General features: G+C 36.5%; 1 protein-coding gene and 1 pseudogene across 1 annotated transcript; one reads left to right on the forward strand and one right to left on the reverse strand.

Moving 5' to 3' along the window:
• Window positions 1–6,251: 6,251 nt before the first annotated feature.
• On the forward strand, window positions 6,252–56,503 carry Bms1 (BMS1 ribosome biogenesis factor). Its single transcript, XM_026399543.2, has 23 exons — window positions 6,252–6,373; window positions 7,314–7,516; window positions 8,429–8,619; window positions 9,629–9,708; window positions 12,160–12,348; window positions 12,913–13,055; window positions 13,155–13,276; window positions 13,673–13,866; window positions 14,556–14,695; window positions 17,168–17,925; window positions 18,142–18,243; window positions 19,110–19,261; window positions 23,568–23,649; window positions 45,573–45,646; window positions 46,209–46,385; window positions 48,405–48,593; window positions 48,677–48,857; window positions 49,033–49,091; window positions 49,824–49,946; window positions 51,062–51,209; window positions 51,564–51,739; window positions 54,332–54,493; window positions 54,954–56,503. The coding sequence occupies exons 2-23, from the start codon at window positions 7,341–7,343 to the stop codon at window positions 55,176–55,178; spliced, it is 3,843 nt and encodes a 1,280-aa protein (XP_026255328.1). The 5' UTR covers window positions 6,252–6,373; window positions 7,314–7,340; the 3' UTR covers window positions 55,179–56,503.
• Window positions 28,558–29,481, reverse strand: LOC113190323 (protein-L-histidine N-pros-methyltransferase pseudogene; annotated as a pseudogene).
• Window positions 56,504–72,089: the final 15,586 nt, after the last annotated feature.

The following is a 72,089-nucleotide window of genomic DNA, read 5'->3' on the forward strand; positions in this document are numbered from 1 at the left end:
GAGAGAGAGAAAGAAGAGAAGAGATGAACAGGGAGAGGGCAAGAGCAAGAGAGAGACAGAGAGCGTGGGCAAGAAAGATAAAGAGCAAGAGAGAGAGAGAGAGAGAGAGAGAGAGAGAGAGAGAGAGAGAGAGAGAGCGCAAGAGAGAGAGAGCAAGAGAAAGAGAGCAAGAGAGAGGGGGGCCTGGCAGGAGGGAGTTTTTATAGCCCAAATCTAATGGGGCCTCTGGGTCTGCAAGCTGCCTTGTTGGCCCAAGGGGGGTTGAGTGCTCAGCCTTGAGGGGCACTTGACACAAACAAGTGATAAAGGATCAGATAGAGGGGGGTTTGAGTGCGTCGGCTATCTTGCAGCCAACATCTGTTCAGCCTGCCCTGCAGACAACACAGTTCAGCCTGCTCTGCACCTAACAGAGTTGATTTTGTGTAAGGGTATACAAGTACATTTTTCCGAACATGCATTAAATTCTGCAAGAAATTTGTAAATTTCAATAAGTTAAGAACCACTTTCTCTAAGGATATCCTAAGTAATCTCTGGAACATTTCTGGATGATTTCAGTGAGAACCTCTGAGGACCACTGGTGCAAGCACCAGAGTTTAAAGGCCAAAGAACCTGGAGCCTGATGTTCAAAAGCAGTCGAACAAAACACACCCCAATTCAGAAAGAATAACAGAGAGAAGTAGTCCCTTTTCTTCTGCTTTCCTGGTCCATCTAGGCCCCTAGTTGATTGGGTGGTGCTGCTCACATTCAAGGTGAGTATTTGCCCCTGGGTTCACTGATTTACATACCAATGTTTTCTGGAAACACCCATATAGATACATCCTGAGTGCTTTACTTTTTCTCCAGGAAGCCTCCAATCCAGGTCAAGTCAACACTCAAAATTAACAATCACACTATCCTTTGTTTTTTAGCACTTTCTTATTTTCTGGCACTACAAGATGTTGCAGGCTTGTCATACATATATTTCCTGCGCCAACCCTAGAGTCAGCCATTTTTCTAAGGAGCCCTGGTTTCCTTTTTTGGAGAATGGTATTAGAAACCAAGATCTAGGTATTTTGGCTCATTACTCTAAGGTATTGTGGCTTCCAGGCCCTCTAGGCGAACAAAGCTAGACCATAACACACCACACCTCAACTTAAGGCATCAGCACGGTGTTTATCCCTGCATTCCAGTCTTGCCTTCTTAATTATTTGTGACTTCTTTCTCCAACAGTGAGAATTCTGGCTGTCATCAAACAATGTCCATTTACTTAACCTCCATATAAAAGTAAAGCAATTTTTCAAATACACGAAGTGCACGTTACATGCACTCTTTTGATGAACATACGTATCAACAAGAGTACAGTGTTTTTGTAAAGTTCCTTTTGTCTTCCAGTTTTTAGCCAAGATATTTTTTATGGAATTATGCCATACATTTAGAATTTGAGTAGATTATTTGTCATTCTGTATTCCATCCTGATATACTCAGATATCCTGGTTGATTTTTAAATTTTACGTATGTTAAACTTCATTCTTCCTGATATACTATGTGGGTGTTATGGGGTTAGAGTCATGTATTCACTACTTCAGTACAATACAGAACAGTTACATCTCCTTAAAAATTTCTCTGTGGAACCAGAGAATATATTGGAAATTCTTTTGTGAAATTTTGGTACAACTGGGAGCAAAGAAAATATATAATTATTAGGAAAGGAAACATGGTAAGAGGAGTTTGGTTTGAAGATAAGAAAGATGCCACATGGTATACGATGATGGGAATAGTAAAGCAAACATGGCAAAATTGATAATGTTGGAAAAACTGGCTGGAGTGACACTCTGGAGCATTAAGAGATAATGAGATCCAGCATCTCGTTGCAGGATTTCTTTACAGCAGTGGTTCAACTATAGTGAAGAGGTGGGCAGCAGAGGCAGATGAGTGAAATCTGGAGGAAATCTGGAGGCCTCTTTTGATCACTTCCATTTTCTTATCAAAGCAGGAAGCAAGGGAGGTAAAGATGGAAGAATTGAAGACAAGGAGGAAAAAGGATGGGAGATTGAATAGATCATGTAAACATGATTATTAAAATGAGGTTGGCAGGCATGGTTCTGTTTCCCACCACTCATGTTTCATTGCATTGTTATAGCACAGAATAGAATTGGATTTATCCAAAAAATAGGAAAGGAAGAAATTAAATCATCACTATTTGAAGATGTTATGATTTTGTACCAAGAAGATCCAAAAAACTCCAACAAAAGACTGCTGGAGCTAATAAACAAATTTAGTAAAGCAGCAGGTTACAAAATAAACATATAAAAATCAATAGCTCTCCTATATATCAAAAGTCAATCTGTTGAGAAAGAAATCAGAAAAACAATTCCATTCATAATACCCTCAAAACAAAATACCAAGGAATAAATCTAACCAAGGAGGTGAAAGCCCTCTACAGTGAAAACTACAGAATACTGGAAAAAGAAATTGAAGATCTCAGAAGATGGAAAGATTTCCCATGTTCATGGATAATTAGAATTAATACTGTTAAAATGGCCATACTACCAAAAGCAATATACAGATTCAGTGCAATCCCCATCAAAATACCAATGATGTTCCTCATAGAACTAGGGAAAAAATTCTAAAATTCATTTGGAAGAATAGAAAACCCAGGAAAGCCAAAGCAATCCTAAACCAAAAAAGTCAATGCTGGTGGCATTACAATACCTGACTTCAAATTATATTACAGAGCTATAGTAACAAAAACTGCATGGTATTGGCATAAAAACAGACACAGAAGAGTGTTACAGAATAGAACACATGGAGATATACCCACACATCTACAGTTATCTGATCCTTAACAAAAGTGCTAAAAACACACATTGGAGCAAAGACAACCTTTTTAACAAATGGTGCTGGGATAAATGGTTATCCATATGGAGAAAAATGAAACTAGTGAAAAACCAGCCTCTATCTCAGAGCAAAGCCTGTCCAGGGAAGGGACATGGCCTTTGTCCTTGGAAAAACCCACAGAGCACTCCTAAGCACATTCCCATCCTGCTAAGTTGTTTGTCTACAATAACAGGAGAGATCTGCTGCGCCAGGTGTCCCTGACTCAGTCAGGCTAGATGGAGATCCATAGCAACCCCCCAGTAGCCACCAATCAGCATGAGACAGGGAAATACCTGGGATGCCAGATGACCCTCCCAGTAGTTTATGGTGGTTGATAACATGTTGGGAAACCATGTAGTTCAGCACTGTACACCCCTCTTGGCTTAAACCAATCAGTTCAAATGAACACCCCTTTTGTACTGACCAATCACCCCTACCCAACTTGTTCCCGCCAGTGAATGTGCTAATCATGTTTTAGAGTTGTTATTTGATTTTCCAGCAGTGTGTGATGATTTGCTAAAAGAGGCTATGATGTATGTGAAGTCCCTGCCTTCTCCAAAGAATGTATAAAAATGCTGTAAATCCAGGGCTCAGGGCCTCTTAGCGTCACCAGTTGCTGTGTGTGTGCACGGAGGACCGAGCTAGCTCACAATAAACACTTTGCTGCTTACACCGATCTTGGGTCTCTGGTGGTCTTTGGGGGTCCCGAATTCGAGCATAACACTAGATCCTTATCTCTCTTGTTGCACAAAAATCAACTCAAAATAGATCAAAGACTGAAGAATGAGAGTAGAAACTTTGCAACTCCTAGAAGCAAGCATAGTGTCAACACTCCAGGATATGGGCACAGGAAGATTTTCTCAATAGGACCCCTAATGTTCAGGAAATAACACCAAGAGTTAATAAATGGGATGACATCAAATTTAAAAGCTTCTGCACAGCAAAGGAAACAATTAGGAATGTGAAGACAGGACCTACAGAATGGGAAAAATTCTTTGCTAGCTACTCTTCTAACAGAGAATTATTATCTAAAATATATAAAGAGTTCAAAAAACTTTACACTAAAAAATCAAATAGCCCAATTAACAAATGGGGAAATGAATTAAACAGACACTTCTCAAAAGAAGAAATACAAATGGCCAAAAAATGTATGAAAAAAATGTTCCACATTATTAGCAACTAGGGAAATGCAAATAAAAACTACACTGAAATATCATCTCAAACCAGTCAGAATGGTAGTCTCAAGAGGAGTGATATTGGCCAAATTATATTGATATATTATGCATGGTGTACGTGTACAAATATGTAACAACAAATTCCATCAGTATGTACAACTATAAAACACCAATAAAATAGAAAAAAGAATTCAAATAATAATAAAAGCTGGAGAGAATGTGGAGGAAAAGGAACATTTTTACACTGTTGGTAAAAGTGTTAATGTAGTACAACCACTTTGGAAAAATCAGTATGGAGGTTCTTCAAAAGACTAAGCATGGTACCACCATATGATCCATATAGACTATACCTCAGTATTCATCCTGAAGAATTAAAGTCATCATATGTCAGTGATACATGCATACCAATGTTTATAGCAGCACAATTCACAATAGCCAAACTATGCAACCAGCCTGGGTGTCCATAACAGATTAAGATAAAGAAAGTGTGAGATATAGTCACAATGGAGTTTTATTTAGTCATAAAGAAAAATAAAATTATGTCATTTTCAGGAAAATGAATGGAACTAGAGACCATTATGTTAGGCAAAATAAGTCAGACTCAGAAGGGAGTTCTTTCATTTGGAAGCTAGAGAACAAAAAGGAAAAAGGTGGGAAATCAAAGGGAGATCAATAGAGGAAAAGGATCAAGGGGAAAGAGACAGGGAGGAAGGGGGGGTATGCTGGGGAGTGATTTTGGCCTAATTATATTGTTATATTGTATGCATGTATGAATATGTAACAAAAATCCCATCATTATGTTCAATTATAATGTACCAATAAAAATGTGAAAAATAAAAATAAATAAAAGAATTTTATTTATTCAGGGCTCCCATCTTACCAAGCAGATGATGAAGTAATGGGGAGGTGGGTGAGTTGAGGAGATATGCAAGAGACCAGTGCCGATAATTGGCCATCAAAAATGATTGGTCAACTGATGCATCAGCATTGGACTTTAGGCTAGCCTGCTGGAGACAGAGAAGTTATTAAGGCAGGATGAAACAATGAACAGGAAGTAAGATCAGATTGGAGGTGCTGGTAAAGTAATAGAAATTTTGTTTCAGGGCAATAGATGAGGTAGCCTGGAAAGATAGGAGGTAGTGGTGCAGATTAGAATGCCACAGGGCTTGCAGTCCTCATATCTGTCAAGTATGATGGGATGAAGGCGGGGAGTGAGAAGCTAAGGTAAGGCAGAGTACAAGAATATGCTTCCTGGGCCCAAGAAGATGTTAGAAGGATCATCTACCTGTGTACTGAAATCTCCAAGAAGAAAGAGAGAATAATGTTGGAGGAGTTAAAACATCCAAGCTCTTCATATATAAGGGGAGTATGTGTCATGTTAGCCTCCCCAGAACAGCACAAAGTGTAAAGTGCAGGGTGAATATATCTGTAAATGCTGAGAGTCTGACAAGCTCACTGTGAAATGAAATGGAGTATGGGGGTCTCCATTATTAGAGTGAGCCTAGTTATGTGGCACAGAATTGAGTCCCCCAGGTGCACTGGTGCAATCATATTGAAAAGAAACCCTGCAAGACAAGAGGAAGATACATCCTCTGACCAAACTTTCTAAGTTTAGCTGAGACCAGGATTAAAGGGACTCAAAGACATTTCCTCAGTTAGGAATGGGTATGGCAAAGCTGTGCACAAAGACAACTGCAGAATGCTGCATTCCTTCAAGGAAAATCCTTTTTTCCAAGGAGAAGGGCGAAGCAATTCAGGCCGGGGCCGTTTATCCTTGTTCTGAGAGTCTATCGGTCCTGGCAAAAGAGGGCACTAGAGATCCAAAGAACTCGAGGAATCCTTCCCTGGCGCTGCCGTCTCTAAGGACAATGAAGTGGACGCCAATGGAGTGAAAAGTCCATTCCGTGAGTCGGCGGCTGTGGGACTCAAGGCTTTCGAAGGGTACTGACACGGTGACTAGGTGGACTAAATGTACCCACTTCCGCCTTTCGTACAGCACTGTAGCCCTGGCCTTGGTCTGGGATTCAAGCACGCCCGACAGCCTCCTCTCCGCAATGACTTGGCCGGACTTGCGGTTCAGCGGAGTTTCGGCCGGGCGGGGGATTCGTTGCGCGGGGCGGAGCGCCGCGGGGCGCGGCGGGGTGGAAAGAACGGCGCAGACGGCGCTTGCGCTCACACTCAGCCAATCACAAGACTTCCTTCCGGCATTTTCCTCTGAAATTGGTCCTTCTGTAGACACCTTTCTTCTGTTTCTTGTTTTCCACCCGAGAGCCAGCGGGTGGTGCGAATTTCCGTTTCCGGTGGCGTCCATGTGGAGCTGAGGAGTAGCAGTTGTGAACCCGGTAACCGCCGCGGGTTCGGGTCGACGAGTTTGAGGGCTCTGGGTCTCTGGGAGGGTACTGAGTCGAGATCGTGGTACGGTTCTGAGGTCATTGGGGAATAGCGGAGTGAATTTGGCAAAAATTCCGGACCAGGAGGGAAGGTGGCAGGGAATGGTAGTTTCGTGGCAGGATGGTCCCAGCGGCGACCTAGAGTTTATCCAGCTTTAAAAAAAAAAAAAAAAAAAAAAAAGAGGGAGGTAGGAGGGAGCCCGTACAAGTAGGATAAAATTTACTTCTCTGGCAGATAGAAAATATGCCCGTCCAGCACATGCGATTGGACGGCCAGTAAAATATTTTAGACGTTTTAGTTTAAGTTAGAAATTAAAATTTTAGTTTAAGTTAGAAGACCATAAAATCAGTTGATGTCTAGGCTTGAGCTGTCCAGTATGTTAGCCACTAGCCGCATATACCTATTTAAATTTGGAATTAAATTTATTAAAATTTAGATTCTTTTTTTTTTCCAGTTTCCCTAAGTATATTTTCCCATATAGTGACCTTGTGGCTTACTGTATGGGAAAATACAGATAGAGAATCTTTTTTTTTTTTTTTTTTTTTTTGTGGTGCTGGGGATTGAACCCGGGCACTCTACCAACTGAGCTATATTCCCAGCCCATCTTTATACAGGAGTGGACACCTCTGATATTGACAGGACACTTAAGATGAATAAAATTTAACAAACATAAAAGGTATCCTTAGCAGAGATAACTCTTGTAATTTATGGCGTAACCGAGAGAAGTGAAATGGAGGGTGGTATTAAGTAGTTTCTGCACCTGTTAATTGAATAAATGCATCATCTTTTCATAAAGAAATATGTGGAATTAACTGCACAGGCACACCCCTGCCCACCTCCTTGCCTTCATTGTAAAATACTTCCCCCACCTTTCCATCCCATTCTGTATAGTTACTTGTGAGTTGATAAATAGCCACTATGGAGTCCAAGGATCAGAAGAAACACAGAAAGAAACACAGTGGGCCCAAAGCTGAGAAGAAAAAGAAACGGCATCTGCAGGATCTTCAACTTGGAGATGAAGATGATGCCCGGAAGAGAAACCCCAAAGCTTTTGCAGTTCAGTCTGCTGTGCGGATGGCTAGATCCTTTCACAGGTATGTTTCTCTGAATTCTGGCGGTGGTTCTATTTATTCTTTCTTAGGTGGTGGGAGACAGTATTTGGCTTTCTGAGCTTTGAAAGACACCTGCATGCCATGTGTCTTACTAAAACATGAGAAGCCTTTCCCATAGAAGCAGCCTTGCCTCCAGCATATGCCCACTGTGGTTATTTTTGCCCAAGAAAAAAGAATTTACAGAATTTAATTTATAGTTTTTTTCCCTAAGTTTTAACAACCTGTGATGTTATGTGCATTTCCCCCTAAAAATTTTTACATAATTCTAAAATTGTAACATATGATACTAAAGTAGCTTTATTTAGGGAATCCTTATTGAATGCCCAGCAGTGTTTTTAAAACATTATTTAATCAAATATATCAACAGCCTTAACAGATTAAGAATTATTTTTGTCCTTAATGAATAAGAAAACAAGTTTTACCTCCTCCATCACATAACCAGTAAATACAACAGTCAAATTGATCTCCAAAACCTCTGCTTTTATTTGTTATGACACACTGCCTCAGTGTTTATCTTTTGTTTCCTTTTAAACTATTAAATTTAACTCTTAAAACAATCAGATTTAAGATGTATTTAATTTTCAACTCACTTTACTTTTTAAAAAATTTTTTAGTTGTCTGTCGATGGATCTTTATGTGGTACTGAGAATTGAACCTAGTGCCTCACACACTTTATCACTGAGTTACAATCTCAGCTCCTCAACTCACTTTACTTTTGAAGTCATCCTGTTACATCTTTACTGAAAGCAGTTACTTTGCTTGGGGTGAGAAGTTAATAAGTTAACAACAAGTTAATTGTATCCATGTATTTTCTGTTCTCTCTATAAAATCTGTACTTAACAAAGTTCTAACCTTTATTATTTTGAAAGTGAATTAATTTATTTTTACAAATAGGACTCAGGATTTAAAGACCAAAAAGCATCACATTCCAGTGGTTGATCGAACTCCACTAGAGCCCCCACCAATAGTGGTAGTGGTGATGGGACCTCCAAAAGTTGGAAAGAGCACTTTGATACAGTGCCTCATTCGGAATTTTACCAGGCAAAAGTTGACTGAAATCAGAGGCCCTGTAACGATTGTGTCAGGTAGGTTTTGCTGCCACATAGCAGGGTTGTCACCTGAGTGACATACATATCTTTTTGTTTTCTTGAGTAGAAATTGTTAAAGTAATATTGTCACATTGTATTCTTTTGTGCTGAATGATTGTAGCTTCAGAAAAGGATAGGTTCCTAGAGATAATGATATATGTGTATACCTTACCTGATTGCTCTGTTAGGTTTGCCAAGTGTTCCTTGGAAAGGCTTAGCAGGCAGAGGCAGGCTGGTCAGGTAACCATGGACATTTTTTTTTTAACAGGTAGTAAGTACCACTGTGAACATGCACACCCACTTTCCCTCTTAAAACTCATTCTTGTGGAAGTGAAAGACATTTTCTTTTTCCCTTTGATACGTTGGAGTGATAGTGAATTTTCCAAGTGGAAAATAAAATAGCAATGGTAGAATCTGAAGTGTCTTGCAACAATAATGTAGTAAGGCCTTTTTTAAAAAAAAATTATTTATTTTTTAGTTGTAGTTGGACACAATACCTTTATTTTATTTATTTATTTTCATATGGTGCTGAGGATCAAACCCAGGGCCTCACATGTGCTAGGCAAGCAGTTCTACTGCTGAGCCACAACAACCCCAGCCCTAGTCAGGCCTTTTAACTGGAAAATAATTATTGTTCCATGGATTTTTCTGTTGCATTAGATTTGAGGATGTTTTAACTATAGTGATCAAGTTAAAGTAATTGGCTAAACAACAGGATCATAGTTATCATGAACTCTGTCCAGTCACAATTTTACCTATTTGAACATTTTCATTTATCTGGGTAAACTTGGTATTGTTTTAAAATTAAAGAGAGTACATGACAAATCAAGGTGGGATGTATTTTATTTTGCCAGTTTTCTCACATAAAAATGAACTTCTAGCATATTCTTATAAATGTACTTGTTATATTAATGGATACAGTTAAAGCATGATAATTAATTAGTGAACTAGTAAATTACCTTTTCAGGATTTTTTAAAAGTAATATGTTCATTTTTTTGCTTATAGGTAAAAAACGCAGACTCACCATTATTGAATGTGGGTGTGACATTAACATGATGATTGATCTGGCCAAAGTAGCGGATTTGGTAAGTTAATAGGGGCAGCCTGGGTTTCTGATGAAGACTTACAAAAAATGTCATAAACTATTTATCCCATGTTGAAAGGGAGAATATTTTGTGATTATTGAAACAGTAAATGTGATTGAATTAATAATTGTTATTCTAATTATTACTAATAATTGTAATTATTGCTAATAATTGTTATGATAAAAATGATATGCACTTGATTAAATGCATTTTAAGATCTAAAAGCAAACCACAGAATGGGGGAAACTTTTAATGAACATAGCCAATAAAAGCTCATTAGTGTAAATATAAGTGTGTATGTGTGTGTGTACCTTTGTTCTTTTTTTTTTTTTTTTAATTTTTAATATTTATTTTATTTAGTTCTCGGCGGACACAACATCTTTGTTGGTATGTGGTGCTGAGGATCGAACCCGGGCCGCACGCATGCGAGGCGAGCGCGCTACCGCTTGAGCCACATCCCCAGCCCCTGTACCTTTGTTCTTAGTGTTAGTGTTAGACCTTTGTTCTTAGTGATTATGGTCACATGAGTACATGGATTGCCCTAATGCAGCGGTCATAGTTTATTAATGGAAAAACTAGACATTAATAAGAATGTGGAAAACCAGCTTCAATTGTATCTGGAAAGTGATAATGTTCACTATTTATGATACTCTGTTGACTGTCTTATAAACTAGCATGATAGGATGACATGACTGTTACTCCCCCCTCCCCCTCCCATTCAGCTCTTTCTGGAGAATTGTTTATTGACAAAGATACAGATTTTGTCCTTGCCCCTAGGAAGACTCCTAAAATAATATTAAATACAAGTAATACAGATTTTTAAAACCAGGCCATTTTAATTTCAGAAAATTAAATAGCATCCCCATTTTGAACATGTAATGCTACCAATAGTAAAAATAAATATTTATTATCAACACAAAGTAGTATAAATTTACTAAACCTTGTGTTTTGACATGATTGAATTAGTACTTTCCTAATTAAACATGCCTATTAAAAAAGAAGCCTTTTGTGTAAAACTTGTTACGATTTTTTAAAAGGATCACACATTTGGTAAAATATTCAAAAGTGTACTGTAGGATACAAACATTCATATTTTCTCTTTCTTGGCTCTGTCCCTGGTATCTTAGTTTACCTCAGAAGAGTGTCTTTCCAGATACATTTAAACACATGTGTAACCTTTTATAAACAAAAATGGTAGTTTATTACATAAATTACCCTGTGCTTTGCTTCTTCATATAATGTATGTGGATGTACATAATCAGTAACTTTTATAGCTCAACCTTATTCTTTTTAATGTAGTATTCCTTCTATGGATGTACCATAATTTAACCTGGGTCTTATGTTGATTATTCCACTCTGGGTTGTCAGAAAGCTTCCTAAGTCATGTGGAAAAGGCCTACATAATACATGGATTTGTGTATGAACATGCATATGTGGATATTGGGGGTGTAATACAGACTTAGTTCATGCAGATGGCAGCTGAGCGACTGTTTGCTACCTTGTCTTCCTGATTTTACAACCAACTACTTGTCTTTTGGTACACTGTGGTGTCAAATGGGTGTCAGGATATTCTAATATTTGATAGCCGTCCTACCCATCTTTGCCTTGTTCCATTGTCATTGGAGAAGTCTTCTTTCGGACTCTAGTCTGGTGTGTGCAGTGGCTGTGTGCTTGCTCACAACACTTAGTAACCTGCCTTTGTGTGATTTGTGCACACAAAGATAAGCCTTGTGAATGTTAGGCACATCCCATACCACTGAGCTATACCCCCTTACCTGTTTGTGTTTTTTGATATTTTTAGTTAGCAACAAAAAGATGAGAATAAAATAGAGTCAATTTATCAATTGAAAAAAAAATGATTTCTGAGTAATTGAATGATACCAGTTAACATGCAAGATAGAACTTTTCTGTTTCATACTTCCTAGCCAAAAAAAAAAAAAGTTGATTTTTTTTTTTTTCCCCCTATGAGACAATTGAAGCTGTTTTCATTTTGCCCACTTTTTGGATGTTAAAGACAAGTGTTTGGCTTCCTTACAAAAAATTTCATTTCTTGAAGTCAGGATTTTTATAAAAGGGCCAAATTTGGCCCAGCTTTTTCTGAGTTCTTTCTCATAATTTGGATTTTTGAGATGTAAATTTACGTCCTGACAGGTGTATCCAGTCAGAGGGTGCTTTCACTGTCAGAGTGCTTCCTAAGGGCCACTGAGTTGAGTCTAGTGCAGAAATCACATTTTCCTGCAAAGGGCTAAGGAATTGTATTTCATACAATTGCTATGGCTGCTATTTAACTCTGCAGTTGCAGTGCAAAAGCAACTGTAGATGGTATGTAGATGAATAAACGTGGCTATGTTCCAGGCACTTTAGTTACATCAACAGGTGATGGACTGAATTTGGCCTGTGGGCTATGTTTTGCTTACCCCTGCTTTGAGAAATTTTATGTTCTGTTTTTAGGTTCTCATGCTTATAGATGCCAGCTTTGGGTTTGAAATGGAAACATTTGAGTTTCTGAACATCTGTCAAGTACATGGTTTTCCTAAAATTATGGGAGTTCTTACCCACTTAGACTCCTTCAAGCATAATAAGCAACTGAAGAAGACAAAGAAGCGATTAAAACACAGATTCTGGACAGAAGTCTACCCGGTAGGAAGAGAAATTATTTGAATTAATCCTTTTAAAATATAATGAAGGGACATTAGTAAACATCTTTATAGGCTTGGCTTCCTGAGTATCCTTTATGCATCTGTACTCAGTCCCTGGAATATTTCCCTTCAGAGAATCTTTAATCTGGGCCCCTTATCATATTTCATTTGTCTCTGTTATCTACCATAACAAGTAGTGTCTGTCTTATTTATGGGGTCATAATTTAAAGCACAGTAGAAGTTTTCCCTAATGAAGGACTAGGGACTGCAACTTTTGTCTTCCTTCTGTGACTCTTCATAGAATCCTTTTTCTGCCTGGGAGTCTCGTCCTCTTTTTGCCATGCCCAGATAGATGCCACTACTTGACTGGAGAGCAGTCTCTTCCTATGTATCCCTTATACAGCAAGTCCTGAAGAAGCCCAGGCAGGCTCGGCAAGCATGAGGATACTGGAATGCCAGTGGTCTGCCTTCTCAGGAATTTGTCTTATTTAGGGTCTTTATTTTGGCACCATATTGACCAGAATTTAACTGAAATTTAATTTTCATATATTTTTTTAATATTTAGGGTGCGAAACTGTTCTATCTTTCTGGAATGGTACATGGAGAATACCAGAACCAAGAGATTCACAATCTGGGCCGTTTTATTACAGTTATGAAGTTTAGGCCTCTCACATGGCAAACTTCTCATCCCTATATCTTGGCAGACAGGTAAAAATAAATGTAAACTTTTTTCCCCAGTCCATGTAATTTAAAGCTAAAAAGGTTAGTAAAACAAAACTGTAATAGTGCTTAGTTTTATTTTTCTAGGATGGAAGATTTGACAAACCCTGAAGATATCCGAACAAACATCAAATGTGACCGAAAGGTGTCTCTTTATGGTTATTTACGAGGAGCACACTTGAAAAATAAAAGCCAAGTTCACATGCCAGGTATCCTCTTTCTTGTAAAAAACTATATTGTAGAACTCTTGAGATGACTTCATTTCTCATGAAAATTGAAAAGTGTCCAAACAATTCTGAGCTACTTTGCCATAACCTGGGTATGCGTCAACTAGCAAATGTGTTAGTGGATGCTGGTAACTAGAAAGGTACAGTTCTACTATTGAATAATGCCCTTTACAGAATCCTAAGCCTTTAGACTATGGGACTTTTTTTTTTTTTTTTTTTAATGGTTCTAGGGCTCGAATCTAGGGCCACATGCATGCTGGGGAAGCATTCTACCACTGAGCCACATCCCTAGCCCCAGTCTGTGGAATGTTTTTACTTCAAGTTAATACTGGTTGATTTCTAGTCAGCTGAAGTCACTTCCTGGGTTCTTTCTTCTAGGTGTAGGAGATTTTGCTGTGAGTGATGTCAGTTTCCTCCCAGATCCCTGTGCTCTTCCTGAACAGCAGAAGAAGCGCTGTTTAAATGAAAAGGAGAAGCTGGTTTATGCACCTCTTTCTGGAGTTGGGGGTGTGCTGTATGACAAAGATGCTGTCTATGTTGACCTTGGTGGCAGCCATGGTTTTCAAGCATTGGTAAGAGGAGTCTTTACTCTGAGCTCTTTCATTCTTTCTGAGCTGCTTTTTTTATGATAGTAATTAATGTATTTTGTTTTTATTTGTTGAAGCTTCTTCTCCTTATCCACACTTGTAATAAAGGTCCAAATGCATATTTTAAATATGTAGAAGAACATCAGGCAGTTTCAGTTTACCAACCAGAAAGGAAGAATCCTGACTTCCTATGGGCCAGTGTGGCACCTCTATACAAACAAATGTGTTTTTCCTCTCTTTTTGGTGTTTTTCTCATTCAGAATGATCTGGTTCTGTTTTTTTGAGGTTTTATTTTTAGTTTCAAAATGGGATTTTTGTTGGGTTAAGATAGTGCTTTCAGCCAGGCATGGTGGCACAAACCTGTAATCCCAGGGACTTGGGAGGCTGAGACAGGAGGATTGCAAGTTCTAAGCCAGCCTTAGCAAAAAGCAAGGTACTAAACTCAGTGAGACCCTGTCTCTAAATAAAATACAAATAATAGTATTGGGGATGTGGCTCAGAGGTTGAGTGACCCTGAGTTAAACCTCTGGTGTCCCCCCCCCCATCCTCCCACCCCAGGCAAATAAAGAACGGTGCTTCAGAAGGACCTACGGTAACTATTTAGATGATATACTCTATGAACTTAGAAAATTTTAATGAAGGTGGGAATTAATTTCAAGTGTTATCTTTGACAGGAGGAGGCAGGATCCACCAGTGAATTGGTTCAAAGTCTTATCACCACACATTCCACTATTGATGCCAAGATGGCTTTAAGCAAAGTGACACTTTTTTCTGATTCTAAACCTCTGGGGTCAGAGGAAATAGATAAACAAGGGTAAGCCTACTTTTTCTAGTTTTAATTATAACAATTATATTACCCATCATTCTGCAATCATAACAGTTTTTGTTTTGGTGAGATTCAATCCAGGTTATTTTGTTTTGCTTTGTATGTGTGTGGTTTTTCAGGTACAAGACATCACATGGAAGTATTTTCTCAAAATGAAATTCAGGATTTATTTTCAACAGAAAGAATCAGAATACTCATGAAATACCACAAAATCTTTTCTGTAGTTTTCTTTTAGAGACCTGAGTTCACTTAGCTTTCTTTTGGTGACTAAAATTCTAGAGCAGAATCAGGGAGCTTATTCATGTGCTATTCAGAGCCACACATTTTGTCTCTGAATGTTTTGCTTATGTTGCATTGTATCTTTGTAAATGAGGTCCCCTAATGTTATGGCTCATTTGAATTATTCTTTAGTCCCGGTAAGGAATTTATATAACTTCAAACATAGTGGGTATTTGCTAAACATTGGTTTTGTTGTATTGATTTATGCCTTTAATTAATCTGAAAGTGATTGAGATTATCTAGTATATTATTTGTTCTAGTGTGTATAACTATTTAGCATCTATTAATACCTGGCAGATTAAAAAGTGTTCACTAAGCCAATTTGGAAAGCAGTATGGAGATTTCTTGGAAAGCTGGGAATGGAACCACCATTTGACCCAGCTATTCCCATTCTCGGACTATACCCAAAAGACCTAAAAAGAGCATACTACAGGGACACAGCCACATCAATGTTTATAGCAGCACAATTCACAATAGCTAGAATGTGGAACCAACCTAGATGCCCTTCAATAGATGAATGGATTAAAAAATGTGGCATTTATACACAATGGAATATTACTCAGCACTGAAAAATAACAAGATCGTGGTATTTGCAGGCAAATGGATGGCATTAGAGCGGATTATGCTAAGTGAAGTTAGCCAATCCCTAAAAAACAAATGCCGAATGTCTTCTCTGATATAAGGAGGGTGACTCAAAATGGGATAGGGAGGAAGAGCATGAGAAGACTACCACTAAATAGGGAAGAGAGAGGGGAGCGAAAAAGAGGGAGAAGGGGAGTTGCACGGAAGATGGAAGGAGAACCTCATTGTTATACAGAATACATATATGATGTTGTGATGAGAAAAAGAAAGAAAAAGTGTGTCACATTGGATTGGATAGAGAGAAAGGATGGGGGGGAGGAGTAGGTGGGATAGTAAGGGCAGCAGAATAGACTATGATTGATGTATGTACATTCCATGTATGTATTATATGTCAAAATACATTCTTCTGTCACGTATGACTAAAAAAAATAAAAATAAATCGTATGGTTAAAAAAAAAGTTCACTAAAACATCATTGTTATTATCTGTTGTAATTAACTGTTTTCATTTTTGTGTATTATTTTTGTCATCCACGTTTGTATGGGTGCTGTTTTTTAGCATATAGTTATAATACATGTAAATTTTTATTTCTATATCCCAAATATTTCCTTGTTTATATAGTCTTGGTATAGTCATCGTTTTGTTACTATTGGTGTATTTTGACTGACTTATGGTGTGATTTAAATTGGTGTTTATTCATAGTTTTATATGTAGTACTACATTAAATAGCTTCATATAGTTTTTATTTTATTCTGTGGTTTTAGCATGTTAATGATTCTGTACCAGTTACAGCATAGGTCACTTGAAAGTGGCAATTTTCTTAATCTATTATTCTTTTACATCTATTTGCTGACATTCTTTAACAAAAAGCTTTTACTTCTTACTTTATTTCACTGTCACTGTTGATTAATGAACTCTTGTTTTTATTTCATGTGCTACTGTTTTATTGCTGTCATTATTCTTTCCAGTGCCTATGTTATTAATAGATTATATCACAGGAGCATTCAGTCTGTCTCTGCTGTCCTTTTGGCACATCCCGATTAGTCTTTGAGCGTGTCTTGCTTTCTGATACAAAAAGATGAACTAGGCTAATTTTGTTCTCCTTGGACCTGGAGTCAGCTATTTCCTTAAGGAGATCTGTATCTCACTTAGAAATATATCAGTCTTTCAAAAGATCTACTAAATACTAACTTCTGTTTGAACACATTTACTAAAAATTTAAATAAATAAATACATATATATATGTGTGTGTGTGTGATAACAATTTAATAAAATTTAGTTTGTACGTATAATTACATGTTATATTGTGTGTGTGTATGTATATATATGTATGTATGTATGTATACACACATACAGGTTTAAAAAGGTTATCTCTTTTTTCCTTCCATAAGTTCTTTATAAGTGTGTTGTTAGAAAACTGTTCATGAGTTTGTTTATTAGCTATTCCAATGTTTATCAAATCATTTTTTCCTATGCTGTGTCATCTTAAACTTTTCCTTAACATTTTATATTTATTTGTATTTTTATTGGCTTTCTTATCATTTCTAGATTAGTCAATTACTGTACAAATTGTTATTTTGTATTTACCTGGTAATTATAGGCTTTGGATGCCAAAAGAGGAAAAGCAAATGGATGTGAAGACTGGTCGAGTGCGTCGCAAAGCTGTTTTTGGAGATAAAGAAGATGAGTCTGGAGATAGTGATGATGAAGATGATGAAATGTCTGAAAGTGACAGGTCAGAGAATGGCTCTAGTGATAGTGAAACAGAAGAGGAGAAAGATGATACTGAAATGACTAAGTATATGACTATTAAGGGTATCAAAAGGCAGAAACTTGAGCAGGAGGAAGACAGTGAGGTGGATTTGCCAGCATTTGCTGATAGTGATGATGACCTCGAGAGGAGCTCAGGGGAAGAAGGGGAAGCAGAGGAAGCTGATGAAAGCAGTGAAGAAGACTGTTCTGCAGAAGAAGAGAGGGATGTTTTAGAATCGAAGGCTGTTGGAGAAGGTGGTGAAGCAAGACTATTGCCAGATACTCGTTGCAATGACCATTTGACTCTAGAGAAGTCTTCACCAATTAAAAAAGGAGCCCTCACCACTTCTGATTCTGGTCATTGCACAGCTGAAGAGGCATTTCCTTCTGAAGATGTATCTGAAGAAAGCTCCTTACTCAGTTCAGAGGAGGAAAACCCAGAAAATGGAGGGGTTGTTAGGGAAAAGCTTGGAAAACCTTTGCAAGTGGGCAGTGGGCAGAAACTGGAGTCTGAGAACATAATTGATGAGACCAGTGATATTGAAGATTTACTTAAAGAGGATGATGATTACAAGGAAGAAAACAACTATTCCATTGAAACTTCAGGTAAATAACTGTTCCATGATAACTTCAAATATGCTTAAATTTAATTGCTTTTTGAGACTTGGCACTTAAAATTGTTGCTGTCAGTAGAACAATAATACTGTTTGGAGATTTTGTTAACTGTTCAGATGTTATGGGTTTTAGAATGAATGAGTTGTGAACTTGAAGCAGCAAGGACGAGTATAAAGATGTAACTGGATATTGACATTGACCTTTTAGGTGCCCTAAAGTGGAAGGAAGACCTTTCCAGGAAGGCAGCAGAAGCCTTTCTAAGGCAGCAACAAGCAACTCCAAACCTTCGAAAACTTATTTATGGGGCAGGTAAGGAACTGTGATTCAGAGCTACAATGTTTTATTTTCTTAGATTATTTCTGAAGTGAGGATAAGGGAATTGGTCCATAATTCTTGGCTGTCACATTTTATATTTGGCAGATGTTTTTAATAATTATCTCATGAAGACCACAAACTGGTCATACAAAATAGATTGATAGGTTTGCCATAAAAATTATATTGGGGATACAGTCCATTTTATCATTTTATAAAGTGCTTCTTGAGAAGTTTTGTGTAGAATGTAATGCCAGGTAAATATTTCTGCCAGTAAATTTTTTTTTTCCTTAGACTGAGAATCTTATGTAATGCATTCTGTTCTTCCTTTTGCCCTTCTTCTCTGATTGTGTTTTGTTAAACTTGTATGTTATTTTTGGAAAAAAGAATGCAGAAACAAATATAAAGTGGTGAGATTTACATTGTGCTTCCCCGTTGCTACATGATTGGACATTGGGCTTGGAGTATTGAATTGGAGAGTTGGTGTTTACTGAGTTTGATTAGTGACTAGAAACTCAACATTCCTCCCCAAAACTCTTCCATAATAATTTAAAGTTCGCCTTTAATTTCCTTTCTTTTCTCCAACCCCCCTAGTATTCCCACTCCTCAATGGTCTATTTGCTGCTGCCTTGTAGGAGAGAAGAGTTCTCCAAATGTGGAGTGTGGTGGTTTCCTGGGCTTTTCTTCATTTGTGACTGTCCTGCTCTTGGTAGCTGATTGACTCAGGGCCACCACCATACCTACCATAAACAGGGATTCCCAGTTCCCTGATTTCTGAGATGTGTGTCCTAACTGGTTGAAGATTCTGAGTCCTCTAGAGGTGAAGTGTTTGTTCTTACCTTTCCTCTTGGTGGTCTCTTTAGTAACACAGGATAATGAAGATGAAGATACCCGAGAAGAGCTTGGAGGGTTGTTTCGTGTCAGCCAGCCTGACAGAGAGTGTAAACATAAGGCTGATTCTTTGGACTGTTCCAGATTTCTTGTGGAGGCACCCCATGATTGGGATTTAGAGGAGGTAAGGCTGAGTAATTATGTTTAATTTAGGAAAGAATTAGGATTACTTAAGGTATAGCTGGGTGGCAGATCACTTGCCTAGCATCTGTGAGGCCCTGGTTTGATTTCTAACACCACACACACACACACACAACCAGTAAAACAAAACAAATTATAATGAAAGAATAAGGAATTTGTCCTAGAAGAGCATTATCTGATTTTAGTATTGCTTATTTGTTGTTGGCGTCTTACTTTTATGAGTTAAAACAGGTCATTTTTAAAAATATTATAGTGGATATTTTATACATTCTGAGTGATTACATAAGTACTGAATTTAGTTAACGTTTGTCATAGAGAAAAGGAAAATGTTCAACTTACAGTGTGAATAGTAACATTACTCTTTCTTTGAAGCACTGTATACAAATTTTCATACATTTGAAATATTTTGTGTCTTATGAGGATATACTTAGTGTTCTAAATTTACATTTATGGTTTTTGCTCTGTGAAACTGATGAATGTTCTTCCCCCAGTTCACCTGTTAGTATTCTTCTGTATCAATTTATAGGAAACCCAGAGAAGAGAGCCTGATTGAGTGCACATAGGAAAGCAGTGCAATCCAGAATCTGTGAAATTCTACATATCAGTTACTTGGTGTCTTCAACAAATAAAATGTAAGGAAAAAGATGGGATGAGGGAGAATTGCAGATTGAGAGATTCAAATGACAGATAAAAACATCACTAAAAACCAAGTGAAGCTATACTGCAGTGTTTACTGATGCAAACTTTGAGGATGAAATTATGAAGAAAAGGAAATAATCACAAGTCTGGATGTGGTTTCATCCACAAAAGGAAGGAGACTATCTATCACAGGGCTGGAATTATACTGGAATTTATTTGGTTCTCAAACTTACCAAGGCTTAATCTCAGATTCCCCCTGGCCCCCACCTTATTCTCTCTTTTTTTGGAATGTTTTTTAGATCTTCCCAAGGCTGGCTTCCTATCATTCAGTTTGATTGTTGTTGTTTTTTATTTTTTTAAATCAGTTTTTAGAATGATTCTCCAAAGATGATTATTTTAAAAATTTAATGTTAAGAAGTCATGGACTTACAAAGAGTTGGTGTGCTTCCATTCTATTGTACCTGTTATCTTTACTGATGATCATACCTTTAATTAAGTAAAAATTTAAACTTAATTAAGTTTAGTTTAAATAGTCAACATCGTTATAGTTATAGGCAAAGCATCTAGAAATTTGATAGGATTTAGGTTTGATTTGCTTAAATGTCACCTCTCATATTACTGTATTTATTATATATCACTGAATGAAATTTTGTTTAACCAATTTTTAATGGTAAAACTTAATAGAGATTGAAAAAAGCATGTAAAAATATTGTTTAACAGTGAATTCTTAGAAGGTGAATACTCCTGTGGTCACCACTTGGGTCAAGAAATCAAGTTTTCCTGCTCTCCAGTATGACTACCCCTGTTGTATTCTCCTTCCTTTTGTGGAGGGAATCACATCCAGACTCGCAATTTTTCCTTTTCTTTCCAATTTCATCCTCAAAGTTTGCATCACTAAACATAGTTTAGTTTCACTTGGTTTTTAGTGTTGTTTTTATCTGTCATTTAAATCTCAATCTGTGATCCTTCTGCCTTCCATGACTTATTTTCCTTACATTTTATTTGTTGAAGAAGCCATGTGTTGATATACAAAGAATTTCTCATTCTGGATTTTGTGGATTGTATTTATTGCATCCCTCTGTGCACTTAATCAGGCTCTCCTCCTCTGGGTTTTCAGTAAATCATATCATTAAGAACTTTCTGTCATGATTGAAATGCTCTGTGCATGACTGTCCAGTGTGTCTACTTGTGACTATCCAGCACTTTAAATGTGGCTACTGAGTAGAAGAATGTAGAAGAATTATATTTTTGTGTTCAATCCTTTTTTTTCTTCTTCTTCTTCTTTTGCAGTGCTGGGGATTGAACCCAGAGCCTCATGCATGCTAGACAAGTGTTACACAATTAAGCTACATCCCCAGCCTTTTTAATTAAGTAAAAGATTAATTTTTTTTTTAGAGAGAGAGAGAGAGAATTTTAATATTTATTTTTTTTTTTTAGTTTTCGGCAGACACAACATCCTTGTTTGTATGTGGTGCTGGGGATCGAACCCGGGCCGCACACATGCCAGGCGAGCGCGCTACCGCTTAAGCCACATCCCCAGCCCCTAAAAGATTAAATTTAATGAAGACTAAACTTAATTAGATGAGTTTAAATAGCTACATGGTTATAGCTACCTTAAAGACAAAATAGTCTATAAATTTGACAGAATTTAAGTTTTTATTTTTTGGTAGCCCCATTTCCTATGTGGTAACATTTTTTTCATTGGAAAGCAAAGTCTGGCTGGCTTTTTCTCCTTGATGTTAGCAGTGTAGTGCCTAGGACCATTAATTACTTAAGGCTGTGATATGGAGATTCAGTTATTTCTCTTTACTAGCTGGAATACTTATATAAAGAAAGACTGACCCTTACCTACTATTGGGTTACCTGTTTTTAAAATGCTTGCTTTTTTGTTGTTTTGTTTTTGTTGATCAATTTTTAGAGTGATTCTCCAAAGGTAATTTTTTTCTTTTTTGTGTGTGTGGGAGGGGTTAATGGGAATTGAACTCAGGGGCATTTTACCATTGAGCTCATCTCAACCTTTTTTATTTTTTATTTTGAGGCTAAAGCTGACCTTGAACTTGTGGTCCTCCTTTGTAAGCCTCCTGAGTCATTGGGATTACAGGCATGCACTAGTGGGCCTGGCAACTTTTATTTATTTATTTATTTTTTAATATTATTAAGTCATAAATTTAAATATAGTTGATGTGCTTCATTCTTTATTGATGTTCATACTTATACTCTTTGTGACCCATGGAAGACTCTTAATATTGGCTTTATATTTAACATGCTCTTAGTTTTCTTAGTTGGCCTCTTTGCTTTCTGATGGGTCCAGTATTTTGTTCATTTCTGATGCCAGATGTGGAATCAACCATAAGTGGTAATTTATTTTAGTAGAAAATAGTATTTTAACATAACAATCTCATCATAAAAAAGCTTATTACTGTGGTCATTGTTTCAAGGTCATCCCAGTGGCTAGAGCTAGAATTCATACAAATATTTTCAGTTCGTTTTAGGACTGCATCTTATGTCTGTATCCATTGTCCACTGGAGAATTATCTCCTGGCTGAGTCTGAAGATGATAAAATTTAAAAATCATATCATTATTCATTTGATTTGTCCCTTATTGCACACAAAACAATGTCAGAATAGTATCACATTACTATTAATACGATTATAGAAAAATATTCTTCCTCTCATATATTCACTTCTCTTTCAAAAGTGTATGAGCTATTTACATGCCTACCAGCAGTGTTTGTGAGTTCTGATTTATTCAAATCATCACCAATGCTTGTTATTATCTATGTTTTTGAGTATAGCCATCTTCGAAGGTGCAAAGAGGTATCTCACTGTTGTATTGATTTACCAGACAGCTAATTAGGTCAAACATTATTTCAAGTGCATATTGGCCATTTGTGTATATACTTTGAAGAAATAATCTGTTGGTGGGTTTTGTTTTGTTTTTGGTACTAGGGATTGAACCCAGAGGCACTCAGCCACTTCAATCACTGAGCTTCATTCCCAGTCTTGACCCGGCAGTGTGCCCTTTTTTTGAATTTTTTTGAAACAAGATTTCTCTAAATTGCTTAGGGCCTTACTGAGTTGTGGAGGCTGGCACTTGTGATTGTCCTGCCTCAGTCTCCCAAGCCACTGCAATTCCAGGTGTGCATCAGTATGACTGGCTTGTTCATATTTTGGCCTATTTTTAGTATTGGGTTGTTTATTGAAATAATTGTTTATATATTCTGGATACCAGTCATTTATCAGATATATGATCTGCAAATATTTTCTCCCATTCTATAAGAATTATGTTTTTAGACAAAGTAACTTTGTGGTAACAAATAGCAAGACCAACTTTGTAAAATGCTCTCACTGCATTGCCTTAGAAACATTAGTACACTTTACAAATTAAAACTGTAAATATCAGTTGCTTATGAGGTCAGTAGACTAATAGTACTTACCCTTTCTGCTGTTTACTGTTGTAACCTTTGTGTTTTACCTCTTTGGTTATACTGTCAATGTCAAAAGTAATCTTACAGACCCACTTAGATGAGAATATCCATGAAAGTACTTTTAAGTATTTAAAAGCAAGTTGTTGCCTAGTGTTTCTCAACAGCAGTTGTTTTGTTGAGTGATTAGAACACATCAACTAAGTGCTGTCTTTTCTATATAAGGTAATGAACAGTATTAAAGATTGCTTTGTGACCGGGAAGTGGGAAGAGGATAAAGATGCAGCCAAGATATTAGCAGATGATGGTAAGTAAGGGCTTCATTTTTTTTAATGTCTTAAATTATAGTCAAGTTGAAAATAATAGTTGTGAATGCATTGGGGTGCACTCCCAGAAGTTATGGGTGATACACTGGTTTTTCCTTTCATGATGATTTTCTTTTCTCCCCTTGGTTAATCAGTTTGTTAGTTATGGACCCTAAAGAAAAGTGAAGAATTTTCTGTCAATTTTATTAAAAGTAGATTTTTGTGTATGAAATAAGTAACATTTATATTTGTCTTTTGATCATTTGGAAAATTTAGAATAAAAAGTACCTGTCAGTACCAAAGGAATACTTGCTACTCTAGAATTCCACTAACCTTAAAAAAACTTTTTAACCTTCTGAGATGTTTCCATCTAGTCATTTAAGAATTATAGAATTGTGTGTGTGTGTGTGTGTGTGTGTGTGTGTGTAAACTTTAATTATAAATATACATAATAAGTTTTACCATTAAATGTTTTCAAAGGTTTCATTTTTATGAAATGATACTATAATCCAAGTCAATTTTGTTGACATTTAGTAATTTTGTACATTGTCCATACTATAAAGAACTCTGCACTGGATATCTTCAAATTAACTCTTGGTTCATGTTTTGTTTTCGTAAGATAGATTCATAAATGTTAGAATTGATTTGTTTTTATGGATCACAGTTACAAATTGATTTTTAGAAAGTCATTCTTATTTATGTGTCTGAGCAGTACATCTTAGTAGTTATTTTACTGCTTTCATTAAGCACCGAATAGTATCTATAAAAATTTTTGTTAAATTCGGTTTCTTAAATTTTTAACTAACATTTCTTTGATTACTCATAAGTAAGCATTTTTGTTTAATGAACTCTTTATATTTTTACTGATTTATAATACCCTTCACTTATTTCAAATTATTTTGTTTATTGTCAGTTAATTTTAAAATTTTGTTTAATGTTACAATAAATTTATTTCAAAATATAATATAGTTAAATTTATTAGTCTTTTGGGAGGGAAATTATTTTCATTAACTCATTAAGTCCCAAGTTTTGAATTCTGTGACTGTTTCAGTAAAATTGATAGGTTCATTAAAATAGGTTGGAAATCATAATCTACAACTTATGTATACTATAAGTATAATATTGCTATATTATCAAATTATGTAACTGTACATATAATATTATATGATTATGTATTATATAAAATAAGGTATATAAGTTTTTATACGTGTTCTACATGGAGACAGTGGGACAAAATGGGTTATTATCAACAGAAAATCTTTTTGTATTACTGCACTAACTGGGACAGTTCAGCAGCTTTCCATTGCTAAAAAAGACTTATGCGACCCAAAATAATAGTGCTTTCAAATTTGCAGTACATTTCAGGAAAAAGATGCAAAATGGCAGTATCAATATAGGCTGCCATCCAGCCTGAGGTCTTCAGAGGCCAGATGCAGTATCATTTGTCCCTCCTTTGAAAGTTGTAATTGGACACAATTTCTTTGAACACAAAAAGTCATGGTGGGACTTCTATTTGCACTGATCAGAGGTCCTTGCCTTGAAGAAATTTTAGCAAAATAGCTCAGGCTAATTAATTCCAGATCTTTGCAAAGAGCCCTCACAGCACAATTACTGAAGTACTTAAATCTTGTATGACTGACCCTAGAATTGGATTTATAGTTGCATTTTATACATTTAACTGGAACTCAGATAAGGATCAACTTAAATTTTATTTGCAGATCATGATTCTCTATTACTATTGGGAATCACGTGGGTTCATGGTGTGTTCTTAAATTCGGTATGTGTATGTCTAAGGCCAGTTATCGGCAGTCTCTTCTCTTTTATTGACCTCTTTATTCTTCTGTTCCTATTTTCTCCATTAAATACCTTTATTATACCTTTGGAAATCTAATAAGGCAGTTTGCTTCATTTTATAAATTGCCTTAACATTCACAACCTTTAGTTCAAGTAAATTAATTAATTCTTATTTAATTTTTATGTTTTTGTCAAATAAAAATAGCAACATAGAAAAGTCAAAGTAATGGTATAATAAACACAGGCGCCTACTACCTAGATTCAGCAATCATTAATTTATTTTTGCTATGTGTGCTTTTGGTACTTGTGTAAGTGATTTTCTAAAACATTTAAAAACACAGCAAATCAAGAACTCTGAGGCACCCTGGGGGATATTCTATAGCTATAATATCTATGTAGAAAATTAATTATAATAATGACCTATCATGTAATTTAAGCCATGTTCAGGTTTTCCCAGTTAATCCCAAATGTTTTTAAATCTTCTTCTTTCCCTCTTAGTCTCTGATTAGGTTGTGCATAACATTTTGCTATTGTCTCCTTAGTCTTTTAATCTATATCAGGTGCTCACAGAATCTGGCTTACAGGCTAAATCCAGCTACCACCAAATAGATAACCTGCATACTGAGAATGGATTTTATATTTTGGGGGCTAAAAAAATTCCCAAATAATATTTTATGACAGCCATATTATGAAATTCAATCTTCATGAATAAAGTTGTATTGGAACACAATCACATGTATTTGTTAGTAGCAGTTGAATGGTTACAGCAGGGACTATATAGCCATTAAGCCTAAAATATTTACTCTGATTGTTCATAGAAAAAAAAACTTTGGTAACACCTGAGCTAGAGCAATACCCTAACTGCCCACCTATCCTTTTATAATGACAGTTGACTTGGAAGAGAAGCATTCCATTGTCTTGGGAAATGGCCCTAATTCTAGATCAGTTTTCTTAATAGTGCCATTTAACTTGTTCTTTCTTTCTTAGAATGCCTGTGAACTACATGTTAGAATTCAAGCCTTGATTAGATTTCAGGTTAAGCATTTCTGGCAGATGAGCATATATATGCATCTAGAACGTGTTCTTAGAGGTTAATTTTATATAATTCTGGTTTTTAGTGTCTTCTATGATCGTTAGTTTATTTTATGGTTGTAATTTTTGTGTTTATTTTTTAACATTTTCATAAGTTATTTGTGATTTTTTTTCAATTCTTTTATTTTCTTCATAATTAGAAAATGAAGTCCAACTTTTAGTTGTATTACTTAGTTTGGGGATTAGAAAAATTTTTTTTGTTTTTGTTAAACAGCACACTTTTAAAAAATTGAAATATAACTTAATGTTCAGTTGAGTGAAATTTGACAGTTTTGTATATGCCTATACATACCCCCTGAAGCAAGCTAAGAAAATATCTATTGCCTCAGAAAGTTTGCCTGTATATGTTGATAGTTAACAGTCCAACCCTTGCCCCTGGGAATCTCTTATGGATTTATCCCCATAGATTTGTTTTGCCTGATTTTTTTTTTTTTCTTCATACAAATACATCAGACAGTATATATTCTATGTAAATCAACTTTATTGAGATATATGTTTCATAAAAGTAGAATATGTTGGTATTAACAATGTAGTTTTGTTAGCTTGAATAAATATGCCTACATACCATTATTAAAATTAAGAAACATTTTCATCACCACACAAATCACTTTTATGTCTCTTATAGTCAGTCTCTACCACCCATACCACCACCGGCCCCAAAGCAACCAGTGATCTCTAGATTAAGGTTGTCTTTTTAGAATTACATAATAAAGCATACTGTTATCTGTTTGATTCTTGAGCCTTAGCATAATGTTTTTGAGATTTACTCATTGTAATTTGTTTTTCTTATTGCTAAGTAGAATTCTGTTAACATGACTATGCCATAATTGCTTAAGCATTTTCTTTTAATGGTCTTTTAGGTTGTTTCCAGTTTGAGGCTATTATTAAGAACATGATTATATTATAATTATACTAATATATAAGATAAATTATGATTTTAAATCTATTTTAATACACATATGTCAATTTCATTGAAATATTTGCAGAATTGAAAACTTGGTATTCAATAAGTTAAGGCTGCTCTGAACATTTGTATATAGGTCTTTTAGTAAAAGCTAGTTTTATTTCAACTTGATAAATATTTAGGAGTGGAATGCTTGGCCATAAGATAAATGGATGCACAACTTTATAAGAAACTGCATCTGATTCCACTTTTATTGTTTGCTGACAGCTTTTAAGCGCCCCCTCCAATTCTGAACCATGCCTGGATAAGCCCATAAAGAAAGCCCAGTGCTTCCTTTTTGGCACCAGCAAGAAATTCAAACCATTTATATCTGCTGCTCCCCTAAAACTCCACTCTAAAATCACCATTAAAACCCTAAGATATTCTGCTTTCCTCCCAGCTCTTCCAAGCCATGTTTGAACTAATTTAGTAAATTTTCCCTGCTTTCCTTAGAAAATCATATCATGAGTTGTAAATTTCCCTATACTCCTCCTTGCTACAGGTGTGCCGTCATCATTCTCAACATACAAACCAAAATAATGTTATTGAGCATCTTTTGTGTGCTTTTTAGCCATTTGAATATCTTATTTTGTGAGATGTGCTCTCAAGTCTTTTTTCTTTTCATCTCCAAAAAAAGTTTATTAGTATGATTAAAAGTATTTTCTTGAATAACAAAGAGTTTCTAAACATGAAAGAATATCAGTGGCTATACCTTACAATCAATATTTTGAATTGAATGGACAGCTTTATTGCCAGTATTCATTTTATTAAGAACAATCTATTTATTGGCTCCATGAAGTCATGACTATTTCTTTGTTTGGGAATGAATCCCAACTGCAATTAAGTATAAAACATATCTTCCATCATAACTGGAGTGTGACCTATATTTAGAGTTGGGTTTTTGTTTTTTAGAAACATTCCTTTTACACACTACAAAAAAATAATTAGTATTTTGACTTTTCAACTTCCTACATGATATTTAGAATGGTAGTCCCCAAAGGTCCTCCCATCACATAATTGTGAACCCTCTTCTGAAGGGTAGATCCTGGGGTAAATTCTGAAGATTTTGGCCTCCAGAAGTCTATACTGGTTTGACTACAAAGACAGCATCATTTAAAACACAGTAGTCATTATACATGTCACCTTTGCATAGGTATAGAAGTCTGGTGAAATCTTCAATGACAAAACCAGCTTTTCTGAACACCTCAGGCAGGTTTTCACTTGTTTTTTCCCCAATTCTGTCCCTTGATTTCCAAACTTTCTGATGGTTTCTCCCACCTGCCACTGTTTTCCGCATAGGGATGAAAGGGCAGGACCTGGTCAAGGATGACTGTGCCTCAGTTGGCTCTAAGGTACTTCTGATACCTTTTAAAAAGTTGGGCTGATCACTGCAGTCTGACAAATTCAAGCATCGATGACAAATTACAGGAACCCTGTATTCTATCATTCTTTGAGTCTAAGCACTCTATTTCTTCTTCTGAAGCGGCTGTACCATAGTTTCAGAGAGTTCCTTGGCATAGATTTCTTCAAAATGAGGGCTCATGATTTTTGTGACTTCTCCCTCTCCCATACCTAAATCAAGAAGTCTGTGGGTTTTCCAGTCTGGATTAGTTTTAAGCAGTCTCTAAAACTGATCTGATGAGAATACAAACATTGAACTTCTTCCTAGCAACCCATTGATAGATGTTCTAGACATAAACAGGCTAAAAACAGATGAATGATCTATAAGCCAGCCCAGTTTCTCAATGCTGTTGTTTGAGAAGATCTGTGTTCCTTGATAAAGGTAATTCTGAACAGATAACCTTGAGTGATTCACATAATTTCTCCCTGTTGCACACATACCACTGATGGTTGTCCTTTCTGCCACCCACAGCCTCCTCCAGCCCCAGCCGCTTGTCATGTTCATGTACTGGGGCTGGTGATCGGGTTTCACAGCATCCATATCCTCCACAGTAGCCACAAGGACGCCAGGCTCAGGGCACAGCCAGCTCACCAACAGTCACATCGGGCATGGCTGCTTGCTGGAATCACCACTGGCTCTGGGGTGAGGAGGAGGAAGTGCATGCACCATTATGCCTGGCAATTTACTTTCTTTTTTTAAATATTATTAAGTCATGGATTTAAATATAGTTGATGTGCCCCTTTCTTTATTGATGCTCAAACTTATACCCTTTGTAACTCATGGGAGACTCTTCATGTTGGCTTTATGTTTGATATGATCTTAGTTGATTTTTTTCTTTTTTTTTTTTCCCTGTTTTCAATTTTGTTGATGTCTGCTCTTAGCTTCATTAATTCTGTTCTGCTTGTTTTAGATTTATTTTGCTTTTTTAATTTTTAATTTTATTAAATTATTGGTTTGAAACTTTTTATTTTAAAATTTTAGTTAGTAACACACATTCATTGTGTGCTAATGTGTGAAAGGGTTCACTGTGGCATTTCTACACATGCATATGTTGTACTTTGATATGTCTACCCTCCCTTCTCCGCCTCCCCCCTGCCTTCCCTTTGATCTCCCTCCCAATGCCTAACAGGACCTTTTCTTTGTTTTTATTTTTTTAGCTTCCACCTTTGACAAAATTATGCAATACTTTTCTATGTCAGGCTTATTTTGCTTAATGCGGTGTCTTATAGTTTCATTCTTTTTTCTGCAAATGACAGGATTTTATTCTTTGTAGCTGAATAATACACTATTGTGTATGTGTTTTGTGTGTATGTGTATATATATGTCCACATATACACACCATATTTTTCTTTATGCGTTTGTCTTCCGACAGGCACCTAGACTGATTCCATGCGTAGGCTATTGTGAATTGTGCTGCAGTAAACATAGGTATGTAGGTATCTCTTGTATGCTGACATCATTTTCTTCAGATACATATGTAGGGTTGATATAGCATGATCATAGGATAGTTCTCTTTTTTAGATTTTGAGGAAACTATACTGTTTTCCATAGTGGCTGTACTAATTTAAATTCCCACTAACAGTATAAAAGGCTCTGTTTTCCGTTTTCTCCACATCCTTGCCAGCATTTGTCTTTTGCTTGGCTTTTTTTTTTTTTTTTGTACCAGGGATTGAACCCAGGGCACTTAACCACTGATTCATTTCCCAGCCCTTTTTATTTTTTGAGACGGAGCCTCACTAAGTTGCATAGTGCCTTGCTAAATTGCTGAGTTTGGCTTTGAACTCGTGATCCTTCTGCCTCAGTCTCCCAAGCCACTGGGATTACAGGCATGCACCACTACACCCTGCTTAATATCATTCCAACTGGAGTGAATCTACACTAGATGGAATTGCATGTAGTTTTTGTTAGTTATGGTACCAGGGACTTAACCCAAGGGCACTTTATCACTGAACCATATCCCCAACTTTCTTTATTGCGACAGAGTCTTGCTAAGTTGCTTAGGGCCTCACTGAATTGCTGAGGCTGACTTCAAACTTGTGATCTTCCTCCCTCAACCTCCAGAGCCACTGGGATTACAGGCATTTACCACAGTGCCTGGCTCAGTATAGTTTTGATTTGCATTTCCCTGTTGGGCTTTTGGCTTTGGGGGTTTTTTTGTTATTGGTTGTTTTTCTACATTGGCCATTATGTACTTTCTCTTTTATAAAGTGTCTATTTGGATCATTTGCCAGTTTAATTGGATTGTTTTTTGTTGTTGCTGGTGAGTGTTTTGAGTTCTTTTTTTATGTTTTTTATGCCGTCTTTTTTTTTAATTTTTATTTATACATGACAGTAGAATGTATTTTGATAGAATATACATACATAGAGTGTAACTTATTCTATTTAGATTCCCAGTCTTGTGGTTGTACATGATGTGGAGTTATCCACATCGTGTATACAAATACAAGGCTAGGAAAGTTATAACCAATTAATTCTATTGCCTTTCCTTGGTTTCCCTTTGTCTAATCTAATAGACCTCTATTCTTCCCCTCCACACCCTTTTCTTGCTATAGGTTAGCATCCACAAATCAGAACATTTGGCCTTTGGTTTTTTGGGATTGGCTTATTTCACTTAGCATGATATTCTCCAGCTCTATCCATTTATCAGCAAAGGCCATAATTTCATTCTTAGTTAGGGCCAAGTGGTATTCCATTGTATATATATATCATTAAACTCTGCTACTTTGATGAATTCATTTATGAGTCCTAGGAGCTTTTTAGTAGAGTTTTTTTGGTCTTCTAAATATAGAATCATCATGGGCAAATAGAGATAGTTTAAGCTCTTCTTTTCCCATTCATATCCCTTTAATTTCTTTCTTTTGTCTGATTGTTCTGGTTAGGGTTCCACAACTGTGTTGAATAGGAATATTGAAAGAGGGTATCCCTGTCTTGTTCCAATTTTTAGAAGGAATGCTTTCAGTTTTTCTCCATTTAGAATGATGTTCACCTTGGGTTAGCATAGATAGCTTTTACAATATATGTTCCTACTATCTATAGTTTTTTAGTGTTTTGAGTATGAATAGATGCTGAATTTTGTCAGATGCTTTTTCTGTGTCTGTTGAGATACATGTGATTCTTGTCTTAAAAGTCTAATGATTTGGTGAATTACGTTTATTGATTTCCATATGTTGACATAACCTTGCATCCCTGGGATAAACCCCACTTGATCATGGTGCACTATTTTTTTTTAATACGTTTTTGTGTGTCATTTGCCAGTATTTTATTGAAAATTTTTTGCATGAGTGTTCATCAGGGGTATTGTTTTGAGGTTTTCTTTCCTGGATGAGTCTTTGCCTGGTTTTGGTATCAAGGTGATACTAGCTTCATCGAATGAGTGTGAAAGGGTTCCTTCCTTTTCTATTTCATGGAATAATTGGAGGAACATTCGTGTAAGTTCTTCTTTGAAGGTCTTGTTGAACTCAGCTGAGAATCCATCTGGTCCTGGGCTTTTCTTTTTTGTAAGCTTCTGATGGCATCTTTTTTTAGTTGTCAACAAGCCTTTGTTTTATTTATATGTGGTGCTAAGAATTGAACCCAGTGCCTCATACATGCTAGGCAAGTGCTCTGCCACTGAGCCACAATCCATCCCCTTCTGATGGCATCTTCAATTTTATTACTTAAAATTGATCTGTTTAAATTTTCTATGTCTCCTTGATTCAATTTGGGTAGTTATATGTCTCTAGAAATTTGTCAATGTCTTCAAGATTTTCTGTTTTATTGGAGTATAGATTTTCAAAGTAATTTCTCATTATTGTCTGTATTTCAGTTATGTCCATGGTGATATTTTCTTTTTCATCATGAATTTTAGTAATTTGGGTTTTCTCTTTTTCTTTGTTAGTTTGGCTAAGGATTTAAAAATTTTTTCCTTTTCTTAAAGAACCAACTTTTTGTTTAATCAATTTTTGTTTGTTTGTTTTAATTTCATTAATTTTAGCTCTGATTTTTATTATTTCTTGCCTTCTACTGGTTTTGGTGCTGGTTTGTTCTTTTTCTAGGGCTTTAAGATGTAAAATTAGGTTATTTCGTGATTTTTCTCTTCTTGTAATGAATGAGCTCAATGCAGTTAACTTTCACCTTAGAACTTCCTTCATAGTGTCCCAGAGATTTTGATATGTTCTTTTGCTATTCTCATTGACATTTAAGCATTTTTTTATTTCATCCCTGATTTCTTCAACAATCCTTTGGTCATTCTGTAGTGTGTTATTTAGTCTCCAGGTGTTGAAGTACCTTCTATTTTTTATTTTATTTTTAATTTCTAATTTCATTCCATTATGATCGGATAGAATGCAAGGTATTACCTCTGATTTTTTTGCATTTGCTAAGCGTTGCTTTGTGAACTAAGATATGGTTTATTTTAGAGAGTGTTCCATGTGCTGTTGAAAAGAAAGTATATTCATTTGTTGATGGATGAAATAGTCTCTATATATCTTTTAAGTCTAAATTATTAATTGTATTTTTTAGTTCTTTATCTTCTTTATTTAGTTTTTGTTTAGAAGATCTGTTGATTGGTGAGAGTGGTTTGTTGAAGTCAACTAGTATTGTGTTATGATCTATTCGATTCTTGAGATTATGAAGGATTTGTTTTATGTATGTAGATGCTCCATTGTTTGGTGCATAAATGTTTAAGATTGTTATGTCTTGTTGATATATAGTGTTCCCTTAAGTAGTACACAATGGCCTTCTCCCTTCTAATTAACATCAGCTTGAAGCTCACTTCATCTAATATGAGGACAGAAACTCCTGCTTGTTTTGAGATCCATGCTAATGGTACATTTTGTTTTGTTTTGTTTTGGACACAGGACTGACCACTCATACATACCAAGGACAGAGACAAAAAGCAGACTTATTGTCAGGAACCTGACACAGGCTATCTCTGCACAGTGAAAACAGCAACACTTACCTTGAGCATTACTTTTCATAAGTCAGAACCTTGACTGTGCATTAGGGGCAGGTTTAGCCCTTGTTAATTAATGTAAGTGGAGAGCAAACTTTAAGACCCCCAAAACCACAAAGGAAAAGTGGGGGTCAAGCGGGGCAAGCACACAGTCATTAAGTTCTTAAAACTAGCAGCCTCTGTATCTATTCAGGAAGTAGACTAGAACCTGGAAGCATTTTGGTCAGGGTGCAGGTGGGTGTGGATGTCAGCTTCTGTGTGAATGGATTCTTGCAGGAAGGGGGGGGCGGGGGGGCAGGGAGTATAGGGTGAGATGTCTGAGCAGAATGAAGTCAGCTTGACTTCTAAATCAGCCCATAGTTATATTAACAGGCTAACAATGTAGTTCTTCCCTTTTCTGGATTTCCCTTTTTGTTTTTGATTTCTTCATGAAATAGTTTGTTGGGAATGTTTTGTAGTGCCAGCTTTTTTGTTATGAAGTCCTTACTTTTATCATGGAAGGTTTTTATATCATTGTCAAATCTGAAGCTTAGTTTTGCAGGTATAGTATTCTTGGCTGACATTTTCTTTCAGAGGTTGTTCTAAGCTCTCCAATTTTTAAGGGTCTGGGTTGAGAAATCAGCTGAGATCCAAATTGATTTCCCTCTAAGTGTTACTTGAGTTTTACTCTCTGGCAGCTTTTAGAATTCTATCCTTATTCTGTATGTTAGGCATCTTCATAATAATGTGCCTTGATGTGAATCTGTTGTAATTTTGCACATTTAGGGTCCTGTAAGCCTCTTGTATTTGATTTTTCCATTTTATATTTTAGATTTGAACAATTTTCTGATATTATTTCATTGAAAAGATTGTGCATTCCTTTGATTTGTGTCTCCTTGCCTTAATCTATCCCAATAAATCTTAAATTTTGGCTTTTCATGTTATCCCATAATTCTTAGAAGTTCTATTCATGGTTTTTTAACATCTCTCCATGGTCCATTCTATTTTCAAGATTATGTATTTTGTCTTCATTGACTGAAGGTCTGTCTTCAAGTGGTCTAGTCTGTTAGTGATGCTTTCTGTTGAATTTTTAATTTGGTTTATTGTTTTCTTCATATCAAGGATTTCTGTTTGGTTTTGAAGTGATCTTTTGCTGCCTATATTTGCTTTCTTACATCATTCTTTACTTTGCAGATCAGTTTAACTATGTACATTCTAAACTCCTTTCATTGTGCTGTCGATGGTTTCTGTTATTGGAGTATCTTGGTTTGCTTAGGGCAATTTGTTCCCTTGCTTTTTTTTTTTTTAAGAGAGAGAGAATTTTTAATATTTATTTTTCAGCTTTTGGTGGACACAGCATCTTTATTTTATGTGGTGCTGCGGATCGAACCCAGGGCCCCGCGCATGCCAGGTGAGCGTGTTACCGCTTGAGCCACATCCCCAGCCCCCTCCCTTGCTTTTTTATGTTGTTTGTGTGTCTGTACCTCACTGCTTAGGGAGAAACAATAATTATAACAACCAATGCAAACAATTTACAGCATTAAACTAAATAGTTCCTACTATGACATAGTGTTAATTATCACAATAAACCGAAATTATATGATCAGTTATTGCCTATAATAAAAGCAAATTTGCAAAAGGTTACATTTTCAAATGGTGGGCAGGGAGAGAACAGAACTGATATAGGATGTGATGATTATGAGGGAGGAGGAAAGACAACAGAAGAAAAAGATTAAAGGAAGAGTGAAAGAACACTAGAGATTGGCTGTGAGCAGAAGAAAAGAGAATCAAGGGAAACAGGAGAAAAAATATATGCAAAACAAAATTTAAAAAAATAATAAAAATAAAAGAATACAAAACAAAACTAAAATATACTAATCAAACATGCTAGTTCACAAAAAAACTAATCCATGTAAAATAAAATAACTGGCTTCAAAGATGCTAGAGATGAGAAGAAAAAAAAAAAGAGACTGTATAAATGTCCATATACCATTAAGGTCACAATTAAATAGTGAAAAAGAATTAAAAAGAAAAAAAAATCTTGATGAAAAGTTAAAGAATTCTTTCTGTTGAAGTTCAGAATATTCTCAGCATCTCTTCTTAGCAGTTTTAGGTGAGGTTTTCTGGAGCATGATGTTCCACCCTCTGGATTGCTGGAGTAAGAGGTAATCCCATAGGTAGAATTCCTGGAGGCAGGTCTATCTGGAGACTTTAAATCAGCATACCTCCAGCACTTGTTGATGCTGGAGGACCTTACCCCAGGGATCTCTCTTGGGTTCCTCGTGTGTAGAGGACCCAATTCTTAGTTCCCTACATCACCTATAGACTCCGCATTTCCTGGTCTCAGGTTCAGTCTCCAAACAATTTCTCTCACACCACCCTTCCAAGTTCCCAGGCAGATGCATCTCTTCCAGCAGGTCCTGCAAGCAGTCTGATTTGAGGGGTAGAACTTGATAGGTTTCCATGACCAGTTGTGCCCTGTGTAAACCTCTCTCCACCTTTGATTTTCTTCTGGTCACGTAAACATACTCTTTGTCATGCAGTATGTGTTAACTAGGCCTGTATTTCGGGCCAAACTCAGATTTGCCTGGAATCAGCCCCCAATGCAGCGACTGCAAAATGGTTTCTTCCTTTGTCCTCTGCCCACCACCTAGAGAGATGGCACCTTCTTTCCCCACACATGGATATTATACAGCGTATCTTTCAGATTTTCCAGACAATGTCCTTGATTTCTAAAAGCTCAGACTTGCCTTGGGCTTCCCCAAAATGTGGGTTCCTTTAATTCTCTTATCCCTCCACTATACTCAGAGCGGGACCTCTCTGGCTACAGCTTCTGGCTTGGCTGTGGTAGCAGCTGTGCCGCTGGGGATTTCTTCCTTATTTTGTTATATCCAAACTTCTGAGTGCCTGATCTGCTCTGAATGTCCAGTTTTAAATTCCAATAAAGTCTCCCCACTTTTTTTGTTCACCTACCTTGCTGAGAAGCTGCCTGTCGGTTTTCTTGGTTTTACTCCATGGAATAGCCAGGAACGTGACCTCCTCTATTCTGCCATCTTGAAAACCTCCGCCAGGCTGTATCTTAAAGAGTTAAGATCTTTTATATTCAGAATTATTATCAAAAGAAAAACACGTGCTTGTTCCTATCATTTTGTTGATTTTCTTTCGATTTTTTTGTGTATGTTTCTTTTTCTTTTATTAATCTTTGAAGTTTGTTGGTTACTATATTGATTAATTCTCAGTTCTTTCCTGTTTCTTAATTTGTGTTTCTGTTCTTCCTCTTCTGGGTATGAGGTTTTCTTAAGCATTTTCTGTAATGCTGGTCTAGTGGTTATAAATTTCCCTTTAGTTTATGCCTGTCTTGGAAAATCTTTATTTCTTCTTCCATTCTGAAGGATAATTTTGTTGGGTATAGTAATCTTGATTGATAATTATTTTATGTTATGGAAAAGTTCTTTTCTGGTCATGTTTGTTTATTTTAATTTGAGATTCTAACTACCTCTTAACACCTGGATGGACAACAACAAAAATAGTAAAACTAAATAGATAAATAAAATAGATGAGAAAGAATCAAGAGGGGGAAATGATTAAAATAGAAATTAAAAAGAAAATCAAAACTTTTTTTAAAAAACGCAATTAAATTATGTTTCAAAAATACTAATAAAAGGTAGAACAGATTTAACACAGTTCAAATCAAAATCCCAGTGGCATTCCTCATAGAAATAGAAAAAGCAGTCATAAAATTCATCTGGAAAAATAAGAGGCCCAGAAGAGTGAAGCAGGTGACATCACTATACCAGACCTTAAACTATACTACAGAGCAATAGTAACAAAAGCAACATGGTATTTGCACCAAAATAGACTGGAAGACCAATGGTACAGAATATAGAACACAGAGACTAACCCACATGATTACAATTATCTTATATTAGACAAAGGCACCAAAAGTATACATTGGAGAAAAGATAGTCTCTTCTGGGAAAACTGGAAATTATATGCAACAAAATGAAATTAAACCACCAAGTTACATGCTTGAGGGGTGTTGTGGGAGCCAAGTGATCTGCAACCCTCAATCCTGGCACCCTCAGACCTGGCCCCAATATCAAACCACATGTAGCTGCTGTTGCTCCCAGTTACAGAGGACAGGTTGGCTGAAACTAATTCCAGAGGGCATTGCCCTCCACTTTCCTCCTTGTTACATTACAGCCTGTGTTCCCTGTGACATAAAACTATTGTGGGTTTGTGTTAGAGACACTCCCCCAAGCCAAGAGTGTTTTCTGTAGTTGTTCTCTGCCCAGTCAACTACAGGTCACTGTTTATCTGTAGGATGCAGCCTTCTTTGTCATGCTTTGCTGTGGCTCTTTGACATTTACTCCCTTGAAGGGGAGAATTTTCTTCTCCTGACTGAGGTGCCCAGTGTTAGAACTGTGGTATAGTGTCTGGATTTCACCCAGTTTTGTTTTCTGTGCTATTTCCAGTGGTCTCCCACAGCCACTCAACTCAAGCAGTTACACACCTGTTGCTTTGTTTCTATACTGTGGAGCAATAGTATAGAAGTGCTGTTGGGTGCCTCTATACCACCATTTCCCCTCATACCACCTTTTCTCATTTCTAATGTAAATATTCAGTGCTTATGAATTTCCCCCTTAGCACTGCTTACTATACCCCATAAATTTAAATGTGATATATTTCTATTTTCATTACATTCTGTGTGTTTTTGTATTTCTTTTGGGACTTCACTAGTTTGATTGCATTATATTATGGTAATATATTTTTATGATTTCAGTTCTTTTAAATTTGTTGAAATATATTTTACTGTCTGGAATTTACTCTGTCTATAGATGTTCTGTTGGTACTTTAAAAATTTGTACTATTAGTGGATATTCTATAGATATCAGTTAAATTCTGTTGGTTGACTATATTGTTCAGATAGTCTATATCCTTGCTGATTTTCTTCCTAGTTTTAACAAGTGACATATAGACTAATGTTGAAGTCACCAAATAATGACTGTGGATTTTATCTATATCTACTTTCAGCTCTTGCCGCAGCCCGGCTGGCTGGGCAAAATAACGGGGGGGGGGGGGGGGGGGCGGACACAAATAACTTGTGTAGATTGATACAGCAGGAGTAGGAGCTGTAACATCCCGGGCAGCCCCAGATGGCTCTGGGGAGTGTCCGGACTCAAACTGCTACTGGGAGCAAGAGCCTGGGAGACTGTGCCTCCAGGTCAGGTCTAGATTTGGGCTCCCTGCAGTGGAAGAGCCGGCTGCCACCTCCGCTTGGAAAGTACTTGCTGCACCGTGACCCGCTTGCGCATGTGGCAGCCGCTGCACAGATTCACGCACCCTCCGGTAACGAAAAGTATTCAGTAATAGCCTTTTGCTGCAACTTTTTTCCTGATAATCCTTCTTCTTTTTAACTTTCTTTTTCTTTCTGACTAGAGTTCCTGGGCTTTTATCAACACATGCCCTAATTGCTCTTGGTTCCATTGGGGTGCCTTCTTCCCTTAGTAATTTACTTTTCACCCCTTCCATATTCTCATCATAAAGACAATACAATACATTTAGACAAAACAAGACACAAAGATTGATACACATACTGTATCAATCTTCTCCATTTTCTCGAAATGGCCATTTTTCCTCTCGCCCTATCTGCCTAGGGACGAGCAGATTGCTCCCGTCCTATCTATGGACGGGCAGCTTTTTTTCGTCACTTACCCCCGAGTGTCCCGGGGCTCCCCGTAACGGGCCACCATCTGCCGCAGCCCTGCTGGCTGGGCAAAATAACCGGGGGGCGACGAATAACTTGTGTAGATTGATACAGCAGGAGTAGGAGCCGTTTATTGTAGGACAACAGAGGTATTTATACATTTTGCACAGCTTATCTTAATTAGCATAAACTAGATACATCAGTCAACCAATAAGGAATCTCCACACTTAATGGCTTGCTTTTGTTACTTCTCAAACCACTCCCTCTGGCATTTTGCCAGGCACCATCCAGACTTGTTTACGAACTCTAACATTCCCCTGGCAAAATACCAGGTGTTATTTTGACTTGTTTACAGACTCTAACAAGCTCTATGAAGTTTTACTTCATATATTTGAGGTTCTGTTATTTGGCTCTTCTAATCTTTAGACTTGTTATATCTTGGTGAATTGATCCTTTTATCATTACATAGTTTTTATAGTCGCTTTCATTCCACCCATTGGTGAAGGATGGATCCCCACCTCAAGTAGCAGAAGATTGCTAAACATATAACACCCAGCATTTTTCAGATAATATGAACAGCAGGTTTTTGTCATGTATACTTCAAAGCTCAGAGGAGGATGACATTGCACACTGTGCAGGGCCACACAGGGGTTTTGCTCAGGACCAGCTGAATGGGTACCTGAACTGAGGGGGCAGACTTTATAATATCAAAAGTATAGGATGACCATTGTTCCTCTGGGAGGGTGTCATTGGTTTGTTTGAATAAAATTGTGGACATGTGGTCAGGTGTTGTGAAATATAGGCTGAAGTATAGCTGGCCTGGCTCATAAGGACAAGTCATGTGGAGAACCTTTCCTTACTGGGTCCAGGGTCCTTCATGGCTAAATCTTTGGAATCCTAGGAAGCTCATCCAGGACAACACATGAAAATTTAAGTCTTAAAATGCAGCAGTAAAGACTCTATAGCTTTGATAATTTTTTTTTGAAAATTTTTCTCTGATAAAATTACTCTGATAATTTACTCTGAAGTCTTCAGAACATATTAATGGAGCCAAAATTAATGTTTTACCAGTGGAACACTTCTATAATCCAGTTATTTAGGAGGCTGAGGCAAAAGGATTACAAGCTTGAGGCCAGCCTTAGCAACTTAGCAAGGCCCTGTTTCAAAATAAAAAATTAAAAGGGTTGATGTTATGGTTTAGATGTGGAAACAGTACAAAGTTTGGAGGAGAAATGATTGGCTTATGGCATTAACCCGATCAGCTAATTAATACCTGATGGGATTAATTAGTGGGGGCTGGAGGCAGGTAGGGGGTTTGGCTGGAGGAAGTGGTTCATTGGGTATGTGGCTGTGGGGTATATATTTTGTATTTGGAGAATGGAGTTTCTCTCTCTCCCCTCTCCCTCTCTCTCCTTCTACCTGCCCCTTGTTGTCTATGGATTGTGACCTCTGAAACCATGAGCCCCCAAATAAACTTTTCCTCCTCTACAGTTGTTCTGGTCGGGTCTTTCAGTCATAGCAACAAAAAAGCTGACTAAAACAGTTGGGGAGGAAACTCAGTGGTAGAGTGCCCTGGGTTCAATCCCCAGTACCACTAAGAAGTAATTTATTTAAAAAAATTAATATCACATTAAATATAATTAATTAATGTTTACATTACTTTTTCCATCCTTTCATTATCCTTTTACTTTCAACTAATTACGTTACCAGGGGTAGGTCCATCTGCTTTCCACTCAAAAGCAGTACTTGGGAGATGAGAAGTAGGAGGGAAATCAGGTTTATTAAAAGGCCAACGCTGAGAAATTGGAAGGGAAAACTATCATCCCCCCAAACAAAGACTGTCTTAGGGAACTCAGGGGCACAAAAGGGCTCTAATAGGGCAGTTAAATGAGGAGCAGGAGGGCAAAAAGCAGGAGCACTATGTGCTGAGCCACACATCCATCCTCCAGTAATCATCTCAGTCACTCAGGGATGTTTTTCTTTCTGTTCTGTCAGAATGTCCCTGTGGTAATAATTGACCTTCAGTTCTGTTTTTGAGTACTGGGGATTGGACCCTCGGGGTACTTTTACCACTGTGCTACATCTCAGCCCTTTTTATTTTTATTTAGTGGGTACCAAGGATTGAACTTAGAGGCACTCAACTACTGAGCCACATCCCCAGCCCTATTTTGTATTGGTTAAGCACCTTCCTGTTGCTGAGGCTGGCTTTGAACTCAAGATCCTCGAGCCCTGGCCACCACACCCAGCTCTGCCCTTTTTATTTTTTAATCTTGAGACTGGGTTTTACTAAATTGCCCCAGCTGTCCTCAACTTGAGATCTTCCTGCCTAAGGCTGCCAAATTGCTGGGATTACAGGTGTGCCATCGTACCCGCTAGTTTCTGTAATTTTTTTAGGAAAACACATTATTGTCCCTGCAAGTTAAACATTATTTCACTGTTTAATTAAAGAATAAGATTATCAAGACCTTGGCCCACATTTTTGATGCTATCTGAAGACCATCAGATATTCTGGTTTCCATAAGTCTAGAGGAAAGTTACTGATTAGTAAATTTTATGACTCATATCTTTCTAGTTTCTTTTTCTAGGAATAGCTAATCTTGCAATTTGAGATATAGAACAGGGGAGGGCCAGAAAACAACTTTTACTGGAGAATGCTTTTAACCTATTAGTTTCGTCCTCTATGGCAAAGCTAGTGAGAGACTTACGTTGGTCAGCTGTGTGACCTATAGTTGAGTGCTTTTTAAAATGTCATCTAAAAGCAAGGGAAGCCAGAGGGTTTGTTGAGGTTCTTCTATGGTTATGTCATTAAATTTGAAGTGAGTTTCTTGTAGACAGCGTATTGCTGGGCTGTCCATTTTTCTTCTATCAGTCTGTTTTTGGGTGTGTTTATATCATTTATATTTAAGGCACTTATTTATATCTAATTGCTTAAATCTGATGTTTTGTTTCTGTTGTTTGTTTCTTTTCATTTTGATGTATTTATGTTTTTGAGGGCATCTCTATAGTTTTTTTTGTAGTAGTTGCACTGTGTATCACAGCGAGCATTGTAATATTAATAGCCTAATGGTACCAACATTTTAGCACTCTGATTTGTGGAAATCTTTCTTCTATTTGGGTTTCTTTACCTTCTTTATTATTAAATATCATTGCCTCACCGGGCACCATGGTGCATGCCTATAATTCCAGCCACTCGGGAGGCTGAGCCAGGAGGATCAGGAATTAAGAGACAGCCTCAGCAACTTATTGAGGCCCTAAGCAACTCAGTGAGATCCTACATCTAAATAAAATACAAAAAGGAATGGGGATGTGGCTCAGTGGTTAAGCACCCCTGGGTTCAGTCCCTGGTTCCAAAAAAAATAAATGAATGAATTTTTTAAATATGCCTCAAGTATTATATAGGGTTAAATTTTTTTGTTTCAGTCATCAAATGTGATTCTAAAAATTTATGAGGAGGGTTGTCTCTTGTATTTATCCATATTTCTGATCTTTTTATTGTTTTCTCTTTTTTTCCCTAGTAGTCCCATATTCTTCCTTTTATACTTTCTTTTCTGCTTAAGTACTTTCCATAGCCATTTTTTACAGATAAGTCTACTAGCAACAAAGTCCTGTAGTTCTTTGCTCTGAAAATGTCTTCATTCTCTTTATTTCCAAATAATAGTTTCACTGGACATAGCATTCACAACTGACAATTTTAGAAGAGAAATATGCTGTCATTTGAATTACTGTGCCCATACACATATTCTGTCATTTCTTTTTGTCTTCTTTCAAGATTTTGCCTTTTTGTTTTCAGAATTTTAACTAGTGTGGATTCCTTTAGATTCATCTTGAGGTTCATTTGGCTTCCAGAATCTGTAAGTTTATCTTTCATCAGATTTGGGGAGCTTCATTTGTTACAGCAAAGCCTCATTTACGCAGATGGTGTAAATGGTGGTTGTTATGGTTCCATGGATACTTGTTTATTTATTTTCATGCTGTTTTGTGTCTGTTGTTCAGAGCAGGTGAATTCGTTGCTCAGACCTCAGCAATCCCATTCTATCTTCTGTCCTCTACTCTTAACCAATGTTTTTTTTTTTTTCCTTGTTTTTGTAGATTTCAGTTCTGCCATTCTCATTTGATTCTAACTTAGTTTCTTTGCTGATGTTTTCAAGTTTTTTGTTTGTTGTAGGATTTGTAGTTGCTTATTGAAGCATATTTAAAAATGGCTGCTTTAAGAGGTGAATCAATAATTCCAACATCTGATTCATTTTGAAATTGGTATCTTCAGTTGTCTTTTCACATTAACTTATAATTTACCTTGTTCAAGGAATTACAGGTGATTTTTCTGTTGTCTCTTGTACATTTTGGTTAATAAATTAGAAGATGGGGTCCTATGTGATTTTCACAGGCAATCAAATAGTTTAGGTTTTATATGCAGGCCCTGGTGCTTTGTGACTGTGGTTCCAATAATAACTTAATTTCAGAGCCTTTGTGATGCTATTTTGGCCCACTTGGTTTATCTGGTATCTTTCAGTCTCCCACCTGTCCTTGCTGGTATTGCTTAAGGTAATGGGAACTGCCTCTGGCTAAACCACCAGTTGCACTTAGGTAGGGGAAGGTTGTCTTGGCCTATGGGACTGATTTGCTTATTTAAGGGAGGAGAGAATCTCCTTTGCTGGTCTTCCCTAGCCACATAGTGTTTTAGAGTGAGGAGGGAAGTCTCAGGCCTGGCAGAATTTTCCTTGCTGGTAAACTTCAGCCCTCTAGATATCTTGGTGGAGGAAAGAAGGTTGGTTTAGGTCCTTTAGGGAAGGAGAACACTTCCCCCCTTGTCATTATTGTCAATGGAACTCCCAACTCCCTTGCCAGTGCTTCCAGGTTAACCTGCTGTTGCCAGCAATATCTCATTTGATCTGGGGAAGAGTGAATCTGCCTGGGCCACTTTTCTGTTGCTAGATTGGGGGTTGGGAAACACTGAGCCCTGGGTCACCTTTCTGTTGGGTAGGGTCTACTGAGACACTTACCACCAAGACCAAGTCATTCCTCTAGTCCAGGACTCCCTGACCAGCCTTTTTCTTTCTACCTTTCATAGTTCTTTGATTGTCTCTTGTCTCCTGCATTATGTCTGGAGTTTATGGTGATATGTAGTCAGGAAGAACAGAGAGAAATGTGTTCTCTTCTCCAGACTAGAAATCCTCGGTGGTGGTTTAATAATAATTACATTAAAGGAAGATTTGACATCTATATATATGTTGAATCTTCCTTTCCAAACCAGGGACATAATTTATTTATCCAGTAGTGTGTACAATACCTTCTTTCTTGGGTTGTGTTTAAGAATGTAAGGCCTGTGTAGTACTGAAAACACTCTCTTGTATGGAAAGTATTGGAAAGGGTTGGCTGATTATGTTACTCCTTTGTCCATTGGTCACATTTTAAAGTTATTTTATTTTTAAAATAAAGTTTCAGTCTATTTCTTGTTAGGTTTATGCTTGTGTTCTTTTATCCTTTTTTGTGTTTATTACAAGTAGACTCTTACATGACTGTAATACCTTTCTAAGTGTTTCAGGTTATTTATTTTTGAGAGTAGGACCTGCAACTGAACCCAGAGCTCCAAAAAAGAACAAATGGATGAATGAATGAATGTTTCTTGTGGGCTCAGTTCTGTTTGGGCTCTACTTTTGCTCTAATTTCTGTAGTTTATGTAATCTAAGATTTTCCCTTTGTGTGTGTTACATAATTATATTGTGTTAGTTATTTTCAAGACTGTTTCACATGCTACAGTCAAGCTGTGACTTTTCTATTCACTCTTTGAACTGATGGTTTTGGGGTTTTGCCTTCATGGCTATGGCTGCTACCTCTGAGTATCTCTCACAGAGAGTCCATTCCCTATACTGGATTAATAGCTCTTGACTAACTGAGATTTTGAGGTAAGTATGTAAACAGATGAAGAAATACAATTAGGAAAAAAAAAAAAAGCATATGTGTAGTGATAGAAACAATCAGAGTAACATTTGGAGGATAGTCAGCCTGGAACTGGATGGCACTAGTGTTATACACAAGCACATTTACAGAATAGCTGTTTGGTGGTTCTTTTTCCAGAGGAGCTCTATGGTGACTTTGAAGACCTAGAAACAGGGGATGTTCATAAGGGAAAACCAAGCCTGGATACTCAGGTATGCCTTTGACATGGCCACTGTCAACTTAATCTGTGTAACTTATAGAACAGATTCCTTCCTAAAACTGTGGGCATATGGGTGCAGATAAAAGGTTGTTTATTCTCAGTCTTTTGGATGACAACTACTAACCTTTTGTTGTAGTCACTTACCAAATTCTTTATGATTTTTCACTCATGCAAGTTTTAGCCTAAGTGTTCCTCTCTACACCTCTTTTTGCCATCATTCTCCTCTTCTTAAATTTAAGTGTCATTTTCAGAAAACAAATTCCCTGTTATCCTGGAAATTTCTTTACAACAGTGTCTGGAAGTATCTGGATTGAGGATATTTGCTAGTACTTTTATTCATGTTTGGCATTCCCAGCCAGATTAGGTAGTAGCAGTTAATTGTAATACAGACAACTGCCTCCAGTGGCGATGTGTTGTTTAGAGCCAGAGGCTATGTTTTGGTTTTATATTGTTCATGATGATCAAAACTAAGATTTTTGCAACTCAGATTTTTTTTTTGTCTGCTTAATGAAAAGATCTCCATAAACTACATTTTTCTCTTCTGGAAATTTAAGGTTGAAGATGTAGAAGAAGACGTTAAGGAAGAAACTGACCCCAACACAGAGGAAAATGCCAAGAAAAAGCACTTGGATAAAAAGAGAAAATTGAAGGAAATGTTTGATGCAGAATATGATGAAGGAGAAAGCACATATTTTGATGATCTTAAAGGAGAAATGCAGAAACAAGCACAGGTAAGAAAACTCAATTCCTGTCAGCCTCCTTCCAAGGTTGTAGATGTTGTTTGGTCTCTCCTCCCTGTGCTTTTCTTTTGGACTCCTGGGTTGAGATATGGAAGAGTATGTTTATTCATGTAGTCATCTAATTGTTTTTTAAGTTCACCAGAAAAATATCGGAACCTCTTTTGCACCAAGCATGAGGTGCTGAGGAAGAAGAAATGACCAAGACATAGTCTCTGCTTCTGAGGGTCTCATGTACAGTGATTTGAGACAGTATGTTCATTTAAATGCAAGCATAGATTTCACATTTCTAATTATTGCTTCCCATTTTAATGAATAGGTGATATGTGGCTTATGCAAACACATATGCTGTCCAGGGGAGGTTTTTGGAAAACCCATGTTCGTCAGTGTTCAGAGGGTATTTTGGGTGAGGTCAGAAACAAAAACAAAGGAAATATGTGGAACAAAGAAAAGGATATAATGTGACCTTCCTGCCTGTGGGTGTTGAGTAGGCTATTGAAGGGAATGATCTCATGCCAAAAGAGACACATTTAAATGAGGACAAAATTGACCACTGGGTTTAGAATTTGGAGACCTTCAATGACTTTGGTAAGCATTTTTTTTTTTTTTTAATGTTGGTTGTTCAAAACATTACATAGTTCTTGATATATCATATTTCACATTTTGATTCAAGCGGGTTATGAACTCCCATTTTACCCTGTATACAGCTTGCAGAATCACATCAGTTACACTTCATTGCTTTACATATTGATAAACTCATGTCTGTTGTATTCTGCTGCCTTTCCTATCCTCTACTATCCCCCCTCCCCTCCCCTCCCCTCCCCTCCCCTCCCCTCCCCTCTTCTCTCTCTACCCCCACTACTGTAATTCATTCCTCCCCCTTGTACTGTTTTTCCCTTTCCCCTCACTTCCTCTTGTATGTAATTTTGTATAACCCTGAGGGTCTCCTTCCATTTCCATGCAATTTCCCTTCTCTCAGCATTTTCTTAATGTGGTGGGTAATGGTCCAATTTCGTTGGCTTTAAGAGTAGAGGATCTAGAGATTGCAACTATAGGAAATTTTTATGGAGTTTTGATGCCGAAGGAAATGGAAATTAGGACAGCTATTGGTGGAGGAAGTGGAGTCAAAAGATCTTTTTAGAGAAGAGAAATAACAAAGGGGTGATCTTTTGGAATAAAGTCCATCAAGAGTGGATGGTATATGGTGTGCAAGTGTTTGGCATTGAGCTGTACCAGAGCTGCCAATGGCACTTGCTACAGTAGTGGAATTGTGTATCTATTGGCTACCCAATATCATGGCTGCTGGGCACTTGTTGATATTGACTATTTGTAATATGGCAGGTATGACTGAAGAGCTGGATTTTAAGTGTCACTTAATTTTATTAGCCACATGTAGCTATGCTACTGAACAGTACAGAGCTACAATAAAAGGCCTCATGTGAAAGTAAACCATGGGAGAGGGTTTAGTATATGGAAGTTCTAAATTACTTGGTTTTGGAGTGAATTCGGAGATAACCATCAGTTGAGAGTGAGAATAAGGGGAAGAGGGGGGTATTGGATTTTGAAGACGGGAGAAAGTATGAAATAATAATTTATAATGAGAGGAGAAGTTGTGGGTTGAGGAAGCTGCAAGCCTTTGCCAACCAGCATCCAGGGATCTTTTCTGAGTTGTTTGTATTTATTGTGCCTTAGGGCAATGGAGAAGAACATAGTTGTGGCAAATCCTAAACAAAATGTAGGGGTGAAATGTATCATTTTCAATTAGAATAGTAATTCTGTCCATGGTTCTTTTATGTAGGAGTTGTTCTCTTTTTCTTTTTTTTTTTTTTTTCTCTCTTTTTTTTTTTTTGCTGTAGAGGTTCAAACCCAGGGCCTGTGTGTGCTAGACAAGTGTTCTACTACTGAGCTAATTTCCCAGTCCCTAGGAATTGCTCATTTTAAAATTTAATCTTAAATGTTTGTGAAAGATAACTGCATAATGGAGTTTTACTTTTTTCTCCCTCTCATATATAGCTTAACCGAGCAGAATTTGAAGATCAAGACGATGAAGCCAGAGTTCAATATGAGGGTTTTCGACCTGGGATGTATGTTCGAATTGAGATTGAAAATGTCCCCTGTGAATTTGTGCTGAACTTTGACCCCCACTATCCAATGATTCTAGGTGGTTTGGGCAACAGTGAGGGCAATGTGGGATATGTGCAGGTAGGTACCTATGCTTGCGTGCTCAGCAACCAAAGTTCTTTGGATGTACTCTGCATAATTTTATCAAACTCTTCTCCTCTTAGATGCGACTGAAGAAGCATCGTTGGTATAAGAAAATCCTCAAGTCCCGAGATCCAATCATTTTTTCTGTAGGGTGGAGGAGGTTTCAGACCATTCCACTCTATTATATTGAAGACCACAATGGAAGACAAAGGCTTCTAAAATACACCCCACAGCACATGCATTGTGGAGCATCCTTTTGGGGTAAAATGTTGTTAGAATAACTTGCTTGTAAGGATAATTTAAACTTTTATCATTATAGTTTTTTCTTTTCCTTTTATGAAATCCCAATTCATAAGATTTTTCTTTTTGTGGTATTTATGTAAAATGGAATCCCAAATTTATGGCTCATTATTTTTGTTGTTGTTATTCTCTTAAGGTCCTATCACTCCACAGGGAACTGGATTCTTGGCAATACAGTCTGTTAGTGGCACAATGGTAAATATCTTGGATATTTTATTTTATAGATTATGTTTGAAAAGTATATCTTGAGTATGGATTTTGTACATGTGAGTTGAAAATAACTCATGTTTAATATATTATTAAATTTCTCTTTGCTTTTGATCTTTCTAATTAATTCTAAGTAGGGTATGGAAGGAGAGGAGAAGGAAATAGAAGAATTACAATGGCACTTGATGACATTTCATGTTTTTATGCCTTGTTTGGATTTAATTTATCTAAAAAGGTATTTAAGCAGTGCTCGTCATGTGCTAAACACTACATTAAGTTCTGAGGATACATCATAACTAGTTAGACTTAAAACTACCCTGTAGAAACGTTTGTTAGCAAACACAGGCTTCATTGGACCAGTCAGAGCATGTTTTATTGGCTCATGTAACATCAGAGAAAACAGAATAATGAGCAGATGAAATCTACCCTGGAGATCCAAATTTTAATTTCTTAAACATTACAAATGAATTTTCCTTTTCATTATGTTACTAAGAAAGAAATCACCATGAAAATATTTGAGTTGTCATTTGTTTGGCATGCCAGTATTATAGTTTTAGGTTGCTTTTGTTAAAATTCTATTTTGCATGTTCAGATGTTCTTGATCTTTCTTAGCTGATTGTAAGTAAAATAACTTGTAATTTTGTAATTTATTACATCGCAGAGAATTGTACTCTTACTGATGAATTATTCCTATATTCAAATTTTGGGGATTTCTTTTAGCCTGATTTCCGGATAGCTGCCACAGGAGTTGTCCTTGATCTAGATAAGTCCATTAAAATTGTGAAGAAATTAAAGCTGACTGGTTTTCCATATAAAATTTTCAAGAATACTTCATTTATTAAGGTCTGTATATCTATATATTCAAATTTATAAATATTAAAGGAAGAATGAAATACAAGTTGAGTATTCCTTATCCGAACTGCTTAGAACCAGAAATGCTTCAAATTTCAGATTTTTTATTATTTTGAAATATTTGCATATACACAATGAGAAATCTTGATGATGGGATCCATGACTGAATACAAAATTCATTTATGTTTCATTGTATGCCTTATACACATAGCCTGAAAACAATTCAACAATATTTTTTAATAGGCCTGCATTTTGTCTACAACTTGTCACATGAGATAAGGTGTGGAATTTTCCATTCATGTCATTTCAGTCCTCAAAAAGTTTCAGATTGGGGGTTTTCTTGTACTTCTAAAATATAGGCTTAATGTTTTTAGAAAAATATTTTAAATCTTAAATAAACTTGATTTTTATTTATTTTATTTTAATTTTTTTAGTTGTTTATATTGGTCTGTGTTACTTAAGTATGCTTAAAAGTCTTAAGGCTAAGTCCAACAGGTGTTTAGTTTAGGCTATTAATATTTCCATGTGAGAGTATCACAGAATTCATACTGAAAATGTGTAATTTCAACCACTGGATTTTGCTACCTTTCTGGTTTATGGTACAAAAGGAAGAAGTTTATCTAACAGTCCAGTAGAAAAATAGACAAAATCATTTACAAGAAACTTGGCAAGGTTTCATAGAAATGGATATATTGTTCTGCAATATTTGGAGAGGTTAGTCTGAACATCATTTATTGAAACTTTCATTATTGGGGGTGTTTCCATTAGTTAAGATGATCATAAAATCAGGAAATGGTACCACCAGGATTTGTTTAGCTCTTTTTACTTTTAAGTGCCTGAACCTATTTAGTGACAGGATGTAAACTACAGTTCAGCCAACAAGACACCAGTATAAAGTTCTTCTTTTTTACAAAGATGCCAGTGATGAACATGCTAACAAGCCAGCAGTAGAATCTTCATCATTGGTATTTTGGAGAAAATAGAGTTGTGTTCTTTTTGACATATCAATGAGTTGTTACTGTTTTCTTAACCAATAATGCATTTATGAACAGAGATAAAGTATGTAATTTTATGTGTATGTATTTTTAATTTTCTTTTGCCTGTAGGGAATGTTTAATTCTGCCTTAGAAGTGGCCAAATTTGAAGGTGCCGTGATTCGAACTGTCAGTGGAATAAGGGGACAGATCAAGAAAGCACTCAGGGCTCCAGAAGGAGCTTTCCGGGCTAGCTTTGAGGATAAGTTGCTGATGAGTGGTAAATATATTTGTGGTGTGTTTATAACACTGTGTTTCCATTCACTTTTTTTTTTTTTTTTTTTATCTCTAGCCAGTGTTGATTAGAGGTTAGAGTTTGGGTCTACAGAAAGTCCAAATCAACTCCACCTTATACAGTTGCTGATTCACATTATGTCTAGAGCCTCTTGTTTGTGCCCAAAGATTAGTGTATATAAGAGTAGTTCACTTGATGAAGTCTCTTTTCAAATGCTGTGCAACTAGATAGAAAAGTTTGGGGTGAATATTTTGGGATTTTTATTGTTTGTTTGGTTTTGTTTTTTTCAAAATGGTTATGAATTTTCTTTTGAAAATGTTAATTTCCTCTGGTTTCCAGATATCGTCTTCATGCGAACTTGGTATCCTGTCTCTGTCCCAGCCTTCTATAACCCAGTAACATCTTTGTTGAAGCCAGTGGGTGAGAAAGACACCTGGTCAGGAATGCGGACAACAGGTCAACTCAGGCTCGCTCATGGTATCAAACTAAAGCCAAGCAAGGACTCTCTCTACAAGGTACAAGTTGTGCATATATGCATCATTGAAGATGTTATGTCTGCTCACCTGACAAGGAGTCACACAGATGCTTTTGTATATAATATCTTAAGTGCTTTCAATTTTTCAGATATGAAGTCTAACATTAAATTTGATCAAATATGTATATTCATAAATGTTTTGAAAAGGAACATGGGAAATGGTACTAGCGGTTTACTCTGGATTGAAAACAATTTAAACTTTTTAAAAAATAAACCTTATTGTGTATATTTGAGGTTTATAATAGGATATGTATAGATAGTAAAATGTTACTATACATTTTAGTAACCATAGCCATTCTTGTGTAATAAGAACACACATCTATAACAATAGATTTATTAAGTGTATTTAACAAAAAATCCAAATACATTTTTATAACTATAATTCTTCTGTTATGTTAGATCTGTAGACTTAATCATCTTACATATCAGCCATTTTGTATCCTTTGACCTACATCTTTTCATTTCCTTTTGCCTTTTTTATGTCTTTAGAAAAATATTTGTTCAGGTCCTTTGCCAATTTTTAAATTGTTATCTGTTTTTCTGTTATTCAGTTGTAAGAGTTCTTTTTTAGTACTGAGGGTTGAACTCAGGGACACTTGACCACTGAGCCCCATCCCCAGCCCTATTTTGTGTTTTATTTAGAAACAGGGTCTCACTGAGTTGCTTAGCACCTCATAGTTGCTGAGGCTGGCTTCCTGTCTCAGCCATTTGTGTTAACCCCTTATAAATACATAGTTTGCAAATATTTTTTTCTTAGTCTATAGGTTGTCCTTTTGTTTGTTGATATTTTTTTTCCTGTGCAGAAGTTTTTTGAAAAGTTAAGTATAGTCTCACTTGTTTATTTTTGCTCCTGTAACATGGGCTTTTGGTGTGATATTCCAAAAATAATCATTGCCAGCACCAATGTTAAAAAGCTTTTTAGCCTCTGTTCTCTTTTAAAAGAATTTTAAGGTTTTAGGTCTTATATTTAAGTCTTGTACCATTTTGAGTAGAATATTGTATATGGTATAAGATCGGGATTCTATTTTATTCTTTTTCATGGGGAGATCCAGTTTTCTAGCACTGTTTATTGATGATATTATCCTTTCCCTTTTGTGTTGTCTTGATTGTCCTTGGTAAGAATTAGTCGACTGTATAAATTTAGACTTATTTCTGGGCTCTTTTGGTCTTTGTTTCTATGTCAATACCATACTGCTTTGATTACCATACCTTTATAATACAATTTTAAATCGGGAAATGTGATGCCTCCAACTTTGTTTTTTCTTTCTCAGTATTTCTTTGAATATTGGTTGTTTTGTTTCTTTTGTGATTCCTAAGAATTGTGGGATTTTTTTTATATGTTTTGTCTACTTCTGTGAAAATCCATTGGAATTTTGAAAGACATTGCATTAAATCTGTTTATTGTTTTGGGGAAGTTAGGATATTTTAAGAATAATTCTTCTGACTTGTAAAAATGGGGTGTCTTTCCCTTTATTTCTCTCTTTTCCAAATATTTTACTTCCTTAGTTAAATTTTTTCTTAAGGCTTTTTTGTTTTGTTAATGCCGTAAAATAAACTCCTGGCTTTGAACTCCTGATCCTCCTGTCTCAGGCTCCCAAGCTGCTAGGATTATAAGTGTGCACCACCATGCCTGACTATCTTGCATGAATTTTTATTGAGATATACTCAGAATATGATATTCTTATCCAGCCTCTATTGCTCCTGCTTCTTTGAGAAGATTTCTCTGAATTTCTTAATTCTAAAGCAGTTATTATTTCTGAACAGAGAATATTGAATGTTACTGAGTATGATGTCTTTAATAATAAATTCAAATACATAAAAGAAAGATTTTTCTACATAGTTTACTTTTTGGTAAAGGCCAGTGGCAAAACTTTGAACTTAACTGACAGTATTTCTGAGGCAATTTTAATCATTTTTCTTAATTAAAACATAGAACTTAGACTGCTTTGAAAATTCAGAGTAGAGAATTTTACCTTCATCTGTTTTAAATCTTTTCTGTATTCAGCCAGCCTTCCATCAGAAACAGAATAAAGTTAAACCTCTTGGAATCAGGAATAGGGATACTTTGCTTATCAGTGCAAGAACTATGTCCTTAAATCCAGAGAGTTAAGAAGAAAAGATAGGTAATCTCAGTGCCCCCCAAATAAACTCTGGATTTTCCCTTATAAGAAACTTTGTATTGTTTCATCTACTTTTTACTCTACTCATCTGTTTTTTAGTCATTGACTCTAATGGACATTTTATATTTTATTTAATATATTTTTGCACATTGGTATAACAACAGCTATATTTTTGTTGTTTCAGACAAATAGGAAATAAGGAAATGTTGAGATCCCATAAAAGATACCATAGAAGTGGAACAATTGTAAATGTTAACTGTTTGGCCTCCAGATACGGATGTGCACTGAGGTCATCCATATTTGATGGGTGATCAGATCCTGATTTCTGTGGTCAGCAGACTCTGTTACTGATCTTGTGGGAAAATCAAAACATTGAGAAGATATTATGCAAAAGTTTAAATATACATAGGTCATAATTTAAATGTGTTACTGTCTTTTGTTTTTCTTTTCAGCCAGTCCTGAGGCAAAAGAAACATTTTAATTCACTGCACATTCCAAAAGCCTTACAAAAGGCCCTGCCATTTAAGAATAAGCCCAAGACCCAAGCAAAGGCAGGCAAGGTGCCAAAGGACAGGATGAGACCAGCAGTTATACGTGAGCCTCATGAGAGGAAGGTACTGTTGACAAGACAACGTATTGCATATTTCATTTAGAAATGAAAGTAGTGTTTTCCATAGCACAGTTAGCATTTCTACTGCAGTCTCGATCTTCATCAGGAAAAGATAAGGGCGAGGGTTACTCAAGGCCTTAGTTGGAGGAAGGACCAGTGTCCATTTTTCCATTCTTTGATTCATTAATGCTCTGCCTTATGTATTTGAATTGGGAATAATACATACACTGGTTAACCACTCTGGCTTAGCTAGTTGCACATAGTATCCAGAGGTGATTTTGTGGTATCTCCAAGCCAATTGTGATTTCCTAGTTCAGGGTGGATTTTCACTCAGTTAACATTCAAGTCATGGATCTAATCTAGTTTTGATACTGTTGGCTCATATGTTGAGGCCCCCTGAAATGTAGGTCTCATGCCATAATGGTAAGACTGATCTGATGCTCACTGGGTTTTGTCTTTGTTAGATCCTTGCACTGCTGGATGCTTTGAGCACAGTGCACAGCCAGAAGATGAAGAAGGCTAAGGAACAGCGGCATCTGCACAATAAAGAGCACGTCAAATTGAAGCAGAAGGAAGAGGAGGAGAAGCTGAAGCGACAGAAGGACCTAAGGAAGAAGCTTTTCCGAATTCAGGGTCAGAAGGAAAGAAGAAATCAGAAGTCTAGTCTGAAGGGGGCTGAGAGCAATTGAAGTGACATTTCAGAATGGATAAACCATCTTTTGGATCTGTATAGGTGGATGGTTTCAAATATTATAGTGCTTGTAAATAACAAGAGACAGGAACCCAAAAGAGAACTCCTAGTTGAATATATCACCCAGACTGTGCCTTTAATAGGAGAAGTGAAGAAGACTGTGCTGGTAGGGCATGTGTACCCTCTTAGCATCCAGTTATATAAAGATTTAAAGCACTAACTTTTTGGCATGTGAACTCTTTCTTAAATCTGTCTCAATTTAAATATTTTATGCTACAGAAAATATTAAAATAATTTTGTGTTAATTTTGATTTAGTAGTTTTCATTAGGTATGAATGCCTGAGAGTTGCTTGTGAATAATAGCTTACTCTATTATCTTCATGATAAGTCTTCCAGGAGGGGAAAAATTTATATTTGAATTCTCAGCTTTAGTGTAAAATTTTAGAGAAGGGTGTGTGATTGTTTTTGCGTTTTGGGTTTTTATTGTTTGTTGTATTTTTTAGTCATTGACTCTAATGGACATTTTATATTTTATTTAATATATTTTTGCACATTGGTGTAACAACAACTATATTGTTTTAGACAAGGTACATATAGGAAATAAGGAAATGGAATGTACTGATGAAGCTTCTTGTACTGTGCTTATGCATTACACTATGTAACTATATTTATAAGTTTTCATATCATCTTTGCAGAAGGGTCATGCTAATCATCTCTTGTATTGATTCAGTTTTAGTTTGTGCTGCTGATATGAATACCATGTTGCCTTTGAAAACATGTGGGCCAAAGAAAATTCACCTGGGGCCAACTGCTGAGTTTTCTGGCAGAATTTAAGTAATCGGTTTAATCTGGTAGGTTCTATGAAAGCCTACAGCTATCTGTGGGAAAGTGCTGGGTCTTTTTTCTTCATGATAAGTGATGGGATCAAAATAAATCCTAATGTGCCGGGCTCAGTGATGCACTCCTATAATCCCAGCAACTCAGGAGGCCGATGCAGGAGGATTGTAAGTTTAAAGCCAGCCTCAGCAGTGGCAAGGTGCTAAGCAACTCAGTGAGACCCTGTCTGTAAATACAAAATAGAGCTGGAGATGTGGCTCAGTGATAGAGTACCTCTGAGTTCAATCCCCAGTACAAAAAAAAAAAGTCCTAACTTTATGTATAACTAAAAAGAACCAATAAAATTTTTAAAAAGTGATAGAACTGTGAAAATTCTGCCAATAGTGTGTCAGCCTGGGAAACAACAGTTGGAATAAGCCTGTACCCTTCTGAGGAACTCTAGTTGTATATTTTTCTCTTTTCCTAAGGAGTAGTTGGATATGTCATTGTGCTAATAAAATACTTTAATTTCTGTTTTTATGTGGCATAATTAATCTCTTTTAAAATATGAAACTATAATTCAATTAAAAAAAGCATTCTAAGCCATATCATGTTTTTCAGTTAAGTATTTTTACAAGGTCATCCAGAGTAGACAAAAACCTAATTTTAAAAGTGTCTCATAGTAGTAAACTTGTTCAGAGTGAGCATTGCAAGTAATATACTATATATAATTGTTTAGTCTCTTATATTTTAACCAAATGAGTGATGTTCTTTAGCCATAGAGTAAAAGAATGTTTAAACAGTTGCAGATAATTGTCTTAAGATAGTGTATGTGTATATAATAGATAGTGTATGTGTATATAATATCTGCTAATATTAAAAATCTGGGCTTATATTTGGAGAACAAAATAAATGAAAAGTTCACATATCAAGAATATTTAAAATTTAAGAAACCTCTCAGGCTAGGATTGTGGCTCATTGGTGCAGCGCCTGCCTAGCATGTGTGAGACCCTGAGTTTGAATCTCAGCACTACATATAAATAAATAATATGAAGGCCCATCAACAACTAAAAAACACAGAAGAAACCTCTCATTTGAAAGTTACCATAAATGTTCTTTTTCTTGTAGAATATTTAGAATGTTTATTGGTTTTGATCCCGACAGGCTCAGTCAATAAGATGTGCATAATTTTTATAACTGAAGTTTGCATTCATTTTAGAGGAAGGTAGTGTAGTTACGTAGGGACTAGCCTGAAAGAGTTTAAAAATTACTTTTCAACATTAATGTCTTAGTCACTTGATACTATTAGAATACTTTTTACAAAAGTAAATTCTATCAGAATGTGAGTTCCATGAGAGCAGACACTGGCTTGTTTACTTTCTTAGCACTTAGAGTCAAGCCTACATAAAATAAGTGCTTAATAAACAAACATCTGCTTGGAATGATGAAGAAAGGATATTTCAGACAACTGAAGTTGCTATGCAAAGTATGCCCTCACCCTCTAAAATATGTTAAGATTTTTAATAGAAACCTTTCTTGCATGGGCTCTCGTCCGATGAAGAGGTCCACAGAACAGGGCAGAGGAGAGTGTGACTGCAGAGTTGCTACCTCCTCCGGAGACCAAGCAGGAAGCAGGTCTGATTTTATTGTGCAGTTACCATGTATATATATTCAGGCAGTAGCTAAGCAGATTAAAGGCAGTTACCAATACAATTTCTGGGCAACTGTCCTTGCAACTACCAGTGGAGGACTGGACCATGGAGCAAGCGCAGGGACTGCAACACATGGCTTCACGCCCAGTGGGTAAGTGATTTGCCGCCTATGTTCCTAGCCACTCAAATGCCCTTAATGTATGCCATGTATATAGTACTCCATGCACTTTTCCCCACACTTTCTCAATTGTATTAAGCTTTATAAAACATTCTTTTTTGTTATAAGATACTGCATTTGACAAAAATTGGGAATTGAGATAAGCTACTCACTTTTATACCTTTTTAGTACGGATGTGTGGTTGTAGTTTTTCTTTTTTTTTTTAACTAATATTGGCCTAAAGTGCATATAATATTCCATACCAAACCGTTAGATATTTCTGGTTTCCTCTCAGTATAAATGCTAGATTGTTTCTTTTTAAACACATGAACTTTCTTAATTTGAAACTGCTATAATACTATTTGGTGACATACCACCATTTTCAGAAACAAATGCTCGCATTAAAAAAAAAAAAAAAAAACCAGTCTGTAATTCAACTTTTTGAAGGCTTCCAAGTAAAAATTGATAGATAAAACTTTTTGAGGTCCTCGAAGTGTATAAAGATTTTGTCACATAACCATCACTACAAACTAGATGGAAAAGAGTCACATCACTGAAAAGTATTTCCTCTTACTGTGAAGTCCTGCCAGCTGATATGTTACTTTGTTGTTTCATAATGTTATGTGAGTGAAACAGTATGTAGTCCCTTGTAACTGGCTACTTTGACTAAACATAATACCTTCAAGATTCATCCCAGTTGTTTTATCAGTGGTATGTTCCTTTTGATTGCTGAATAGTATCCAACTATACAGATTACAGTTGTTTATTCATTCACCAATGGATAGACACCGAAGTTCTTTCCAGATTTTGGTGATTATGAATATATGCACTGTAAACATTTTTTGTAGAGGTTTTTGTGTAAACATAATTTTTCATTACCCTGTAACAGTGGTTCATTCACCTTCTGAAATAGCCCTTGTGAGGCTTATTTTTTTTAAAAAAAATGTTTTTCTGTCTTCTCCCCTTTCCCCCTCCCTAATAAGATTAGGGAGTCAGGGTTATCTTTTCTTACTCTAGTTAATTGCCCTTGAACCTACTACAGGAAGGAGATGACTGCTGAGGATTTGGGAAGTGAATATCTCCCAAATTAACAAGTGAATCCTAACAAACCATCACAGTGCCTTGGACCCCCCTACCAGAGCACACCTGGAGTATAACCCTTGAAGTGTTCCTTTAAAACCTCCCCATCCCTCCTGATGGAGAGAGTCACAGCCTTTAGGACGGGAGTCCCCTGTGTTTCTCCTTTGCTAGCAAAGCAATAAATCTTGATTTCCTTTTTCTCAAAACCATGCCCTCATTAAATTGGCACTGGGGAAAAGAACCAAGTTTTTAATTAAAATCTCAGGGTAATCACTCAGAAGTAGGACTTTTAGAACTGTCACCATTTTCCAGAGTGGCCATATCATTTTGCACTCCCATCAGCAAAGAATGAGAGTTCAAGGCTGCCTCTTCCCCAATACTTGGTCTTGCCACCAGTTTTTGTTAGCCATTCTAGTGTGTATCTCATTGTGGTTTTAATTTGCATTTCCGTGATAACTAATAATGTCGAGCATCTTTTCACATTTCCACTAGTGTCCTCTTTGGTGAAATTTATGTTCAAGCCTTTTTACACACTTATTAATTTGAATCATTTTCCAACTTGACTAGTGGATATTTTTCCTATAGTGCTGAGGATTGAACCCAGGTCTTTGTGCATGCCAAGCAATGTCTTTACCACTGAGCTATAACCCTGTTCCCTTAAGAGTTCTTTATATATATTGGAATATTCACTTCGTAGGATATGTAGTTTGCAAATATTAACTCCCAACATATAGTTCCCAAGCTAATTTTGTTTGGTAAACCTTGTTTTTGCTTTTATGGATTATACATTTGGTGTCACTCTATGAACTCGTTTTCTAACTTCAGTCATGAAGATTTTTCTCCTAAAATCTTGCATACACAGAGAGAGAGAGAGAGAGAGAGAGAGAGAGAGAAATACATATTCACCTATGTATACATGTACAAATGTATGCATACCAAATAAGGAGGAAATACTCAAGACAGTTACAGTCCTTGGTTTTGTAACTGGTCACATTGTCATATGACTACTTCTTCCAGTTCCCATTCTGTGTTCCCTTTCCTTCAGTAAACTAGAGCTGGTCATGGTTCTTTACCAGTCTAGCCTTTTTCCTGATGGCCCTGGACCATTATAATCCTGCATGATTTTGGTTTACTATTTTTCTAGGTAGAAGTAGTTTTACTGGCTTCCACCTTAGCTTTTCTCCCCATAATAGCCTTCACTCTACAGGGAACCAATGTAGGGGTTCTCCCTGTTGCTGTGTGTATCTTTTCCAATTATGAATTGAAATAATCAATAAATAAGGTTTATATACTGTGAGACAGATCTTGAGTTAAAACTCGTTTTATCGCCTGACTTTCGTAAACCTTGATTCTGACTTGGGGGAAAGAGACAGTGACATTTTGGGTCTTCTGAAATTAGTTTCAGTTCAGGACCAGTATCTAATAGTCCTCTAAAATCTGATTGTTTCCTTTTCTCTAAAGCACAGTTACCCTGGTAAACAGCCATAGGTTCTTCTGGGGAAGACAAAGATTTAACAATATAGATTTTGGGCAGTGTGCCATGCACTTCATCAAGGGGACTTTACCTCTGCTATAGCCTGAATGTAGATGTCCCCTCGAAATTCATATGTTAAAACCTAAGTCCCAATACAATGGTATTAAGAGATAGGGACTTTAAGAAGCAATAAATCATGAAGGCAGCACTTAATGAGTGGGATTATAAAAGAATAGAGGGAGCTGCCTTTCCCCTTCCCATGTAAGGTGCAGCAAGAGGTGACAGCTATGAAGTAGAAAGTGAGAATTTACCAGACACTAGATTTTCTGGGAACTTAATCATGGATTTCTATTATTCATAAGTTACTCAGACTGAAATATTCTGTTACATTAGCAGGAACAAACTGAGGCAACCTCCCTTTAGTCAAAGGGTACTAGATGTCTAAATGGAGACTGAAGTTTGGGAATTGAGTACCTGTGATTCTTTGTTTTCATTCAAGTTAGAGTTATGTTTGCTTGACCTAGAGAATTTCTGCTTAGATCAAGAAAGCTTTCTATTTCATTTCTAAGGACAGGGACACAATGATCAACTAGGCAGTAGGATAAGTCTGCATGAGTCAAACTATTCTGATCACTACTTCACTCATTACAGTAACCTTACCTACCTTGCCTGAATTAGTTAAGTGCTGCCACTTGTTTTCTGACACCACAGGATCCAATTATGGTCATTGTATTTAGGTTTTCCAATTCAATGACTGCAATTTCCATTATCAGGTCTGACTTAAAGAGAAGAGCAATCACAGAACTCTTCAAGGATGGCAAGGCTCCCCTCACAAATTTATTTCAGTCATGGTGAATCATGTCTTCTAAACCCTCTGTATGTGGATGAGTAGGTCTACTCTAACATCCACATCTCCCTAAGCCTTTTAATCCCTTCTTTTACATTAAACCATGACAGGTCCAGCATTTTCAACTCTCTCAGGCTACAATATTACATGCAGGATCTCTGCTAAGTGAACATAAATTTGGCTGATCCAACTTTGTTTCTTCCATCATTATCCCATAGTCTTAGTATCTATTCCTATACACATTTCCTGATTGTATAAATTAGTGAGCTCCAGTAATTCTTTTGAATTGTAGTTTACCTCCTTCCTTTAGGGGCCTGCTAGACCCAAAATTATTTATAGGTCTAGAAGCAAATAGGAATAGTGAAGGTGGGTCCTGAGGAGACTTAGCATTGTCTTGTATGCAACTACTTCAGGGGCTGAATTATTACAGTTTCCTCCTGCAATATAGGGCCAGTGCTCCCAAATGAGGGTAGGGAGGCCTATTCTTCTGGCAAAGGAGACTTATCAGAATTTAGGACTTCATGTCCCCAGCTTCATCAGAGTCTTCCTACACATCCATTTCCATTCCAACTGTCACGACCCCGTCTCCCCCATTCCTTTCTAACCTTAACAGAAGAAACCCATTTTATAAGGCTGTAAGTTTAACTTCATTAAATTCACACATTCACAGTATAAGATTTTGAGTTTGATTTTCAGCAATCTTAGTCCTGTGCTACAGGAATTAAGGGTCGGCTGGAGGGAAAACATGGGGGTTTTCAGATTATTTGTATGTCATTCGATATGAGGATTTGAATACCTGAGCTTATCTTTTCCTTTCCCCATTTTGTCCAGTGACAATAGAAGAAATCAGCTGATCTCATTATATTCATTAGTTTTTAAAAAATATTTCAAAGTAGTAGTATACATGTGTAATCCAGATCCTTGGTTCTTAAAAGTGGTACTTCTATCCAAGTGATATTTTGTGAATTTCTATAACTAGATAAGGCCAGGACTATCAGTGTTCTCTTTGCTACTGGAAATAGTTATTAGTATACCTAATCAGACTAGAAAAAATTCTAGAAATCCCAGAACCTATTCAGAAAACTCATTCTCAAGATTCTGTTCCTTTAGACCCCTTCTTGGATCTACTTTGCTTGGGTCACAGTTCTACCTATCAGAAAAGAAGGTACCTGGGGGCCGCAGGGGTTTGGGAAATGAGAAATGGATTAAAGAATAAAAAGAGTTTCTTGCATTCTGGGTTTTAGATGGGGGCTATTTCAGCTCTCCAGCCATATCTGAAGGCTTCTACTCTGTTTGCATTATGAGCACAGGCTGGGAGATCTCAGGGAAGGGAAAATGGTAAAACTCAGTGACAGCTCTGTGAAAATTTGAATTATGTTCTTTTAAAATACCTGCAATTATTTGATTTTGAAAGTCCTCAAATAGCTTCTCCATGCTTACTGGCCTATATTTATGGTGGCATTCAGTGAAAACTGAAAGGTAAAACATGCTTAGTCTGTTTCCCCTAAACTGAAATTCTCCTTATTTAGTTTCCTCAAAATGAATTACTATGAATAAGATCCCTTCACTATGTAAAAATGTTTATTATCTAAATAAATATAGATTTATATAAAGTTGCAAAGAAGTTTCTGTGCCCTTTTCCCAGCTTTCCCTAATGCTAATATCTGGCATAACTAATAGGAATATCAAGAAATTGACATTGGTACAACCCACAGAGTTTATTCAGATTTAATGAGTTAGTGCTGTACTCATTTGTGTATATGTGAATAACTCTATATAGTTATGTATAGTTTTGTGTACCTACCACCATAATCATGATACATTTATCATCACAACAAGGTTTCCTCCTATCACTTTATGGCCACATGACCTCACCCCCACCTTCCTTAACCCCTAGAAAATACTAATCTGCTTTCCATTGGTGTAATTATGCCATTTCACACGTGTATTCTTCTAAGATTGACTTTTTTTTCACACAGCATACTTTCCTTCAGCATCGCTGCTGTATAATTAGTTCCTATTAATTTGTGATAGTAGTCCATAATATGGATATACCACCCACCATTCTCCATTAAATGACACCTGAGTAATTTCCAATTTTTCACATCTACAAATAAAGCTGCTTTGAACATTACATATAAGATTCTGTGTAAAAGCAAGTTTTCACTTCTCTGGTATAAGTGTCCAAGGTTGTATTTTCTAGGTTATTCCATAAACTCTATTTTAGTTTTTAAGGAGCTACCAAACCTTTTCCAGAGTGGCTTACCATTTTACATTCTCACAAGCAATGTATGAATGCTCCAGTTTCCTCTGCATCCTTGCCAGCATTTTATGTTACCACTTTTTTTAAGCCATTCTAATAGAGTGTGATAATATCTCATAGTGGTTTTAAATTGCATTTTCCTAATGGCTAATGATGTTGAACATTTTTTCATGTGCCTATTTGCTGTCTGAATAACCTCTTTGGTCAAATATCTGTTCATGTCTTACACATTTTTAAACTAGATTTCTTATTTAATGTCATTCTGAGACTTCTGTTATTCTAGACATAAGTTCTCCATCAGATATGTGATTTGTAGATATTTTCTCCCATCTATAATTTTTCTTCTCATCATCCTAACAGGATCTTTGGCAGAGATAATAATAATAATAATAATAATCCCAATTTATTGATTTTTCCATTTATGGACTTTAGATGCAAAGTCTAAGGAACTCTGCCTATAACTCCTGGTCTTGAAGATTTTCTCCTGTGTTTTTTTTTCCTGAAAGTATATTTTCACATTTAAATCCATAACCCTTAAATTAAATATTATATAAAATGGGAAGCTTAGGTCAAGGTTTGTCACTTTTGCCTGTGATGTCTGAGTTTTTGAGGAGTACTTGTTGAAAAGCCTATCTCTTCTCTACTAGATTGCTGTTGGATTTTTGTGAAAAACTGAGCATATTTCCATGTTTCTTTCTGTGTTCTCTGTTTTTGCATCATTGATCAACATCTCTGTCATTTCCCCAGTATGATTACTGTATGGAGTAAGCTTTATTGGCTAGAGTGATTCTTTCCATTTAGTTGTTATGGTTCAAAATTGTTTTGGCTATTCTAGAGCCATTTCTCTTTTACCAAATTTTTTATAATAATTTAAGTTATTAAATTTTAGAATACACACACACACATGCACATAATACACAAAAAAATTTTTGAAATTTAGATAGGAATTATGTTAAATCTACTGGGTGATAACTGAAGGCAAGTAGGGTGTGGTTGGAGGAAGTGGGTCATTTGAGGTGTGCCTTTGGGGTATATATTTTATATCTGGCAGTGAAGTCTCTCTCTGCTTCCTGGTACCACGTTCCCAGTTGCTTTCCTCTGCCTTATTCTTCCACCATGATGTTCTGCCTCACCTTGAGCCCTGGCTGTCAAGGCTGTCTGTGGACTGAGACTTCTAAAACTGTGAGCCCCCTAAATAAACTTTTCCTCCTCTAATTGTTCTTGTCAGGTTTTTGGTCAGCAGTGAAAAAGCTAAAACAGATTTATACCTATTTTTTATTTTGGAGCACTTGTAAATAGTATTGCTATTTTTTATTTTAGTTTCACTTGTTCATTGTTAGTACATCAAAGTTCAGTTTGTGATCTTGTGTACTGTGGCCTTGATGTTCTGATTAGATCAAGAATGTTTTTATATATTCTTTGGGGTTTTTTTTACCCCACTAGATGATCAAGTCTTGTGCAAATAGACTGGGTTTTTTTTTATTTTAAATTTGCACATTTAAAATTTTTCCTTGCCAGGCACCAGTAGTGCATGCCTGTAATTCTAGCAACTCAGGAGGTTGAGACAAGAGCATTGCAAGTTTGAGGCCAACTTTAGCAATTTAGTGAGGCCCTAAGCAACTTGATTAAGATTCTGTTTCAAAATCAAAAATAAAAAAGGGGCTAAAGATGTGGCTAAGTGGTTAAGCACTCCTAGGGTCAATCTCCAGTATAAATAAATTAATATAATATAATTAATATAATATAATATTTCTTTTCCTTACCTTATTGCACTGGCTAGGACTTGTAGTGCTATATTGATTAAAAGTGGTAAAAGGCTTTTGCGGGGAAAACATTCAATCATTCATCATTAAGTATGATGTTAGTTATAGATTTTTATACACACTTTATGAAGTTGAGGAAATTTTCCTCTATTATAAGTGTGCTAAGAGAGTGTATCAAGAATACATTTTGAATTCTGTCAAACTTGTTTATAGATCAATTGATATGATCATATAATTTTCATTTTTAACCTTTTATATGGTAGATCACATTGATTTTTCAAATATTGAAACAGCCTTGCATAACTTGAATAAAATTCCTCTTGATTGTAATCTATTATTATTTTTTTACATGGCTGAATTTGATTTGCTAATATTTTTTTGAGGAATTTTTCATCTAATTTATGAGCAATATTGGTTTGTAATGTTCATTCTTCCCTCTCTCCCTCCCTTCATTATCTTCTGTGTTGTCTTTGTCCTGTTTAATATCAGTACAATTCTGGACTTATGAGTCAGGAAGTGTTCCCTCCTCTTCTATTTTCTGGAAGAGACTGCATAAAACCAGTATTAATTGTTCTTTAAATATTTGAGGGGCTGGGATTGTGGATCAATGGTAGAATGCTTGCCTAGCATGTGTGAGGCACTGGGTTCAATTCTGAGCACCACATATAAATAAATGAATAAAATAAAGGCTCATCAACATCTAAAATTTTTTTAATGTTTGATAAATTCTCCAGTGAAACTACCTGGGCCCCTATATTTCATGTTCAGAGACTGTTAATTATAAATCCTATTCATATAATGATTATATGATTATTTGGGTTGTATATTTCATCTTTTATGAGCTCTGGTAATTTGTGATTTTCAGTTAATTGGTCCATTTTTTCCCTAGGTTGTCAAATTTATGAGCATAAAATTATTAATAGTATTCCTTTTTTTCATGGTTACAGTATCTTTTGTAACATTCTCTGTTTTGTTCCTCATATTAGTGATTTGTGTGTTCCCTCTTTTTGTGTTTGTCAATCTTGGTAGAGGTTTATCACTTTTATGAATAAAAGTGGAGTGAGTGCCAGGATACCTGGGTAGGTTGGCTGACAGTACCGGAAAACTCCTTCCTCCCTACTGTGAGGGAAAGTCAAATCACAACACCCAGACTGCACCCAGGTTAGAAGGACAGGGAAGTTTCTTGGGGGCCAGAGTAGCCCCATGGAAATGAGTAAAGAGGAACTAGATTTCTGCCCTAAACTCTGCCCAGAGAAGCCACCTGCCTTGAAATCCATCTGGAAGGTATCATCTTGGTTCTAAGGGTCTCTACCAAGGATAGTCAGCCTCCATATCTGTAGGTTTCATATTCCAGAAGTCAATCAACCACAGATAAAAAATATTTTTAAAAAATTGCAATTGTATGGAACATGTGCAGACTTTTTTTTTCTTGTCATCATTCCCTAAACAATACAACATAACTATTTACATAATATTTATATTGTATTAGGTATTATGTATCATATATCATCTAGAGATGATTTAAAGTATACCAGGAGATATGTATAGGTTAAATGCAAATACAACACCGTTTTATAGAAGGAATTTAAAGCATCTTTGGTTTTGGTGTCTACAGGGGTTCCTAGAGCCAGTCTCCTGTGATAATATGAGATAACTGTATACCTGACCAGTGAAGATGGCTGACTTTCCCCAGGGAAAGAGAGTGGCCAGTAGGAAACATGAGATACATGAAAGGAGAGAACACATGGGAGAGGAAAAGATCACAAGCTGAACAATGGAGGCAGCAAATGAACATTTAAGAAAGGAAAAAGCATTTCCATATGCATGAAACATGTCCACAGGAACATAATGCAAATGTGATGCTAGAAGAAGCAGTTATGCAGGAACAATATAAGTAGAGAAATGATGAGCTTTGTGGGAAGGCTAAAATAATAACTGCATGAGGTGGGAGATCAGGCTGGGGAGCACTTCTAAAAGGGACAAGCCAAAGCTAAGAAAAAGAAGTGATTACGTTTATCTAATGGAAGAGCCAGAAAGAGATAAGAGGAAATATCTGAAAAAAATGACTGTACATTTTTTATAATTAAGAAAAGACATGTGCTTGCTTGCCACACTTTGGTAGCACACCCTTCTGCAAAGTTTGCCTTGCTGAAGTGCTGAGTGACTTTTGAGTATGTGCCTGCTTTCTTGCAGCACCCTCATATTTCTAACAATCTTGAGGGCTCATCTGGGATAATTATGTCATCCAGGGATCATGGAGACCCCTTCCTTAGAGGAATGTATCCCACTGCCTTGTTGTGGTGGCCTCAGAGTTGGGGGTTGTGGGGGGAGGAACCTGCAACCCCTGAAGCTGACAATGAACTTGAAATAAAAAGTTGATTGACAGTGCATGGAAAGGGTCCAAGCAAGCACCATAGTGACCAATTAATCCACGCAAGGGCCAAGGTAGGAGTTGGGTTTTTTTTGCACCTAGTAGGTACTTTATTTATATTTCAGTTTATACTAAATTATTTTTCACTTAGGATATCACTTAATTTATAATTTGGTAGTTCCAAACTTTTGCAAAAAAATAAAAACCATTTCTGTGTACATGTCACCTAAGTTCAATAGCTGTTAACATCCTGCCATTCCTATTCCATCCATACTTCTTCCCACTTATACTAAAACATCTGAATAAATGAAAGCACCTCTTTCACATTGGCACAAACATCACATAAAGCAGACATATATGTATATCATCTACCAAATAGGAATCTCTTCTTTACAAAGAAGTACTTCCTTGTGGTTGAGACATCCTGGAGATTGTGTGAGTGTGACTGAGATGTTAGTGCAAGAAACTTCCAAAATGGGTGGTTAAGCCTCTATTCAGAAAAATCAGACCACACCCAGGACTGTGGGATAGGGAGAAGTGCAAGAAACCTCCAGTGGGGGTGTTGAACCTTTAAATAAAAATTCCTGCTGGCACAGGAAAAGACACTGAAATTCCCCCAGATAGACTTCTGGGCCTTAAGTTAAAATAATGGAAAGATAGTCACAGAACGAAAGGAAAAAACAAAAGATTATAAAATACTGTTGTTTTATTTGGACTCAGGAACCTATATTAAAGCCTTCAGTAATTTGGCCAAAGTTCTAGGCAGATAAAATTGGATATGTCCATTATCAATAGAACATGTAAATGATAAAAGGTGGTCAGAAAGAGATAGATTATGCTCTTTATTAGAAAGGGGGGGCCTATAGTCCTCTTTACTCTTAAAATTACTAAAAATGAGGACAACACTGGTAAGATTCAGAAGGAAGAATCAAATGAATGGGATCCCTTAAACTTGTCTTCCTCCCGGAATGTTTCAGAAGAGGGCTGAGATGAAACAGAGCTGGCTGCAGTGGCTTTTGCCCTTCCTCCAGCTTTGTACCCTTTCCTGCCTAGACTAAGAAAAAATCAGAACGATGCAAATAGGATATCCAAAGTTTCCTCTTTCCCCAGGGAGAGAAGAAATCTGGCTCATTTCCCTCCCCATCCACTCTTTATATTTTATGCCAGGTTCTTTTGGGAGGGGGAGAAATTGGATTAATACCTTAGCTAGCTCAGAGGTGAAATATTTAAAATGGGAACTAAAGTCTCTGTTAGAAACCAATTAGACCAATTCCTTGGCCCTCAACTTTACACCTGGACCAATCTTATGTCCATCTTGACCATCTTATTTCCTGGGGAGGAATGGGGAATGACTTGGAGAGCAGTGATGGCAGCTTAGGAATATGAACATCCTGCCATATCTGAGATTCTACCTGCCTATGTACAATTTTCTAAATCTAGAACCCTGCTGAGGTAATGATCATGAAATACATAGGGACACATGAGATTTTAGAGATTTGTTTGTAAAGGGAGTAAGGGAGACAGTCCCTTGATCCTAAAACATAGGCAAGGCTTTTGATATAAAACAAGCGCCAATAAAAGGCCAATGGAAGTTTTGAATAGATTGAAGGAACCGATGAGAAAATATTATGGATTAGATGTTGATGACTCTTTAGAGCAAGGAATGTTAAAACTATACTTGTGACTAAGGGCTGACCTGATATTACTGAAAAACTACAGAAACTAGAAAATTGGAAGGATACAAGTTTAGAGGAATTATTGAGGGAAGCTCAAAAAATATATATAAAGAGGGATGAAGAGAAACAGAAAAAACTCTAAACTATGTTCTCCATCATAGAACAAGTAACCCAAAGAAAAACAGGCCCTAAAAATCAGAGACAAAGATTCCTCACTCAAGATACCCTAAGGGACAACAGACCATTAAGGGGCTGGGGATATAGCTCAGTTGGTAGAGTGATTGCTTTGCATGTATGTGGTCCTGGGTTCAAAAACCGCGAGAGGAAAAAAAAATATTTTGGACTGGGATGTAGCTCAGTGGCAAAGGGTCTGCCTTGCATTCGCAAAGCCCTGGGTTCAAAGAGCCCAGTTCCAAAAGAGACCAAAAGAAAAAAAAAAATCAAACAAACAAAAAACCAAAAACCTGGACCAAAGGACCACAGAAGGAAAAAGGAGAATGTTAAAGTAATAGTCTAATATACTTTCTTTAAATTTTTTTGTAGTTGCTTTTTTATTTATTTTTTAGTTTTAGGTGAACACAGTAACTTTGTTTTTATGTGATTCTGAGAATCGAATCCAGTGCCTCACACATGCTAGGCGAGTGCGCTACCACCTGAGCCACATCCCCAGCCCTTTTTGTAGTTGTTGATAGACCTTTATTTATTTATTAATTTATATGTGGTGCTGGGAATCAAACCCAGTGCCTCACTCATGCTAGGCAAGCACTCTACCACTGAGCCACAACCTCAGCCCTATTCTAATATGCCTATATGCTATCAATGGGGAATAATAATTCTAGGCCTAGGTACAGGGAAAGGAAATGGAAAGATCCTATATGTGAACGTCTAGTGCGTTCGGGTCCCTGGGTAAGGGTCGCAAAATCACCGGGACACAGGGGATGCAGAGCCAAGGCAGCAATTGCAACTGCATGCTGAGCTTTATTTGCATGTTTCTTTTATATTCTTCTTCTAACAAAGCAAGCAATTCTTTAGTAACACTTCACCCACATAGCCCAAATATCATGCCTCAGCGGGTACACAGAGCTAAATTCAAGTTGTTCCTGTTCTTTTTGATAAGTACCCTCCCAAAGTTCTTTGTAGACATTATCTAATCCCTGAATGTACTGTTCCCAGGTCCAGTATGCAGGAAGCTTCTTCCTCTAGGCCAAACGATGCAGAAGCTTGTGTCTTGTGATAAGGGGAAAAGGACCTTTCCTTCTCCTAGCGAGGCATGCCTTCAGCTGACCTAAATCACAGCCACAGCTTCTTGCAAAGTGTCAGGCTGAGGGAGCTAACTCTGCACACTTAAACCCCAACAATTCCTTCTTTTTTCTTTTGTTTTTCTAAAACAGCTTTTCATAAGGTTAATGTAGAGTTTTGAGATGGTCTTATACACATGTAGTATGTTATTACAAACACGATAATAACTAAGCATAACACTATTTCCACTCTTCCAGCCTTATGGGTAAGACTTTGAGCAACTCCTTTGGGATTTAATCCCTCTAACTGTTTTAAAAACAATTCAGCTATTTGTGTAGCAACATCATGTTGAAACCCTTTTCCAAAAATTTCAAATATATCCTTTTGTAAAGAATCAATCACTAATCGAGCTGTTTCATTACCATCGAGATAATTTTGTATGATACTCCATTTGTGTATGCTTTGATTATATTGTATATTAGTTATACAAAAAGAAGTTGAATTTCAGTCACATTTTAATTTAATTTCCTGTTCTAAGGTGAGTATCTTTTTTCCTAACCAATTAACTGTCTGTTTTAGAATATCTATTTGAGTTTGAAGTCTAGAATCAATTTGAACCTGGGATAGCCATAACTCATGCGAATCTTTATGTCATTCCTCAACAAAATGTTTTGTTTGTAAAGAAGTATGCAAAGCTATCCCTGAAACTGTAGCAACTGTAGCCATTGCTATAAGACTTAGAATTACAGTAACCATAGCTCCCACAAACCGTTTAGTACGTTTTAACAATCGTCTAAAAAATTCCAGAACCAAAGTATTTACAGGATCTTGGGACCATGGTCTTTGTAAGTTCACAGGAAGCCAAATGTGAGAGCGCTGTTGTAACAGCACAATGGAATAACCAGAAGGAATAGGAACAGATGTATTAATACAGGTATACAATTTACAAGTAACATTTCCAATTAAGAACAGATATGGCATGGGTGCACATGTGGTTATATTATATTCTTTAAATACAGTAAAATTATAAGAAGCAGCAGATTGACTAGTCCCAGAGAAAGAGCCATTAGACAAGATTACAGGTTTAGTTGCAGCAGCAATCTTCCATAAATGTGTTTGTAAATGATGAGGGTACTGCACTGAAACCAAGCATGGGTCAGCAATTCTGCCATCACCCCAGGCAATCAATTTGTCATTCCAAATGGTTTCATTCCATCTCTTTTTCGGCGGGATTCTATATGTAGAAGATAAATCACAAGCAGTAATATTCCATTTTGAACAATTTTTTAAGAACATCCCATAAGGACCTCACATGATAATATCCTGAAATATCTTCCCGAATTTACCTAAACATTTCTGCCATATGAAAGGGGAGTATCTCAAGTCCTGATAAGTAAAATCAGGGCACTCGAGGAACATAGGGTATTTTTGTTCAGTTATATTATCCCAGGTCATATTAATGGACCATGCAGACAGCCGTTGTAAACGGGTTCGAGAACCATTACTCCAATTTCCAACTAGTATCTAATGTTGTCAATTTAATTGTAAGCAAGGAGGAACGCCCAAGCATA

The sequence above is a fragment of the Urocitellus parryii genome, chromosome 5 (assembly GCF_045843805.1).
Source record: "Urocitellus parryii isolate mUroPar1 chromosome 5, mUroPar1.hap1, whole genome shotgun sequence".
NCBI lineage: Eukaryota > Metazoa > Chordata > Mammalia > Rodentia > Sciuridae > Urocitellus > Urocitellus parryii.

What these genes read in the sequence shown, in the direction of transcription:
- Bms1 (XM_026399543.2), top strand. Translation starts at nt 7,341, where the DNA reads ATGGAGTCCAAGGATCAGAAGAAACACAGAAAGAAACACAGTGGGCCC. An exon ending in GCCATGGTTTTCAAGCATTG is followed by an intron (nt 13,867 to 14,555) that starts GTAAGAGGAGTC and finishes TATCTTTGACAG; the next exon opens with GAGGAGGCAGGATCCACCAG. An exon ending in GAGGAAATAGATAAACAAGG is followed by an intron (nt 14,696 to 17,167) that starts GTAAGCCTACTT and finishes TGGTAATTATAG; the next exon opens with GCTTTGGATGCCAAAAGAGG.